The sequence below is a fragment of the Triticum urartu genome, chromosome 5A (genome assembly GCF_056163025.1).
Source record: "Triticum urartu cultivar PI428250 chromosome 5A, HENAU_Tu73, whole genome shotgun sequence".
NCBI lineage: Eukaryota > Viridiplantae > Streptophyta > Magnoliopsida > Poales > Poaceae > Triticum > Triticum urartu.
In genome coordinates this window covers 434,833,119-434,905,207 of record NC_141877.1, presented here as the reverse complement: position 1 = coordinate 434,905,207, position 72,089 = coordinate 434,833,119, and the positions used below count along the sequence as shown (strand labels likewise).

At 44.9% G+C, this 72,089-nt stretch overlaps 1 protein-coding gene and 1 long non-coding RNA gene across 2 annotated transcripts; one reads left to right on the top strand and one right to left on the bottom strand.

Annotated features, from left to right (window-relative positions):
• Positions 1–3,500: 3,500 nt before the first annotated feature.
• On the bottom strand, positions 3,501–5,948 carry LOC125556132 (uncharacterized). The gene is made up of 3 exons (XR_007305016.2): positions 5,564–5,948; positions 3,895–3,974; positions 3,501–3,783 (listed from the first exon to the last, which is right to left on the bottom strand). It is a non-coding gene; the product is annotated as an uncharacterized LOC125556132 (long non-coding RNA).
• Positions 5,949–59,117: 53,169 nt separating this feature from the next.
• LOC147971783 (uncharacterized) lies at positions 59,118–60,262 on the top strand. Its single transcript, XM_087522851.1, has one exon. The coding sequence runs from the start codon at positions 59,194–59,196 to the stop codon at positions 60,139–60,141; it is 948 nt and encodes a 315-aa protein (XP_087378977.1). The 5' UTR covers positions 59,118–59,193; the 3' UTR covers positions 60,142–60,262.
• Positions 60,263–72,089: the final 11,827 nt, after the last annotated feature.

Below are 72,089 nucleotides of genomic sequence, written 5' to 3'. Positions count from 1 at the left end.
ACCTGAATACATCCACATCGGATGGTCTCGAGCTTGAAGAGGCTGGATGCGCCGCTGAAGGAAGACCTCCAAGAGATCCATACCAGTGACCCCGTCATGAATAATCTGGACCACTCGATCGACCAACAGCTTCATGTGCGCCTTCTCCTCTGAGAGCACCTTCAAAGGGGAGGGTTTCTCCATTCGGTCCATGGTAAAGGGAGGGAGGCCAGTCGATTGCCCTGGCGTCGACTGGTCTTTACAGTAAAACCAGGTCGACTGCCATCCGCGAACTGAGTCAGGAAGAATCATGGCCGGAAAGGAGCTTTTCCCTCTCGTCTGGATGCCAAGACCCCCACACATCTGGATCACTTGGGTCCTCTCATCACTCGGATTAGCCTTTTTCACTGTCTGGGAGCGACAAGTGAAAATATGCTTGAAAAGACCCCAGTGAGGCCGGCAACCCAGGAAATTCTCACACAAAGAAATGAAAGCGGAGAGATAAACGATCGAGTTGGGGTAAAATGGTGGAGTTGTGCCCCAAAGAAGTTCAGAAACCCTCAAAAGAAAGGGTGAGGAGGCAAGGAAAACCCACGGTCGACGTGGGTGGCAAGAAGAACACGCTCACCCTCCCGAGGTTGCGGCTCAGATTCCTTCCCCGGAAGCCGCACCGAGTCATAGGGGATCAACCCCCCTTCAGCCAGGTCGTCGAGGTCTTCTTGGGTGATCCTCGAGTGGATCCAGTCGCCCTGGATCCAGCCCTTCGGCAGGCCGGTCCGAGAGGAAGATCCGCCCCGGCTGGTCGCCTTCCCCTTCGACCTTGCCATCGCCTTCTTTGCCCGCTCCAGAGCCGCCGTCTTCTCCTTCCCCATTATCGCCGGCAAGACGCGTACGGAGCGGTGATGCTGGGGCGAGAGCGAGCGCAGCGGAGGGGCATGAAGAGGAGAAGAGGAAATGGGAACGCACTGTTCGGGAGACTCCGGTACAACGCCTTATATGAGGCCGCTTCCGAGTGGCTGACGGGTAGGCCCAGGTGGCTCTGTCAAATCCCGTAACGATCGCGCGCGCGGTACGTGGCGAAGAAGGCAGCGCGGGGATCGAGGCATCTCCGCTCTATCCCATCCGATTACTGCGGCCTCCCCCGTCCCACGCGCTTCCCAAAATTCGGATCCCACGAAATCTGCGGGCAGCAAACAAACTTGTCAGACTAAAAGATCTCCTCCGCACCGTCACTCGGAGCCTTACAAGTAAAGAAACTCACTCGATGAAGAATTAAGAATGGATCAAGGCGACTGAAAAGGAAGTTGCTGTCATCACTCAGGTCCGTTGATCCAGAACAAGATATGCTCACGGCATGAAAAATGAGTCGGAGAGGTCCTCAACTCCTTCCCCACTCAAACCTCGATCCATTCGGGGGCTAATGATGAAGCTATGTACCTAGGGTAGGGTCATGGACCTATCCTAACTGCCCTACCCAAGGACATCTCTAGAAGAAATCACCTTTCAATCGACTTGGAGGTGTTCCACTCGACAGACTCGAAGACACTCGACCAAGAAGCAATCACTCGACCAAGATCCAACCACTCGACGGCCAGGAGACCTAAAGTCACCCCGCACGCTAACGGTCGGTCATTAAGTAGCTTTTATGGTCATCATAGCACTTTATTACTAGCGTTACCAGTAACGCACTGCCTTAATGTACATTGAACCCTTTGTAACGTGGGCTGGCCGGGGTCCTGGCGCACTCTATATAAGTCGGCCCCCTCCTCCGAGACAAGGGTTCGCACCTGTGTAATTCATACTCACGTAATCCAGTCGACTGCCTCCGGGCTCCGAGACGTAGGGCTATTACTTCCTCCGAGAGGGGCCTGAACTCGTAAACCTTGCGTGCTTACAACTTCTCCATAGCTAAGATCTTGCCTCTCCATACTTACCCCCCTACACTACTGTCAGACTTAGAACCACGACACCGGCCCTAGGAGATGGGATCTCCAAGGGGGGCGGCGGCCAAGGGGGGAACTTGCCCCCCCCCCCAAGCCAAGTGGGGCGCCCCCACCCCTAGGGTTTCCAACCCTAGGCGCAGGGGGAGGCCCATGGGGGCGCACCAGCCCACCAGGGGCTGGTTCCCCTCCCACTTCTACCCATGGGGCCCTCCAGGATAGGTGGCCCCACCTGGTGGACCCCCGAGACCCTTCCGATGGTCCCGGCACAATACCGATTACCCCCGAAACTTTCCCGATGGCCGAAACTGGACTTCCTATATATAAATCTTCACCTCCGGACCATTCCGGAACTCCTCGTGATGTCCGGGATCTCATCCGGGACTCCGAACAAATTTCGGGTTACCGCATACTAATATCTCTACAACCCTAGCGTCACCGAACCTTAAGTGTGTAGACCCTACGGGTTCGGGAGACACGTAAACATGACCGAGACGACTCTCCGGTCAATAACCAACAGCGGGATCTGGATACCCATGTTGGCTCCCACATGTTCCATGATGATCTCATCGGATGAACCACGATGTCGAGGATTCAATCAATCCCGTATACAATTCCCTTTGTCAATCGGTACGTTACTTGCCCGAGATTCGATCGTCGGTACCCCAATACCTCGTTCAATCTCGTTACCGGCAAGTCACTTTACTCATACCGTAATGCATGATCCCGTGACCAAACACTTGGTCACATTGAGCTCATTATGATGATGCATTACCGAGTGGGCCCAGAGATACCTCTCCGTCATACAGAGTGACAAATTCCAGTCTCGATCCATGTCAACCCAACAGATACTTTCGGGGATACTTGTAGTATACCTTTACAGTCACCCAGTTATGTTGTGACGTTTGGTACACCCAAAGCATTCCTACGGCATCCGGGAGTTACACGATCTCATGGTCTAAGGAAATGATACTTGACACTGGAAAAGCTCTAGCAAACGAACTACACGATCTTGTGCTATGCTTAGGATTGGGTCTTGTCCATCACATCATTCTCCTAATGATGTGATCCCGTTATCAATGACATCCAATGTCCATAGTTAGGAAACCGTGACTATCTATTGATCAACGAGCTAGTTAACTAGAGGCTTACTAGGGACATGTTATGGTCTATGTATTCACACATGTATTATGATTTCCGGATAACACAATTATAGCATGAACTACAACAAAAATGCCCTGTAGTGACGCCCAATGTAGGTGCTAAAGGCGCATTAAATCATCTCTAACAGATTTTAGAGCCGCTCACTAAAGCGTCCCATGAGCGTCTCCTCACGCACCGTCTCAAAGACAGTTGAGGCGCATAGGAAGCGCGTCTAGATGGAAATGAGGCGTTTTGAGAGCATCCTTACAAAGCGTGTCTACATGGATATGAGACGTTTAGAGAACATCCTTATGCCCCTAGGGACGCACTGAAAAATTCATACTAGATGCAACTGCATATATGATATATCCTATTTACATTGTATAAAAAATTATTGTTCAATTGCGCTTAATGAAATTACTTGCTAATACCATATAATTTGACACTCATTTACATATCAGAATATATTAAAAAGATGTATGTCATCGCACAAAATAATAATGTTGTTTTATACCATTACTGAGAGAAGGAGCCATAGTAGCTTATAAACTCAATTGTACACATCGTCTATAAAAGAATTACATGTCTCACAAACTAGTTGAAACATCTATGACTTGTAGTATCTACATGCTGATAATGGAACAATAGCTCCTTGTTTTCTCTGCCTCTCTAGTTTATCCTAGTGGTTGCTGCCTTCAAAATCCGTACATAGAAGTTTTTTCTGCAAAGAAAGGCAAATGAGATATAAATAAATTCATTGGAATTTCTACTAGTAAGTTTTACTTTGCTGAACAGACAACCATAAGAATAGAGAAGAGCGATATTTACGTACCTCATCGAGGTAAACATGCACTGCAGAAGTTCAATCTAGTCTGGTAGATGTCATGTAACCATATGAAGTGTAGAGACATACTGTAAAAAGAGAGATAAATCTTGATGTCATTGATGGATTCGCAAAGGTGAGAATGCATGAAGTATATTTGTAAGAAAAAATAACAACAATTTACTAAGAAGTATATGTACAGAAATAACAGCAATTTAACATACAGGGACTGAGTTCTCATGGTTTTTGACACTAATAATATCTAAGCCTTAATGCTAGCTCTACATAAGACGACAGTTTACCATAAAGAGACTGAATTCTCATGGTAGTTCACATTAATAATCTTCAGTCTAATACAACATCTACATAAGTGAGCATCACACAATTTAGCTGCTCCAGACATAGTGCAAAGCATCTGACCCAGATGTTTCACATAAGCACATATGATTAAATCTTACCAAACATGATAATATATCCATCCAGGGAGCGCTCTTTATCAGATAACATGAGAAAAGTTTTGCAGATGAGAAACTATGGCCTATTTTGGCAGCGTAGTTTTAAGAATACCATAGTATTTCAAACTTCATTATTGCAATGCTTGGGTAATGAATACTACAGTTTTTAAAAAACCGCAATTCTCTCAGTTTTAGGAAAACTACTGATATGTTTGGCTGGTGTTGTTTTACTGTAGTTTTGACTGATAGTTACACAACTTAATCTAACTTATATTACAACTATAGAGCTACACGACCGGATCAATCAGTGTGTGCTAACGACCGCCCAGCTGCATGCAGCGCTGTAAGGACTTTTGAACGCTGAGCGAGGAAGTTGCGGACGTGATTGGCCGTAGCTAACTAAATGAGTATCCTGGTTTAACTAGTCTGGTGCATGTGATGGAAAGGAATGAATCAATACTACGAAAGGATACTGCCATATGATTAGTTATATGCTTACAAACCAAGCTGCACGGTAGTGAACGAACGGATGCCACACGAGCGTCTTTTCCTCAGTTTGAGAAAAAAAGAGGTACGGACCTCTTTTTTTAATACTCCAAAAAAACCATAGTATCACAATACGACCGTTTATGAAACTACAGTTTTTGGTATAGCCAAACACCTCAAAATATTCAAAAGTACTGTTTTAAAGAAAAAAACTGTGGTATTCTAGTAATACTTTGAAAATACTTTGCATCCAAACGGGCCCTACATGTATGATAGTAGAAGGCATGCTTATTCCAGAAAATATAAGAACATGGGCGCAAAATTCTCATTTTCATTTATGGTGGGAATGAGGTCCTTTGGTAGTTGATACACGAGCTTTGATTATTAACCACATGAAAAAGAAAGGTTCGTAAAGAACACTGACCATCTTGTATTATCAGGGTATTCTCAGAGGTTGTTTATCAAACACCCGCATACGTGAGTGTCCATAATTTGGGAGAAAACAACGAAGTAAGCTATGTGTAAGATCGACATTTAATTGAACCAGTGGTATAATTAGTAAAAAAAGAGTTCAAAAAAAGACAAAGTAGTGTTGTCCTATCTTAATATAGATAATCTGAAGTACGTGCAGTGTTAGATTCTCCTCCACAATTAATTACGCGTGAAGGGAGAGGCTCCAATTTTTTACTTTGAATGAATTGATAGAACAGCTGAAAAGTAAATGTAGATCGACTCACCTACAGATGAACTGGCCAAGCTATTGCTAAAGATCCAGTGACCAGGCCTTGTGCGCTCGATCGCAGGATCCCTCGTGGCCTCCAAATCACCGTGTTCCTGATGCTGGGCCGTCGCCTGGAGGACGGGCGTACTGGGGCTGACCGCCGCCTGGAGGACGGGCGTACTGGGGCTGGGGCGCCGCCTGGAGGACAGCGTCCCCGGGGCTGCTGCTGGCGCCCGGCGAGCGCAGGGCGGTGGACCTACGATGGCGAGTCGGGGGATTGGAAGGAGAGTAGCTTGGTAGAGGAGGCGTCGCGGCATGGCGGCGCTAGGTTTAGAGGTGAGAGATCGATCTCTTTCTTCACGGTAGTTATCTTCTTAGCCCATATCGCAAGATGTACGGCTGATGGTGGGTTATTTTTAGTGGGCGACGGTGGTTGAACAAAATATACGAAACCATCCAGATTTTTTTAATCAGAAAATCAAGGGACGATGTGTTGCGCGTCCCAAAAAACGTCTGTATGCACCAAGCGGATTTTAGTAACGAGACGTACACAAAAACGTCGAATAGAAAACGTCTCTACATAGCTATTTTGTTATAGACAATTATAACAAGGAAATATAATAATAATCATTTTATTATTGCCTCTAGGGCATATTTCCAACAGTCTCCCACTTGCATTAGAGTCAATAATCTAGTTACATTGTGATGAATCGAACACCCATAGAGTTCTGGTGTTGATCATGTTTTGCTCGAGGAAGAGGTTTAGTCAATGGATCTGCGACATTCAGGTCCGTATGCACTTTGCAAATATCTATGTCTCCATTTTGAACATTTTCACGAATGGAGTTGAAGCAACGCTTGATATGTCTGGTCTTCCTGTGAAACCTGGACTCCTTGGGAAGGGCAATAGCTCCAGTGTTGTCATAGAAGAGAGTCATCGGGTTCGACGCATTGGGAATAACTCCTAGGTCGGTAATGAACTCCTTCACCCAGATTGCTTCTTGTGCTGCCTCCGAGGCTGCCATGTACTCCGCTTCACATGTAGATCCCGCCACGACGCTTTGCTTGTAACTGCACCAGCTGATTGCCCCACCATTCAAAATATACACGTATCCGGTTTGTGACTTAGAGTCATCCAGATCTGTGTCGAAGCTAGCATCGACGTAACCCTTTACGACGAGCCCTTCGTCACCTCCATACACGAGAAACATATTCTTAGTCCTTTTCAAGTACTTCGGGATATTCTTGACCGCTGTCCAGTGTTCCATGCCGGGATTACTTTGATACCTTCCTACCAAACTTACGGCAAGGTTTACATCAGGTCTGGTACACAGCATGGCATACATGATAGACCCTATGGCCGAGGCATAGAGGACGACACTCATCTTTTCTCTATCTTCTGCCGTGGTCGGGCATTGAGCTGTGCTCAATCTCACACCTTGTAATACAGGCAAGAACCCCTTCTTGGACTGATCCATATTGAACTTCTTCAATATCTTGTCAAGGTGTGTACTTTGTGAAAGACCAATGAGGCGTCTCGATTTATCTCTATAGATCTTGATGCCTAATATATAAGCAGCTTCTCCAAGGTCCTTCATTGAAAAACACTTGTTCATGTAGGCCTTTTATGCTTTCCAAGAATTCTATATCATTTCCCATCAATAGTATGTCATCCACATACAATATGAGAAATGCTACGGAGCTCCCACTCACTTTCTTGTAAACGCATGCTTCTCCATAAGTCTGCGTAAACCCAAACGCTTTGATCATCTCATCAAAAAGAATGTTCCAACTCCGAGATGCTTGCACCAGCCCATAGATTGAGCGTTGGAGCTTGCACACCTTGTCAGCATTCTTAGGATCGACAAAACCTTCCGGCTGCATCATATACAATTCTTCCTTAAGGAAACCATTAAGGAATGCCGTTTTGACGTCCATTTGCCATATCTCATAATCATAGAATGCGGCAATTGCTAACATGATTCGGACGGACTTCAGCTTCGCTACGGGTGAGAAAGTCTCATCGTAGTCAAACTCTTGAACTTGTCGATAACCCTTAGCGACAAGCCGAGCTTTATAGATGGTCACATTACCATCCGCGACTGTCTTATTCTTAAAGATCCATTTATTTTCTATGGCTCGCCGATCAACGGGCAAGTCAGTCAAAGTCCATACTTTGTTTTCATACATGGATCCTATCTCGGATTTCATGGCTTCCAGCCATTTGTTGGAATCTGGGCCCGCCATTGCTTCTTCATAGTTTGAAGGTTCACCATTGTCCAACAACATGATTTCTAGGACAGGGTTGTCGTACCACTCTGGTGCGGAACGCGTCCTTGTGGACCTTCGAAGTTCAGTACCAACTTGATCTGAAGTTTCATGATCATCACCATTAACTTCCTCCCTAGTCGGTGCAGACACCTCAGGAACAATTTCTTGAGCTGCGCCACTCTCCGGTTCAAGAGGCAATACTTCATCAAGTTCTACTTTCCTCCCACTTACTTCTTTCGAGAGAAACTCTTTCTCTAGAAAGGATCCATTCTTGGCAACAAATGTCTTGCCTTCGGATCTAAGATAGAAGGTATACCCAATAGTTTCTTTAGGGTATCCTATGAAGACGCATTTTTCCGATTTGGGTTCGAGCTTTTTAGGTTGAAGTTTCTTGACATAAGCATCGCATCCCCAAACTTTCAGAAACGACAGCTTAGGTTTCTTTCCAAACCACAATTCATACGGTGTCATCTCAACGGATTTCGACGGAGCCCTATTTAAAGTGAATGCGGCAGTCTCTATAGCATAACCCCAAAAAGATAGCGGAAGATCGGTAAAAGACATCATAGATCGTACCATATCCAATAGGGTGCGATTACGACGTTCGGACACACCATTACGTTGTGGTGTTCCAGGCGGCGTGAGTTGTGAAACTATTCCACATTTCCTTAAGTGCGTGCCAAATTTGTGACTCAAATATTCTCCCCCGCGATCTGATCGTAAGAACTTGATTTTCCTGTCATGTTGATTCTCAACCTCACTCTGAAATTCCTTGAACTTTTCAAAGGTCTCAGACTTGTGTTTCATTAAGTAGACATACCCATATGTACTTAAGTCATCAGTGAGGGTGAGGACATAACGATAGCCACCGCGAGCCTCAACGCTCATTGGACCGCACACATCAGTATGTATGATTTCCAATAAGTTGGTTGCTCGCTCCATTGTTTCGGAGAATGGAGTCTTGGTCATTTTACCCATGAGGCATGGTTCACACGTGTCAAATGATTCATAATCAAGAGACTCCAAAAGTCCATCTGCATGGAGTTTCTTCATGCGTTTGACACCAATGTGACCAAGGCGGCAGTGCCACAAGTATGTGGGACTATCATTATCAACCTTACATGTTTTGGCATTCACACTATGAATGTGTGTAACATCACGTTCGAGATTAAATAAGAATAAACCATTGACCAGCGGGGCATGACCATAAAACATGTCTCTCATAGAAATAGAACAACCATTATTCTCAGATTTAAATGAGTAGCCATCTCGCATTAAACGAGATCCAGATACAATGTTCATGATCAAAGCTGGTACTAAATAACAATTATTGAGGTTTAAAACTAATCCCGTAGGTAAATGCAGAGGTAGCATGTCGACGGCGATCACATCGACCTTGGAACCATTCCCAACGCGCATCGTCACCTCGTCCTTCGCCAGTCTCCGTTTATTCTGCAGTTTCTGTTTTGAGTTACTAATATGAGCAACTGCACTGGTATCAAATACCCAGGAGCTACTACGAGCGCTGGTAAGGTACACATCAATAACATGTATATCACATATACCTTTGGTATTGCCGGCCTTCTTTTCCGCTAAGTACTTGGGGCAATTCCGCTTCCAGTGATCGTTTCCCTTGCAATAAAAGCACTCAGTCTCAGGCTTGGGTCCATTCTTTGACTTCTTCCCGGCAGCTTGCTTACCGGGCGCGGCAACTCCCTTGCCATCCTTCTTGAAGTTCTTTTTACCCTTGCCTTTCTTTAACTTAGTGGTTTTATTCACCATCAACACTTGATGTTCCTTTTTGATTTCCACCTCCGCTGATTTCAGCATTGAATATACCTCGGGAATGGTCTTTTCCATCCCCTGCATATTGAAGTTCATCACAAAGCTCTTGTAGCTAGGTGGGAGCGACTGAAGGATTCTGTCAACGACCGCATCATCCGGGAGATTAACTCCTAGCTGAGACAAGCGGTTATGCAGCCCAGACATTTTGAGTATGTGCTCGCTGACAGAACTGTTCTCCTCCATCTTACAACTGTAGAACTTGTCGGAGACTTCATATCTCTCGACCCGGGCGTGAGCTTGGAAAACCATTTTCAGCTCTTGGAACATCTCATATGCTCCATGTTGCTCAAAACACTTTTGGAGCCCCGGTTCTAAGCTGTAAAGCATGCCGCACTGAACCAGGGAGTAATCATCACTACGTGTCTGCCAAGCGTTCATAACGTCTTGTTCTGCAGGGAAAACAGGTGCTTCACCTAGCGGTGCATCAAGGACATATGCTTTCCTGGCAGCTATGAGGATAATCCTCAGGTTACGGACCCAGTCCGTGTAGTTGCTGCCATCGTCTTTCAGCTTGGTTTTCTCTAGGAACGCATTAAAGTTGAGGGCAACATTAGCGTGGGCCATTTGATCTACAAGACATATTGCAAAGATTTTAGACTAAGTTCATGATAATTAAGTTCATCTAATCAAATTATTTAATGAACTCCCACTCAGATAGACATCCCTCTAGTCATCTAAGTGATACATGATCTGATTCAACTAGGCCGTGCCCGATCATCACGTGAGACGGACTAGTCATCATCGCTGAACATCTTCTTGTTATTCGTATCTTCTATACGACTCATGTTCGACCTTTCGGTCTTCCGTGTTCCGAGGCCATGTCTGTACATGCTAGGCTCGTCAAGTCAACCTAAGTATTGCGTGTGTAAATCTGGCTTACACCCGTTGTATGCGAACGTTAGAGCCTATCACACCCGATCATCACGTGGTGCTTCGGAACAATGGACCTTAGCAATGGTGCACGGTTAGGGGGAACACTTTCTTGAAATTATTGTGAGGGATCATCTTATTTACTACCGTCGTTCTAAGCAAATAAGAAGCAAAAACATGATAAACATCACATGCAATCAAATAGTGACATGATATGGCCAATATCATTTGCTCCTTTTGATCTCCATCTTCGGGGCGCCATGATCATCATCGTCACCGGCATGACACCACGATCTCCATCATCGTGTCTTCATGAAGTTATCTCGTCATCTATTACTTCTACTACTATGGCTAATGGTTTAGCAATAAAGTAAAGTAATTACATGATGTTTATGTTGACACGCAGGTCATAAATAAATTAAGACAAATCCTATGGCTCCTGCCGGTTGTCATACTCATCGACATGCAAGTCGTGATTCCTATTACAAGAACATGATCAATATCATACATCACATATATCATTCATCACATCCTTTTGGCCATATCACATCACATGGCACATGCTACAAAAACAAGTTAGACGTCCTCTAATTGTTGTTACAAGTTTTTACGTGGCTGCTATAGGTTTCTAGCAAGAACGTTTCTTACCTACGCCAAAACCACAACGTGATATGCCAATTTCTATTTACCCTTCATAAGGACCCTTTTCATCGAATCCGATCCGACTAAAGTGGGGGAGACAGACACCCGCTAGCCACCTTATGCAACTAGTGCATGTCAGTCGGTGGAACCAGTCTCACGTAAGCGTACGTGTAAGGTCGGTCCGGGCCGCTTCATCCCACGATGCCGCCGAATCAAGATAAGACTAGTAACGGCAAGTAAATTGACAAAATCAACGCCCACAACAACTTGTGTTCTACTCGTGCATAGAAACTACGTATAGACCTAGCTCATGATGCCACTGTTGGGGAACGTAGCAGAATTTTAAAAAAAAATTCTACGCATCAACAAGATCAATCTATGGAGTCATCTAGCAACAAGGGAGAGGGGAGTGCATCTACATACCCTTGTAGATCGCGAGCGGAAGCGTTCAAGAGAACGGGGTTGATGGAGTCGTACTCATCGTGATCCAAATCACCGATGACCTAGCGCCGAACGGACGACACATCCACGTTCAACACACGTACGGTTGGGAAGACGTCTCCTCCTTTTTGATCCAGCAAGGGGAAGGAAAGGTTGATGGAGATCCATCAGCACGATGGCGTGGTGGTGGAAGCAACGGTGATCTCGGCAGGGCTTCGCCAAGCTCCAACGAGAGAGAGAGAGAGAGGTGTTACGTGGGGAGAGGGAGGCGCCAGAGACTTGGTGCGGCTGCCCTCCCTCCCCCCCCCACTATATATAGGGCCCCTAGGGGGCGCCGGCCCTAGGAGATGGGATCTCCAAGGGGGGCGGCGGCCAAGGGGGGAACTTGCCCCCCAAGCCAAGTGGGGCGCCCCCACCCCTAGGGTTTCCAACCCTAGGCGCAGGGGGAGGCCCATGGGGGCGCACCAGTCCACCAGGGGCTGGTTCCCCTCCCACTTCAGCCCATGGGGCCCTCCGGGATAGGTGGCCCCACCCGGTGGACCCCCGGGACCCTTCCGGTGGTCCTGGTACAATACCGATTACCCCCAAAACTTTCCCGATGGCCAAAACTGGACTTCCTATATATAAATCTTCACCTCTGGACCATTCCGGAACTCCTCGTGACGTCCGGGATCTCATCCGGGACTCCGAACAACTTTCGGGTTACCGCATACTAATATCTCTACAACCCTAGCGTCACCGAACCTTAAGTGTGTAGACCCTACGGGTTCGGGAGACATGTAGACATGACCGAGACGACTCTCCAGTCAATAACCAACAGCGGGATCTGGATACCCATGTTGGCTCCCACATGTTCCACGATGATCTCATCGGATGAACCACGATGTCGAGGATTCAATCAACCCCGTATACAATTCCCTTTGTCAATCGATATGTTACTTGCCTGAGATTCGATCGTCGGTATCCCAATACCTCGTTCAATCTCGTTACCGGCAAGTCACTTTACTCGTACCATAATGCATGATCCCGTGACCAAACACTTGGTCACATTGATCTCATTATGATGATGCATTACCAAGTGGGCCCAGAGATACCTCTCCGTCATACGGAGTGACAAATTCCAGTGTCGATCCGTGTCAACCCAACAGATACTTTTGGGGATACCTGTAGTATACCTTTATAGTCACCTAGTTACGTTGTGACGTTTGGTACACCCAAAGTACTCCTACGGCATCCGGGAGTTACATGATCTCATGGTCTAAGGAAATGATACTTGACACTGGAAAAGCTCTAGCAAACGAACTACACGATCTTGTGCTATGCTTAGGATTGGGTCTTGTCCATCACATCATTCTCCTAATGATGTGATCCCGTTATCAATGACATCCAATGTCCATAGTCAGGAAACCGTGACTATCTATTGATCAACGAGCTAGTTAACTATAGGCTTACTAGGGACATGTTATGGTCTATGTATTCACACATGTATTATGATTTCCGGATAACAAAATTATAGCATGAACAATAGACAATTATCATGAACAAGGAAATATAATAATAATCATTTTATTATTGCCTCTAGGGCATATTTCCAACAATACGTGCATGCTACGGAATCACAAACTTTAACACAAGTATTCTTTAAATTCACAACTACTCAACTAGCATGACTCTAATATTATTATCACCTCCATATCTCAAAACAATTATCATGCTTCAATCTTTTCTTAGTATTCAATGCACTCGAAAGAAAGTTTCACAAATCTTGAATACCAAGCATATTATTATTAAGCAAATTACCATGCTATTCAGAGACTCTCAAAATAATTTAAGTGAAGCATGAGAGATCAATAGTTTCTTTAAAACAAATCCACCACCGTGCTCTTAAAAGATCTAAGTGAAGCACATAGAGCAAAATTATAACGCTCAAAAGATATAAGTGAAGCACATAGAGCAAAACTACATAGCTCAAAAGATATAAGTGAAGTACATAGAGAAAAACTACATAGCTGAAAAGATATAAGTGAAGCACATAGAGCAAAATTATAGCGCTCAAAAGATATAAGTGAAGCACATAGAGCAAAACTACATAGCTCAAAAGATATAAGTGAAGCACATAGAGTATTCTATCAAATTCTAATTCATGTATGGCTCTCTCAAAATGTGTGTACAGCAAGGATGATTGTGGCACACTAACAACCAAAGACACAAATAATACAAGATGCTCCAAGCAAAACACATATCATGTTGGTGAATAAAAATATAGCTCCAAGTAAATTACCGATGGAAGTGGACGAAAGAGGGGATGCCTTCCGGGGCATCCCCAAGCTTTGAATTTTTGGTGTCCTTGGATTATCTTGGGGGTGCCATGGGCATCCCCAATATTTGGCTCTTGCCACTCCTTGTTCCATAATCCATCAAAAGAATTCACCCAAAACTTGAAAACTTCACAACACAAAACTCAATAGAAATCTCGTGAGCTCTGTTAGAGAAAGAAAACAAAAGACCACTTCAAGGTACTGTAATGAAATCATTATTTATTTATATTGCTGTTAAACCTACTTTATTCCAACTTCTCTATGGATTATAAACTATTTTACTAGCCATAGATTCATCAAAATAAGCAAACAACACACGAAAAACAGAATCTGTCAAAAACAGAACAGTCTGTAGTAATCTGTAGCTAGCGCAAGATCTGGAACCCCAAAAATTCTAAAATAAATTGCTGGACGTGTGGAATTTATCTATTAATCATATTCAAAAAGAATTAACTAAATATCACTTTCCAAATAAAAATTACATCAGTTCTCGTGAGCGCTAAAGTTTCTTTTTTTACAGCAAGTTCAACAAGACTTTCCCCAAGTCTTCCCAACGGTTTTACTTGGCACAAACACTAATTAAACACAAAAAACACAACCAAAACAGAGGCTAAATAATTTATTTATTACTAAACATGAGCAAAAAGCAAGGAATAAAAATAAAATTGGGTTGCCTCCCAACAAGCGCTATCGTTTAACGCCCGTAGCTAGGCATAAAAGCGAGGATAGATCTAGGTATTGCCATCTTTGGTAGGCAATCCATAAGTGGCTCTCATTATAGTTTCATATGGCAATTTTATTTTCTTTCTTGGAAAGTGTTCCATGCCCTTTTTAATGGAAATTGAAATCTAATATTCCCTTCCTTCATATCAATAATCGCACCAACCGTTCTAAGGAAAGGTCTACCAAGAATAATAGGGCAAGAAGGATTGCAGTCTATATCAAGAACAATGAAATCTACGGGCACATAATTCCTATTTGCAACAATAAGAACATCATTAATTCTTCCCATAGGTTTCTTAATAATGGAATCCGCAAGATGCAAGTTTAGAGAGCAATCATCAAAATCGCGGAAATCTAGCAAATCACACAAAGTTTTGGGGATAGTGGAAACACTAGCACCCAAATCACACAAAGCATAAAACTCATGATCTTTAATTTTAATTTTAATAGTTGGTTCCCACTCATCATAGAGTTTTCTAGGGATAGAAACTTTCAACTCAAGTTTTTCTTCATAAGATTGCATCAAGGCATCAACAATATGTTCGGTAAAGGCTTTCTTTTGACTATAAGCATGTGGAGAATTTAGCACGGATTGCAACAAGGAAATACAATCAATTAAAGAGCAACTTTCATAATTAAATTCCTTGAAATCCAATATAGTGGGTTTAGCAACATCTAGATTTTTATTTCTTTCAATCCCACTTTCATCAATTTCATCATAAAGATCTAAATACTCCGAATTTTTAGAATGCCTTCTAGGTAAAGGAAGATCATATTAAGTTTCATCAAGATTCATATTGCAAAACAAAGATTTAATAGGAGACACATCAATAACTTTTAGATCTTCATCTTGATTTTCATAGAAATTGGAAGAACACGTTTTAATAAAGGCATCTTTGGAAGCACGCATCCTAGAGGTTCTTTCCTTGCACTCATCAATGGAAATTCTCATGGCTTTGAGAGACTCATTGATATCATGCTTAGGAGGAATAGATCTAAGCTTTAAAGAATCAACCTCAAGAGAAATTCTATCAACGTTCCTAGCCAAATCATCAACTTTAAGCAATTTTCTTCAAGCAAAGCATTAAAATTCTTTTGTGAATTCATAAACTCTTTAACACTATTCTCAAATTCAGAGGGCATCTTATTATAATTTTCATAAGAGTTGTTGTAGGAATTCCCATAATTATTAGAAGGATTACTAGGATATGGCCTAGGATTAAAATTCCCTCTATAAGCGTTGTTACCAAAATTATTCCTACCAACAAAATTCAGATCCATAGATTCATTGTTATTCTCAATCAAAGTAGACAAAGGCATATCATTAGGATCAGAAGAAACACTCTTAGTAGCAAATAATTTCATAAGTTCATCCATCTTTCCACTCAAAACATTGATTTCTTCTATCGCATGCACTTTTTTATTAGAAGATCTTTCAGTATGCCATTGAGAATAATTAACCATAATATTATCTAGGAGTTTAGTAGCATCTCCTAAAGTGATTTCCATAAAAGTGCCTCCCGCGGCTGAATCTAAAAGATTTCTAGAAGCAAAATTCAATCCGGCATAAATTTTTTGTATAATCATCCACAAATTCAAACCATGAGTAGGGCAATTATTGTAACACCCCGGATGTGTTTTACCCAATATGTAATCCAACTCTTGCCGTTTCCGGCGTTAAGTTATTTTATTTTCTCAAGTTCGGGTTTTTGTCTCCGTGTGTTGTTGTTGCTGTTATGCATCTCATATCATGTCATCATGTGCATTGCATTTGCATACGTGTTCGTCTCATGCATCCGAGCATTTTCCCCATTGTCCGTTTTACATTTCGGCGCTCCGTTCTCCTCCGGTGGTCATTTCTACCTTCTTTTCGTGTGTGGGGGTTAAACATTTCCGGATTGGACCGAGACTTGCCAAGCGGCCTTGGTTTACTACCGGTAGACCGACTGTCAAGTTTCGTACCATTTGGACTTCGTTTGATGCTCCAATGATTAACCGAGGGACCGAGAAGGCCTCGTGTGTGTTGCACACCAACACCCCTCCAATTTGGCTCAAACCCCACCAAAACCCTCTCCATCATCTAGAGCGTTCGATCACGATCGCGTGGCCAAAAACCACACCTCATTTGGACTCTCCTAGCTCCTCCTATGCCTATTTAAAGACCCCCTCCGAAATTCTCGTTCTCCTCTCCCCGAAACCCTAGATCCACCCCTCTCCGCGCGGCCGGACACATCCGCCGGCCGCCGGACACGTCCGCCGCTCCGCCCGGACCAATCGCACGCCGCCACGCGTCCCAGCCGGCGCCCACTTCGCCGCGAACCGCACCGGCCCGCGAAGCTCGAAGCCGGCCCTCTCCCATCGCCGCCTAGGCCAGAGGCGACCGCGCCCCGCCGCCGTCTTCTTCAAGTCCGGCCGCCGCCGCCCGACGCGCCCCGCGCCGCTCCGCCTCTCAACTCCGGCCGCCAGAGCCCTCAAGTCCGACGACCGCGCCTCGCGGTCCGGCGTCCCACGCCGCTAAGCGCGCCGACGACCGCGCCCCGGCGCACCCCCGCCTCACTGGCCCCAGACCCGGCCCTCTCCGATCACCTCCCGACAAACTCCGGCGAAGGTCCCCCGGCGAACCTCAATCCACGCGCTGGATCTCAGATCCGGATTCAAAACCCTAGGGTTGACTTCATCTTTTCCCTAAGTCCCAGATTTATTTTGCTATGTTCATCGTGCCGTAACTTTGCATCCGTAGATCCGTTTTGGGCGTATGGCATATCAAAATGTTCGTCTCAGAGAGCACATCATTTCATCTCATTGCATCATTTTCATTTGAGTTCATCTTGATGCCCGAAATGCTATGGGAAGAGTGCTATTTGAGATAATTGCCAGATCTGCTGCTCCAATTAGCTATTTGTCATTTTTGCCATGATTTATGTGTGCACGATATGCCCCTGAGTTCTACATGTGTTTTGTTATATTCTTTGCCATCTTTCCAGAGGTGTCATCCATGTATTTTTGTGATGTGTGTGGTGACTAGCACAATCTTGCAAAGTGGAGCATTCGTTAATGCTGGTTTCAGGGACTTAGCAATTACACTAAGTCCTTGGACTGTTTTTACCAATATGCCATATGTTCATATTGTTTCCTAGTGATCCGTGCCTCTTTTGAGGATGATCAGTAAGGATGTTTTGTTAATCTTGTAGTGCTCTATCCATCCATGTCCTTGTTTGCATTTATGGAGCACCCTAGCTTGAGTCAATCGAGCTCTACTTTTGCTATTTCGTGAATCTAGGCAGATTGTTTACTTGTTAGCTATTTTGCCGAGGATTTTGTAGTTGATCTGTGCATGCTATGTTATTGTTCTTGCCATGTATAGCTTGTATAATGTGTATTATTGATGGGTGTATGCTTAGATTGTCATGACATGCTCTGTAGTGAGTGCATCGAGCTCGTAAACATGCCTACTTGATATCTGATTTGCATGTTCCAGTTTTTCTCTAAGTCTGAGATCTGATTATGTTTTTGCCATGTTCACATGCTTGCAATTGTATTTTCTGATCCCTTTTGGCTCAAGGTCACTAAGGGACTTTTGTTAAGCTCTTTGAGTAGCTCCATGCCATGCCTTAATTTGCCATGTTAAGTTCATGTAGCTGATAGTTTTCATGCTCCAAAGTGTGCTACCTGATCTGAAATTCCAAGCTTGTGTTAATTTCACTAAGTCTGAAATCTGTTTACCAATTGCACTTTTGCCATGCTTGTTTGAACCTGTTAATGGATTAATTGGCCGTAGCTCAGTGTTCATCTTTTGTTAAGCATTATGAATGGATCCCTGCCATGTATTTTGTTGCCATGTTTGGGTGCTGTAGCATGTTTGTCTTGTTGCATTAAATGGCTACTTGCTGTATATCGCAGACCGGTGCCATATTTGAATTGCTTGCCATTTCCAAACCGTGTCTCCGATTCCGGTGTTCTTTATATCGATTTCAACCAAAATAACCTCACATTTCCAGTGACACACTTAGATTTCCAAGTTGAGGCCAGGTTCTTTCATTCCTTGTCAAATCTTGCATATGCATCACATATCGCATCTCGCATAGCATACCATGTTGCATCATGTTTGTTTGAGCCTTGCACGTGGTTGATTGTGTTCTTGTTGCTTGTTTGTCTTGCTTGGGTAGAGCCGGGAGACGAGTTCGCTAATGAGGAGCCCGTTGAGTTTGCTTTCGAGGATCCAGTCAACTCTGACAACTTTGCAGGCAAGATGATCATACCCTCGAAATCACTTCTATCTTTGCTTTGCTAGAAGCTCGCTCTTTTGCTATGCCTATGCTACGATGCCTACCACTTGCTTATCATGCCTCCCAAATTTCCATGTCAAACCTCTAACCCACCATGTCCTAGCAAACCGTTGATTGGCTATGTTACCGCTTTGCTCAGCCCCTCTTATAGCGTTGCTAGTTGCAGGTGAAGATTGGAGACTGTTCCTTGTTGGAACATTGTTTACTTGTTGGGATATCATTATATTATCTTGTTATCTTAATGCATCTATATACTTGGTAAAGGGTGGAAGGCTCGGCCTCTCGCCTAGTGTTTTGTTCCACTCTTGCCGCCCTAGTTTCTGTCATATCGGTGTTATGTTCCCGGATTTTGCGTTCCTTACGCGGCTGGGTGATAATGGGAACCCCTTGACAGTCCGCCTTGAATAAAACTCCTCCAGCAATGCCCAACCTTGGTTTTACCATTTACCACCTAGCCTTTTTCCCTTGGGTTTCGCGGACTCAAGGGTCATCTTTATTTTAAACCCCCGGGCCAGTGCTCCTCTGAGCGTTGGTCCAACCTAGAGCACCGTGCGGGGCCGTCCCTTGGCAACTTGGGTTACGTTGGCTCCCGTACGCTTAGCTTATCCGGTGTGCCCTGAGAACGAGATATGTGCAGCTCCTATCGGGATTTGTCGGCACAGGGGGTGGTGTTGCTGGACTTGTTTTACCATTGTCGGAGTTGTCTTGTAGAACCGGGATGCCGAGTCTGATCGGAATGTCTCGGGAGAAGGTATATCCTTCGTTGACCGTGAGAGCTTGTCATGGGCTAAGTTGGGACTCCCCTGCAGGGATTTAAACTTTTGAAAGCCATGCCCGCGGTTATGGGCAGATGGGAATTTGTTAATGTCCGGTTGTAGATAACTTGAATCCTTAACTTAATTAAAAAGAATCAACTGTGTGAGTTACCGTGATGGTCTCTTCTCGGCGGAGTCCGGGAAGTGAACACGGTGTTGGAGTAATGCTTTCCGCAGGTTGTTCTCTAGTTCTTCGTTCGCACTTTGCCTTCTCTTCTCGCTCTCTTTTGCGAACAGGTTAGCCACCATATATGCTAGTCGCTTGCTGCAGCTCCACATATTAACCTTGCCTTACCTATAAGCTTAAATAGTCTTGATCGCGAGGGTGCGAGATTGTTGAGTCCCTGTGGCTCACAGATTACTTCCAAACCAGATGCAGGGCCTGATGACTCCGTTCCAGATGACGTGTTTGAGCTCAAGTGGGAGTTCGACGAGGACTCACGCCGTTACTATGTTTCTTTCCCTGATGATCAGTAGTGGTGCCCAGTTGGGGCAATCGGGACCGTGTCGCATGTTGGGTTGATCTTTTATTTTGGCACCCTAGTCGGGCCATGAGTGATTGGATGATGTAATGCTATTTATGTACTTTGTGTGATGTGGCGAGTGTAAGCCAACTATGTATCTTCCCCTTTTAGTATCTATATTAGATGGGATGTTGTGAAGTTTACCTTACTTGCGACATTGCTTTCAATGCGGTTATGCCTCTAAGTCGTGCTTCGACACGTAGGAGATATAGCCGTATCGAGGGCGTTACAATTACGAATCATTAATTTCATTCTCTCCCAAGCTTGTGCAACATGTTCATGATCAAGTTGCTTAAAGTTCATAATATTGTTTCTAAGAGAGATGATCTTAGCGGGAGGGAAATACTTAGAGATAAAAGCATCTTTGCACTTGTTCCAAGAATCAATACTATTTTTAGGCAAAGACGAAAACCAAGCTTTAGCACGATCTCTAAGCGAAAAAGGAAATAGCTTCAATTTAACGACATCATTATCGACATCTTTTTTATTTTGCATATCACATAAATCAACGAAGCTATTCAGATGAGTAGCGGCATCTTCACTAGGAAGGCCAGCGAATTGATCTTTCATAACAAGATTCAACAAAGCAGTATTGATTTCACAAGATTCAGTATTGGCAAGAGGAGCAATCGGAGTGCTAAGGAAATCATTATTATTGGTATTGGTGAAGTCACACAATTTGGTAGTATCTTGAGCCATCGCAACAAACGAGCAATCCAACACACGAGCAAACAAAAAGGCAAGCGAGAAAAAGGCAAACGAAAAAGAGAGGCGGAGAAGGAGAAGGAGATTGGGAAAGAGAGGGTGAATAAAACGGCAAGGGTGAAGTGGGGGAGAGGAAAACGAGAGGCAAATAGCAAATAATGTAATGCGAGAGATAGGGATTGTGATGGGTACTTGGTATGTTGACTTTTTGCGTAGACTCCCCGGCAACGGCGCCAGAAATGGCTCGTTGTCGGGAGTCAAATCTTGACTTGCGCGAACCTCCCCGGCAACGGCGCCAGAAATTCTTCTTGCTACCTCTTGAGCTTGTGTTGGATTTCCCCAAAGAGGAAAGGATGATGCAACAGAGTAGCGTAAGTATATCCCTCAGTTTTTGAGAACCAAGGTATCAATCCAGTAGGAGGCCACGCTCAAGTCCCTCGTACCTGCACAAAACGATAGCTACTCGCAACCAACGCGATTAGGGGTTGTCAATCCCTTCACGGTCACTTACGAGAGTGAGATCTGATAGATATAATATTTTTGGTATTTTTGGTATAAAGATGCAAAGTGAAAAGTAAAAAGCAAAGCAAGATTAAAGTGATGGAGATTGATATGATGAGAATAGACCCGGGGGCCATAGGTTTCACTAGTGGCTTCTCTCAAGGGCATAAGTATTCTACGGTGGGTGAACAAATTACTGTTGAGCAAATGACAGAATTGAGCATAGTTATGAGAATATCTGGGCATGATCATGTATATAGGCATCACGTCCGTGACAAGTAGACCGAAACGATTCTGCATCTACTAGTATTACTCCACTCACCGACCGCTATCCAGCATGCATCTAGAGTATTAAGTTAAAAATAGAGTAACGCTTTAAGCAAGATGACATGATGTAGAGAGATAAATTCATGCAATATGAAATAATCCCCATCTTGGTATCCTCGATGGCAACAATGCAATACGTGCCTTGCTGCCCCTTCTGTCACTGGGAAAGGACACCGCAAGATCGAACCCAAAGCTAAGCACTTCTCCCATGGCAAGAACTACCAATCTAGTTGGCCAAACCAAATGGATAATTAGAAGAGACTTGCAAAGATAACCAATCATACATAAAAGAATTCAGAGAAGATTCAAATATTATTCATAGATAGACTTGATCATAAACCCACAATTCATCGGTCTCAACAAACACACCGCAAAAAGAAGAAGATTACATCGAATAGATCTCCACGAGAGAGGGGGAGAACTTTGTATTGAGATCCAAAAAGAGAGAAGAATCCATCTAGCTAATAACTATGGACCCGAAGGTCTGAGGTAAACTACTCACACTTCATCAAAGACGCTATGGTTATGTAGAAGCCCTCCTTGATGACGGCCCTCTCCGGCGGAGCTCTGGAACAGGCCCCAAGATGGGATCTCATGGATACAGAAAGTTGCGGCGGTGGAATTAGGTTTTTGGCTCCCTGCCTGTCTGTTTGGGGGTACGTAGGTATATATAGGAGGAAGAAGTACATCGGTGGAGCTTCGGTGGGCCCATGAGGGTGGGGGCGCGCTTGGGGGTATAGGGCGCGCCCCCTACCTCGTGCCCACCTCGAAGCTTCCTTGGCGTAGGGTCCAAGTCTCCTGGGTCATATTCGGGAAGAAAATCACGTTCCAGAAAGGTTTATTCCGTTTGGACACTGTTTGATATTCCATTTCTTCGAAACACTGAAATAGGCAAAAAAACAGCAATTCTGGGCTGGGCCTCCGGTTAATAGGTTAGTCCCAAAAATAATATAAAAGTGGAAAATAAAGCCCAGTATAGTCCAAAATAGTAGATAATATAGCATGGAGCAATCAAAAATTATAGATACGTTGGAGACGTATCATTGACCTACAAGGTTCAGTAGTAACTTGATCTGAAGTTACATGATCATCATCATTAGCCTCCTCACGAATTGGTGTAGGAGTCACAGGAACAGATTTCTGTGATGAACTACTTTCCAATAAGGGAGCAGGTACAGTTACCTCATCTAGTTCTACTTTCCTCCCAGTCACTTCTTTCGAGAGAAACTCCTTCTCTAGAAAGGATCCATTCTTAGCAAGGAATGTCTTGCCTTCGGATCTGTGATAGAAGGTGTACCCAACAATTTCCTTTGGGTCTCCTATGAAGACATATTTCTCTGATTTGGGTTCGAGCTTATCAGGTTGAAGCTTTTTCACATAAGCATCGCAGCCCCAAACTTTAAGAAACGACAACTTGGGTTTCTTGCCAAACCACAGTTCATTAGGTGTCGTTTCAACGGATTTAGATGGTGCCCTATTTAATGTGAATGCAGTTGTCTCTAAAGCATAACCCCAAAATGATAGCGGTAAATCAGTAAGAGACATCATAGATCGTACCATATCTAGTAAAGTACGATTACGACGTCCGGACACACCATTACGCTGTGGTGTTCCGGGTGACGTGAGTTGCGAAACTATTCCGCATTGTTTCAATTGAAGACCAAACTCATAACTCAAATATTCTCCTCCACGATCAGATCATAGAAATTTTATTTTCTTGTTACGATGATTTTCCACTTCACTCTGAAATTCTTTGAACTTTTCAAATGTTTCGGACTTATGTTTCATTAAGTAGATATACCCATATCTTTTCAAATCATCTGTGAAGGTGAGAAAATAACAATACCCGCCACGATCCTCAACATTCATCGGACCACATACATCTGTATGTATAATTTCCAACAAATCTGTTGCTCGCTCCATTGTTACGGAGAACAGAGTTTTAGTCATCTTGCCCATGAGGCATGGTTCGCAAGTACCAAGTGATTCATAATCAAGTGATTCCAAAAGTCCATCAGGATGGAGTTTCTTCATGCGCTTTACACCAATATGACCCAAACGGCAGTGCCACAAATAAGTTGCACTATCATTATCAACTTTGCATCTTTTGGCTTCAATATTATGAATACTAGAAGATTCCCCACGCATTGCTGCGGGAACGATTATATAAAACGAATAGAAAAATTGGGCTTATAGAACTATTTTTTTCAAGGGAAAAAGATTTACATAACATGTAATATAGATACATGAAGCAATTTAGTAACCCTCCTAAAGTGTTCCACTATAAAAAGAAGTAACATTCTCATAAGCCATCTCGGGCGCTGAGAGAAAGTGATTACAAACTAATGGGTGGAAGCATACAATGAATCAGCTATTGTATGTACCCAATATTGAAAACTTTCATCAACTTTGCGATTAAATGTCACAACCCTGATATACAGGATGTATTGGTGTAACCATTAATTAACTTATCACATGTTTCTTTTATTCCCAACAAAAGAAATCACCTATGTGAGAGGACCCATGCATATGATTCCTACAATAGAAATACCAGAAGTGATAATTAAATTTATGCAAACAGTGGACCAAATTGTTACTTTGTGAAGTCAATTAATCTATTTAGTTTTTCCATGCAAAAGGAGAATAATTACCCAATATATATTTTTCAGAAATTTAACCCAATGTTCGTATGGGTGCAGCAAGATTATTCGTTAGGCTCTGTAGCACACATAAGAAATCACATGATTTGGCTATCTAAGATATGCAGAATCAAATGCAATGCATGTGCATGTAGTGCAGATAAAAATCAAAATATTGTAAAAGATGGGGCTCGTACGTACCAAACCTGTCGGATGGTTTTATATGAAATTCAGAATTAGGATTAGGCTGCACATCAAGAAGCACCAATTCATTCTCAGACATTTATACTTATCCGGATAACAACATAGAATTGGGCTGCACAGTGTTCCAGCATGTACATCTGGGAAAATAACAAACTGAAGATCAACACAGGAGCACTTGACCTTAAACTGCAGAAGCATTGTTGTAGTCCGTAGGTCGCCGTCGTCGCCAAGTTCAAGCTAGCAAGCACCTCGGAACTACCAGCAAGCGGCACAAAACGTACAAACACAACATAAGAGCAGGAAATTAATCTAATCACAAAGAAAGAAATCCAGAACATATAGGAGGCTCGAGCTCACCATTGCTACTTTGATCCATCAAAAAAGACAGAAGATTAATCCTCCAAAGCACCACCAGAAATCCAAAAATACAACAGCTAATAAGTGCATGCACTGACGGCCTGACGGGCCAATCGCAAGGAGAAGAGATGCTCAAGCTCTTTTTCAGTTGGGCTTGCGGGTGTTCATAGCGACATAAAGAGGGCATTTGTGACTTGTGAGGCCAGCGACCTTCTACTTCCCGAACTCATCCGCTGGAAACGTGGCTGCAACAGGGATGGTCATGGTATGTCTGAGACCGTCGACGCCGGGAGGGCATGGAGCAGAGCAACGCGTGCGCACACATACTCGCTTGGCTTCGCAGGGATGGCCGCATCAGGCCGCGATGGTGATGGATGTGTCTTGTGCGTCTGAGGACGCCAGCGCGAGGAATCCCGGAGCAGAGCGGCGTGTCAGGAGAGCCGGGAGCAGACCAACGGCGTGCGCACATGCTGATTCGGCTGCGCGAGGATGGCCGCATCTCGATGACTCTTTCCACGGAAAGGATGAACGGATCCAACGTGAGCGCCCATATAGCTAGAGCTCCGATATGCCTACAATCAGAAGGCCCATCAGCGACGAATTGCAGGGATCCCGAAACGGGAAGCAGTGTGTTGGAGCGGGAGGAAGAGTACGGGGGACGGGGAGGCTTGGGAAAGCCGAGGGAAGGGGAAGGGGAAGGGGAAGAATAAGCGGTGGCCAGGGAGAGGAAGCGTTTCCATACTATTAATTGATTGCGTGGCTCATAATAAGTCGAAAGTTGAACACGCATGCTAATGGTGAAGCTGACGTGCATGTTTTGTATTGTGGTGGGCACCGTGGGCCCCGCATGTAAGCCTATGACTAAATGCTGATGTGGCACTATTGTTGATGTGGATGGGCTGCATGTCAAGAGAAATACCATAGTGGGGATGAACTATATAGGTATTATAGATGTGTATCACTATTATCGAGATTCAATATAAACAGACCACTCTTCAAGGATGCATGACCATAAAAGATATTACTCATATAAATAGAACAACCATTATTCTCCGATTTAAATGAATAACCATCTCGCATCAAACAAGATCCAGATATGATGTTCATGCTCAACGCTGGCACCAAATAACATTATTCAGGTCTAAAACTAATCCCGAAGGTAGATATAGAGGTAGCGTGCCGACTGCGATCACATCGACTTTGGAACCACTTCCCACGCGCATCGTCACCTTGTCCTTAGCCAATCATCGCTTAATCCGTAGTCCCTGTTTTGAGTTGCAAATATTGGCAACAGAACCAGTATCAAATACCCAGGCACTACTGCGAGCATTAGTAAGGTACACATCAATAACATGTATATCACGTATACCTTTGTTCACCTTGCCATCCTTTTTATCCGCCAAATACTTGGGGCAGTTCCGCTTCCAGTGACCAGTGCCTTTGAAGTAGAAGCACTGAGTCTCAGGCTTAGGTCCATACTTGGGCTTCTTCACTTGAGCAACAACTTGTTTGTCGTTCTCCTTGAAGTTCGCCTTCTTCCCTTTACCCTTTTTCTTGAAACTGGTGGTCTTGTTGACCATCAACACTTGATGTTCCTTCTTGATTTCTACCTCCGCGGCCTTTAGCATTGTGAAGAGCTCGGGAATTGTCTTATCCATCCCTTGCATGTTATAGTTCATCACGAAGCTCTTGTAGCTTGGTGGCAATGATTGAAGAATTTTGCCAATGACACTATCATCCGGAAGATTAACTCGCAGTTGAATCAAGTGATTGTTATACCCAGGCATTTTGAGTATATGCTCACTGACACAACTATTCTCCTCCATCTTGCAGCTGTAGAACTTATTGGAGACTTCATATCTCTCAATCCAGGCATTTGCTTGAAATATTAACTTCAACTCCTGGAACATCTCATATGCTCCATGACGTTCAAAATGTCGTTGAAGTCCCGGTTCTAAGCCGTAAATCATGGCACACTGAACTATATAGTAGTCATCAGCTTTGCTCTGCCAGATGTTCATAACATCCGGCGTTGCTCCTGCAGTAGGTTTGGCACCTAGCGGTGCTTCAAGGACGTAATTCTTCTGTGCAGCAATGAGGATAATCCTCAAGTTACGGACCCAGTCTGTGTAGTTGCTACCACCACCTTTCAACTTAGCTTTCTCTAGGAATGCATTAAAATTCAACGAAACAACAACACGGGCCATCTATCTACAACAACATAGACATGCAAAATACTATCAGGTACTAAGTTCATGATAAATTTAAGTTCAATTAATCAAATTACTTAAAAACTCCCACTTAGATAGACATCCCTCTAATCATCTAAGTGATCATGTGATCCATATCAACTAAACCATGTCCGATCATCACGTGAGATGGAGTAGTTTTCAATGGTGAACATCACTATGTTGATCATATCTACTATATGATTCACGCTTGACCTTTCGGTCTCAGTGTTCCGAGGTCATATCTGCATATGCTAGGCTCGTCAAGTTTAACCCGAGTATTCTGCATGTGCAAAACTGGCTTGCACCCGTTGTATGTGAACATAGAGCTTAATCACACCCGATCATCACGTGGTGTCTCGGCACGATGAACTTTCGCAACGGTGCATAATCAGGGAGAACACTTGTACCTTGAAATTTAGTGAGAGATCATCTTATAATGCTACCGTCGAACTAAGCAAAATAAGATGCATAAAGGATAAACATCACATGCAATCAATATAAGTGATATGATATGACCATCATCATCTTGTGCCTTTGATCTCCATCTCCAAAGCACCGTCATGATCACCATCGTGATCGGCGCGACACCTTGATCTCCATCGTAGCACCGTTGTCGTCTCACCAACTCTTGCTTCTACGACTATCGCTACCGCTTAGTGATAAAGTAAAGCAATTACATGGTGATTGCATTTCATACAATAAAGCGACAACCATATGTGTTGGGGATATGACTATTTGTGTAAGCCATCCAGGAGGGGCCGGGTTACGCAAATAGAGGTTCATCAGAAGCCCAAGACCAAGGCATGAAGATGGCGGTTCACTAAAAGGCTTAAAGGCCCACAGGCGACTCTGAGGCCCATAAAGATAAACTGCCATGATGGTATAACTTGTACTGTAAGGTAGAAGTAACTAGTCGCCGAGCCGGACACTGTTTATGAGCCGGTCGGGACTCTGTAGGCCGCAGGGCGTCAACCCGTGTATATAAGGGGACGACCCGCCAGCGGCTTAGAGAGAAAAAAAGGACGGATCGAGAGCCAGGCATAGCGTATCTCGCTCCCTGGTCATCGAAACATCAAGCAATTCCAACCCAACTAGACGTAGGCCTTCCTTCACCGTAAGGGGCTGAACTAGTATAAACCTCGCGTGTCCTTGTCCCAATTAACCCCTTTAAGCTTCCTAGTTGCGATGGCTCCACGACTAAGTCCTTGCAAAAGGACATCTGCCGTGACAATTCCACGACAGTTGGCGCCCACCGTGGGGCCAGCGCATGGTGGATTTGAGTTCTTGAAGGGCAGCTTCGAAGGGCTCAAGGGATACGCAGTTGGCCGGATGACCAAGAGTCGTCGCAGTAGGATCTACATCGACGACAAAGGCTGGGGCCCTGACGCCGGCTCAATTGAGTATGGGTACCGGGTCCCCTTTGGCGGAATTCACTTCTTCATCGGCCAGATTGGTGAGCAGGGCCCTGAGCCAGACAGCTGCACCGACCTCGTCGAGATGGCTCAGCGTGCGAAACCCGCCCGAGCTCAACCCGTCGTGAAGCGTGCCTTTGTGGGTTGCATCCACGGAGATGAACTTTCTGAAGGATCTGAAGGTGATGGTGAGCCGGCCGTCCTCTCTGACGGTGATTCATCCGCCGGCTCAACAGATTTGCTGTATCAAGTTCAAGATGGTGTGCTTGGGGGCTGTTCCGATGGCAGCACTATTCCGGACCCCTCAGAGTCACCAAACTGGGCAGGAGTCTTCATGGCTGGTACTCAACCCGGCCAAAATTCTACGGCCTCAGCAGTGATAACGTCCGGGTTAGGAGCAGCCGAGGCAGGAGGCCCTGTGCGCTCACCGGCTCAGGTGCTGACGGATCTCATGGATAAACTTACGGCTTTATTAACTGCTACATTCGTCCCTGCGAACCAATCTAAGCATGAGGTAGAGGTGGCACAGGTTTGCGATGAGATCGCCTGGGCCAAGGAAACCTTAGCAGCTGAGGATACTAGATTAGCCACAGAGCGGGCGGCTTTGGACGTACGGGCGTAGCAACTTCAGGCAGAGGCCTTTCAGCTCACGTTGAGCTTGAACGCATCTAATGAGGTAATGAGGAGACATCAGAAAACTCAGTCCCGTTTACCTCAGATTTATGATCCCCAGAATCTCTTTGCTACACCCGGGGCCGGCCCAAGTAACCCGCCAGGTGCAAATCAGTTTATGACATCCGGAGCGGGAGGCCCAATCCAGCCTCCGGTGACGGCGCCTCTTCACGGCAATATGGCACCGCCCCATTACGTACCAATACCACAGGGTCACTTCTCCAACCCCATGGAGAACTTAATCGTAGCATCAGCACGTTTGGCGGCTCTCCCAGTAGATGGTGATGATCCGACAGTGGTGAAAACCCGGAGGATCAGGGAACTTGTCCAAACAGCCCTGGCTCAGCAAGAGACCTACTCCTACAGTCGGGACAGGATTCACTCAACTCCTCCGCCCTGGTTAGCTCCGCCTTGTCAAAACCGGAGCCCAAGTTACAGTAGACACATGGAGTCAAAGGCCCTGTCAAGTAGCGCTCAGTGCCGGAACCAGCCCGGCGGATATAACCCAGTTCAGGATCGGATACGTCAGGAGGACGAGCGGGCGGCTCAGCTAGCAGCTCAGCTAGCAGCCCAACAGGACTCACCGGCTTACCCGACGACTTCCGTTGAGGCGGGTGTTGCTACTAGAACCGGAGGAGTTCCTTGTCTGGTACAGGCTCTACGTAATGTACGTCTGCCCAAGGATTTCAAGGGACCTCGAAAGGTGCCGAATTATACGGCCGATTTACATCCTGGGGCGTGGATTAAAAGTTACGAGTTGGCCATGGAGCTGCTAGAGGTTAGTGATGAAGCGATGGCTAAATACTTCACCATGATGTTCGACGGAACGGCCCGTTCCTGGTTAAAGGGTTTGCCACCCAATTCCATTAGTTCATGGGCGGATCTAAAGGCCCGTTTCATCCAGAACTTCAAGGACACTTGCAAGCAGTCTATGTCGATTGTGGACCTGACAAATTGTAAGCAGGAGGAAGGTGAATCTACGACTCATTGGGTGCGCCGGGTCAAAGATATAATACATTCGTCTGACAAGATGGATGCCGACTCAGCAGTTCTCATGCTGGAGAAGAATTGCCGCCTTGAGCCTCTGAGACAGAAACTGGGGCGCCTTAAGCGTGATTGCAACGATATGGGGACGCTGATGGCGGCTTTAGTCAAGTATGCCGATTTTGATAGTACCAAGGATCCCGTGTCTGATGAGGAAAAGACAGGGAAGGGAAAGAAGAACGGTAATGGAAAGGGTCAGCAGCATAACCCAGCGAGTCAAGGAGGCAATAAGCGTAAGGCGGACGGTAACCCGGAATTTGTGGCCAATGCACAGGGTAACAATCAGAAGCACAAAGGAAAGCCACCCCCTCGGTTTGGCGGATCAGGTCCGTCTCTTGAGCAACTACTCAATGAGCCCTGCCCGAAACACGGCACCCGGGAACGACCAGCGACTCATTTATGGAAGGATTGCGCAATCATGAAGGCTTTCAAGAATTCTAATACGTTTGATGGCAATCAAGGCCCAGGCGGCGGCTCAGGAGCTGGCGGCTTTCATGGCCCGGGCAGCGGTTCAGGATCCGGTTTTCAGGGAAGCCAGGGTGGTTATAATCAACAGCAGTCTGGTCAAGGAGGTCAGCAGCAGCAGCAGTCGGGTTATCAGAGCCATGCAAAATAGCTAAACAGTGGGCAGTATCACATGTTCACCACAAGTTTGTGCAAACGTGATCAGAAAGTTCATAGGAGGGCGGTGAATTCTGTTGAGCCGGCAGTCCCTTGTTACTTGAGGTGGTCCGAACAGCCTATTGTCTGGAGCAGGGAGGATCACCCTCCCCAGGTTGATAATCCGGGTCAACTGGCCCTGGTAGTGGCACCGCAGGTTGGTGGTTATAAATTTACTAAGGTGCTCATGGATGGAGGTAGCAGCATCAACATCCTCTATTACGAGACCTTTCGGCGCATGGGCTTAACTGACAAGAATTTAAAGACTTCCAACACCGTCTTCCATGGAGTGGTGCCTGGTAAGTCAGCGTATCCTGTGGGTAAGATTGAGCTAGAGGTGGCCTTTGGAGACGAGCATGATTCCAGGGCGGAAAAGTTAACTTTTGAAGTGGTAAAAATCAAGAGTCCATATCACGCTTTGTTCGGGCGGCCGGCTTATCACAAGTTCATGGCGCGGCTGTGTTATGTTTATTTACAGCTCAAGATGCCGGGTTACAAGGGTACCATCACTGTGCATGGAAGCCGAAAGGTGGCCTTGGAATGCAAGGAAGGCGATGCGGCTTATGCCGAATCTGTCTGTGCAGCAGAGGAGCTCAAATTTTATCAAGATAACGTTGACCCGGCGGATATGACCTCCCTCAAGAAGCCGACTACGGAGCATGACCCGGCCATGAAGTTTAAATCTGCTGCAGAGACTAAGCTTGTTGATTTTACTACGGGCGATTCGTCTAAACAATTCAGCATCAGTGCCAACTTGGATCCTAAATAGGAAAGCGCGCTCATCGAGTTCATCCGTGAGAACCGGGACATCTTTGCATGGAAGCCTTCTGACATGCCGGGTGTACCGAGAGGACTCGCTGAGCACACTCTTAATATTGATCCAAAGTATAAGCCGGTCAGGCAGTTTCTGCGGCGATTCAATGAGGAACGACGAAAAGCTATAGGATAAGAGGTCGCCCGGCTCTTGGCGGCTGGGTTCATTGTTGAAGTTTTTCACCCGGAGTGGTTGGATAACCCGGTGCTCGTGCTCAAGAAAAACGGCACCTGGCAGATGTGTGTGGATTACACGGACTTAAATAAGGCTTGTCCGGCTGATCCTTTCGCTCTCCCCGTATTGATCAAATCATTGATGCTACGGCGGGTTGTGCGCGTTTGAGCTTTTTGGATGCTTACTCTGGTTATCATCAGGTCAAGATGGCAGTTAAGGACCAGGAGAAGACGGCTTTCATCACTCCGTTTGGAGCCTTCTGCTATGTGTCTATGCCTTTTGGGCTCAAGAGTGCCCGGGCGACTTATCAACGGTGTGTACAGAATTGTCTCCACAATCAGATTGGGCGCAATGTTCATGCTTATGTGGATGACATAGTGGTGAAATCCAGAGAGGCGGAAACCTTGATATCTGATCTCAGAGAAACCTTTGACAATCTCCGGGTTTACAAAATGATGCTTAACCCGGAGAAGTGTGTATTTGGTGTGCCTGCAGGCAAGCTTTTGGGATTCTTGGTCTCAAACAGGGGCATCGAGGCTAATCCGGAGAAGATTAAGGCAATCACTTCTTTGGCTAAACCGGCATGTATCAATGATGTTCAGCGATTGGCGGGTCATGTTGCCGCTTTAAGCCAGTTCATAAGCCGGTTAGGTGAGAAGGCCCTACCGCTGTACCAATTGATGAAGAAGGCAAACACCTTTGTCTGGAGTAATGCTGCTAATGCTGCTTTTGAGGATTTGAAGAGGCAGTTATCTGAGCCGCCAGTTCTTGCAGCTCCCATTGACAAAGAGCCTTTGCTGTTATATGTGGCTGCTAATTCACAAGCCATCAGTGTGGCAATTGTGGTAGAGCGCAAGGAGGCTGGTAAGGAACATCCGGTTCAATGGCCGGTTTATTATGTCAGTGAGGTACTCATCGAGTCAAAACAAAGATATCCTCATTGGCAGAAACTTGTTTACGGGGTGTTCATGGCAAGCCGGAAGCTGAAGCAATACTTCCAATGTCACCCTATCACTATGGTAAGTTCTGCCCCCTTGGGAGACATTATTCAGAACAGAGAGGCTACAGGACGAGTCGCCAAGTGGGCCATCAAGCTCGGGCCTCATGGTCTGAAGTACGTACCACGCACTGCCATTAAGTATCAAGCTTTGGTGGATTTCATCAATGACTGGACAGAGCTACAGGCACCTGAGGAGAAGCTCGATAACACTTATTGGACTATTCACTTTGATGGGTCCAGACAGTTGGAAGGCTCGGGGGCTGGAGTCGTGTTAACTTCCCCTCGAGGTGACAAATTTTGTTATGTGCTCCGGCTTATGTTTCCTTGTACTAACAATGCAGCTAAGTACGAGGCCCTACTCCATGGTCTCCGGATGGCCAAAGAGATGAACTTGAGCCGGGTAATATGCTTGGGAGACTCAGACCTTGTGGCTCAATAGGTGTCAGGCAAGTGGGACTCTAAAGATAACCTTATGGCGGCTTACCATCGTGAAGTCGATGCTGTGGCTGGGCATTTCAAGGGTTATGTGGTGGAACACATTGATCGAAGGAAGAATGAGGCGGCTGATGCCTTAAGCCGGCTAGGGTCTCAGCGTAAGCCGGTGCCGCCTAACACCTTTCTTGATGTTTTGCATAATCCTTCTGTTAAGTTACCTACAGAGGAAGATCTGGCAATACCAGACCCGGAGGCACAGCTGGTGGCGGCTCTCCACGTTATCCCGGATTGGACAATGCCTTATTTGGCTTACATGACCCGGGGAGAGTTGCCTGAAGATGAGACGTTGGCAAGACAAATCGCCCGGCGGTCCAAGTCCATGACAATTTTCAATGGCGAGTTACATCACTGCAGCGTCACTGGAGCGTTTCAACGTTGCGTGTCACCTATAGAGGGTCAGGAGATCCTTCGTGAGATTCATGAAGGCGATTGTGGTCATCACGCCGGCTCAAAATCTCTTGTGGCCAAAGCTTTCCGTCATGGGTTTTATTGGCTGACGGCTCATGCTGATGCAGAAGACCTGGTCAGTAAATGTGACGGATGTCAGAAATCCTCACGACGAGCCCATGTGCCGGCTCAAGAATTGAGGATGATTCCAATTACTTGGCCGTTTGCAGTCTAGGGGCTTGATATGGTCGGGCCTTTCAAAAGGTCTAAGGATAAAAATACGCACCTCTTGGTGGCGGTTGACAAGTTCACAAAGTGGGTGGAGGCGGAGCCAGTCAGTAAGTGTGATGCAGCCACGGCAGTCCAGTTTATGAAAAAGGTGGTTTTTCGCTTTGGTTTTCCACATAGCATTATAACTGATAATGGCACTAACCTCTCCAAAGGAGCTATGGAAGAGTTCTGTCAACGAGAGCATATCCGGCTTGACGTTTCAGCTGTGGCTCACCCTCAATCCAATGGTCAAGCAGAACGAGCTAATCAAGAAATCTTGAGGGGTATCAAGCCCCGGCTCTTGGTCCCCTTGCAGCGGACGCCGGGTTGTTGGGTGGAGGAGTTACCTTCTGTACTTTGGAGCATCAATACTACACCTAACAGATCTACGGGTTACACGCCTTTCTTTATGGTGTATGGAGCAGAGGCGGTCCTGCCAAGTGACATCCGTCATGACTCACCCGTGTGGCGGCTTATGTTGAGGAAGACAATGAAAAAGCTCGGCAAGACGCACTTGACCTGTTGGATGAAGAGCGAGACTTGGCAATAGCCCGCTCGGCGATTTACCAGCAAGACCTGCGCTGCTACCACAGCCGCCAGGTTAGGTCCAGAACCTTTCAGGAAGGCGACTTAGTGCTCCGACTCATCCAAGATCAATCTGACATGCACAAGCTATCCCCTCCTTGGGAAGGACCCTTTGTGGTCAGCAAGAATCTGAACAACGGATCATACTACCTTATCGACGTTCGGGAGCACAAAGACTCACGTAAGTCGGAGGAGGAGACCCGTCGGCCGTGGAATATCGCTCATCTTCGACCTTATTATACTTGAGCCATCGGCTCTAATGTGTATATACTTATACTATGTATATTACATAAAGCAATAAAGCAGGACCTCTGTCCTTTTTTCCACTCCCAAAAAAGGTTTATGTGTTTTCTTTGTCAGATGGTGGAGATAACCAAGGAGAAGCGGATCATATCTGAATCCGGCTTTCCTTTGGTCCGGCTTATGATCATATCTGAATCTAGCCGTGATCACTTGGGGGCTTCCTGTTCAAACATAGGTCGTATACGAACCAAAGAGAACATAGCTGTCGATACCCACTTGATCGGCATACTGCCAAACCCACTTGGGGGCTTCTTGATCATATTTGAATCATAGCTTAACCCCTTTGGGTCTGACATGGATCGTATTCGAATCAGCGTCATTAAACAACTCTTATGGTCACCTGGGGGCTTCCTGTTCAAACATAGGTCGTATTTGAACCAAAGAGAACATAGCTGTCGATACCCACTTGATCGGCATCGCCACAGCCACTGGGGGCTAACAGATCGTATCCGAATCTTAGCTCAACCCCTTTGGAATGGTTCATTGATCGTATTCGAATCAGAAACCCTTGAATTTTGTTCATCATATTTTACAAGTATCAACATTGGATATCTTGCGACCCTCTTGAAAATACAATGGAATACATTGCAATCCTCCAGGATTAATATTGGTTACATCAGGTTGTTAAGTACCAGGTGAACTTTTATGTGCCAATTTTCAGGAGTTAAACTTACCCTCAGGGGTTGGCTTATATAAGCCGGAAAAGCAGCCGTAAGCATCACAGGGCAATGCAAGACATTTCTGCAAAGGACATAATAGATTCATATAAACTACAAAGTGCATAGTGACGGCGGCTTATGCAAGTATTAAGGGCCATAAGCATGCGCAAAGGCATAGCAAAACTCAAAGTATTTTCTACTCTGTTACAAGACTCCCTGAGTCTGAATGATGCGGCGTTGTTTTTCTACAATGACATAAGCAGGTGGCGCCTGGCAATCTACTCTTGGGGTTGACTTGAAGCCTCTGGGTTATCCTTCTCCGCCTCTCCATCGCCTGCTTTGTCCTGGAAGGATGATGACGCCCAGTCAATGCCACTCAAGGCCTCAAACTCAGCTTCATCATCTATTAAACCGGTTGGGTCGACTTCAGGGGCAAAGGTGTGCTTACGAATTGGAGGGATCAAGCTGACATCGTCATAATGCGGCGTGGGGATTCTCTGATTCTCCTTGTCATAACCCGGCTGACACTTGGTGAGGTCAGTGTCATTTCCAATTTGAGTGGCCACAGGGCGTATATCCCTCACGCAGGTGGTGAAATCCTTTTCATCAAATGGAGTGCCATCCTCCTTTAAACTTGGATACCCAAGAGCGATGTCGGCCGGGTCTAGCTCTGGTAACCAGGCTTTGGCATGACTCAAAGCGGCTATTGCTCCAGCTCTTGCTTGGGCCCGTCTCAACTCTTGAATCCGCTGAGGAAGTACAACAAGCCGTTGTAACACATCTTGCAAGAGGTGGGGCACATCATTTGATAAGGCTACAACGGCCAAGGCACGTTGTGACCCGATGTACAGTTGCTCTACTAGAGTATACACCGCCTTCAATTTGATCAGCATATTCTGCTTGAGGTTTGTGCTCCTGGGGCCTGTATTGGTAAGTATAAGGTAAACCTCAGGTAACAATTGAAGGAATATTTACAATATTTAATGCTTGCTTAAGATAACTTACCAAAGATCGCTGAGACCATCCGAGATATCTGGCATTGTAAGCCGGTCAGTTGGGCTATTGCGTTTGCCAGCGACGCCTCTGCTGTCTCGGCCCGGGTCACCAGTCCGGCCTTTTTGTCAGTCCAAATTTTCTTCTCCGACTCAAAATTTTTCTTCAGCTTCTCTTGTTCAGAGACGCTGAATTCAAATTTGGAATTGGCCTTTTGAATTTCAATCTCCTGGGCTGCCAGGAGGTTCTTCAGGTCAGCAATCTCCGATTCAAATTGACTTATGGTGGCCTGCATTGCACCGGATAGTAGTCAAGATTATGGTAAATAATATTAAGTCCCAAGCACTTTGCAAGCAAAGATACTTGACACTTGGGGGCTAATGTATACCGAAGCTTTCTAAATTATTAAGCCAGTCCTGGATATTAAGTCCCAAATACTTTGCAAGCAAAGATACTTGGCACTTGGGGGCTAATGTCTATCGCAAGTTAAAGGTATTGTGTTACATCTGGTTTAAATATGTTTTCTTTAAGCCAGGCAAGCAGCTCTAACAATTTTTCTAAGTCTACAGCATATTTATTCATAAGCAATAGACTTGGGGGCTGGTACAGTAAGTATGATTGAAAGTAAGGAAGCATAAGTCATACCTCAGATTTTTGCTGTATTTGCTTCACCATGTCAATTTCCAGGTCACAGCTGCTTTGCACCTGGTTGATATAGCCCGAGACGATCTCTCCAATACTTAAATGAGTATAGTCGGTGATATCCATCTTGGCCTTACGGTGTTCTAGCAACTCCTCTTTAGCCGAGCATTTGGCAAGGACGGTGGGCCTGGCCGGCTCAACGAATTGAGCCTTGAGAAATTCCACTTCTGGGTCAGCCGTTTTGACTGGGCTAGGTGCCTCCGGGTTAACAGAACCATCAAGAATATCTTGAGCTGGCTCAGGCGGCGGTTGATGTGTGGAAGAGTCGGGAGCAGCTATACCCTGTTCCGGTTCAGTCACCACAGGGGTTTGGGCCGGTTTATCCTTCTTGGTTTTCTTCCTAGGCTTAACCTGCACGCTGTGGGTAAAGCAGAGAAATGAGTAAAGAAACATGAAGAAAGAAAAACATAAGGTGAATAAATTGATATTACCCAGGGGCAGTCTTAAAAGCCGGCATGTTTGATTGCATGGACTCACCGGATGAAGGAGAGGTATCCTGGTAATTGGAGTCAGATAAATTGAGAGGTTGACGGATTAGACCTGCCAAAGGTAAAAAGGGGTATAAGTTGGAGATAACCTCAGTCCGACGCTTCCGGGTTGTGTCAGGCAGGCCGGAAGATAGCTCTGCATCCTTGTTGGTCCGGGTTTGCCTCTGGTTTTCAAATTGTTGTTGCTTCAAAACAAAGTCAGGATCTTGGTAAGCCAAAGGGTGTGAAAATCTTACTTTCCGGGTTACTCTTCGAATTTTCTGACGCGACCGAAGCTCGGAGTCAGAGGAGATGATAGTTACCTCTTCCTCGATGGGTTGGCTGTTGCCCGTGTCTTCCTGAAAGAAGGTTAATATCAGTAAGGTAGTGATAAAGGAGAAAGGGAAATTAAAAAGTTACCTCTTCCTCATTATCATCAAAATCATCAAGCTGAAACAGCTCAGAAGCGCTTGGCTTCCTTTTCCTTGAAGTGGTGGGCTTGGCAGTTTTCCTTTCGGCTCTCTTGGTCGCCCTGGCTTGCTTGGCCGCCTCATGATCATATTGGATTTTCCAGAAGTTATCATTTGCCTGTAAAAGGTTATAACGGGTTATGTGTAAGAATACAGTATAACATGATAAAAAATAACCCGACGGCTGGAAACTTACTGCAGGGGTCGGGTTCTTCTTGCAAAAAGGTAGTAAGCCGAAAGCGTTACTATTCACTGTGCCCTCTTTCAACAAAGATTGAGTTGTAGATTCCACTACGTCATCTGGTAAGTCGTCAGGACTATGACGCTGAGGGTCATCTTTCTCGCCTGAATAATCACACATTAAGCCGGGGCGGCGGCTTAACAGAATTATTCTCCAAGTAACCCAGATTCGGACCAGGTCAATGCCATCTAAGTCGTTCCCTAAAAGAGCTTTAATCTTCTTGATCTTGGGGGTGAGTGGCAGACGTTCAATATTAGTCAACTTATCCGGCAGCGGGTGAGTAGATTCAAGGCGCAGTGCACGGAAGCCGGGTAGCGGGTTTTCACTAGCCGAAGAAGTATCTTGGCAGTAGAACCATGTCTGGTTCCAGTCCTTTGGATGACTCGGCAATTCAGCATAAGGGAACAGGCAGTCTCTCCGCCTTTGAATCGATATGCCACCAAGATCCAGACTGGGGCCGTTGGCCCGCTCATTCTGCCGGTTCAAATAGAACAATTCCATGAACAAAGGTAGGCTGGGTTCTTCTCCAAGGTAGACCTCATAGAAAACTTGGAAGTTGCAGATATTTGACACGGAATTGGGCCCGCTGTCTTGAGGTCTTAAGTTAAAGAAGTGCAAAACGTCTCTAAAGAATTTTGAACCGGGAGGAGCAAATCCCCGCTCATGTGATCGGTAAAAATGATCACCTCCCCTTCCTTGGGTTGAGGTTTCTCCTCAGACGGGTTAGGAGCACGATAAGACATGACATCCTTCTTGGGCAGATGGCCAGACTTTACAAACTCGGACAATTTGCTCTCTGTAACAATGGATGGGACCCAGTTGCAGGTAACCGGAGGTTTAACGGCTCTGGGTGCCATTGGGTAAATTGAAGCCTACAACAAGATAAAGGAAATTTTCCGGTTTATTATAACCCGGAGAATAAGCATTATTGGGTTATTTAAGATGGCGGCTTAAGAAGGGGCCTAATGACATACAGGTAACTATGTGATAATGTTTAACAGCTGCAGGTATTAAAGATGATTAAGGTTTTCTTAAGTCGCCAGAAGCAAGCGGTGCTGACAGCCGGTATTATCTTAAACCGGTTACACAGACTACTATGGATGAAACAGAGTCAACAGACACAGTTTTTGGCTAAGTGTGGAGCAAACAGGTTTCACAAATTGCAATTATTATTTTGGATCAAACGATGCTCTAGAAAGGAAAAATTTCTAGACCTAAAACAGTACAGGGAAGTTCATATACTCAAGGAGGGCTTCCAAAACAAGGAAATGGCATCTGTTTTCATACAGAATAAGCACACAACATCCTCCGCAGTAGTTCTATGTGGTTTTTACGATCTGAATAAGGTATTAGAGGTAAGAACTAATGGAGGTTGCGTCGGGCAACGATGAACGTTGACGAACTCAAGACAGTACTAATGCAGATCTGAGAAAGGGGGGAAAGAGAACTCACCGATGTGGAAGAACTGTGGAGGGTTGCCGTTGTTCTCTGGTCAAAAAACAGGGTGATGCAGCGGCCTGAGTCGGTGAAGACGAGGTTTCTGACGGTGGCGGCGGCGGAGCTCGAGCGGCAGAAGAGGGAGTGCGAGGAAGAAGACGACCGGAGGAAATGAAAAAGACCTAGGTCGCGCCTATTTATAAGGAGGACCGACTGAGACGGTGCGAGAAACAAGGAGACCAAGACATCATTATCCAGCAGCCCCGACACCTTGATTTTCGGGAGGGTCAATAAAGGCAAAGATCCGTTGAAGATATGATGAATTAAAATATAAGTTTTATTGAAGATGACGTCATGATGATTTAACCCGGAGCCAGAGGATGACGTCACGGCGGGTTACAATTTTCACGCAAGACGGAAGACTAAAGGCCAGTTCATAAGGTTTTCAAAGATTGACATGAACCGGTTCAAATCAATCTGGGGCCTAATGTTGGGGATATGACTATTTGTGTAAGCCATCCAGGAGGGGCCGGGTTACGCAAATAGAGGTTCATTAGAAGCCCAAGACTAAGGCATGAAGATGGCGGTTCACTAAAAGGCTTAAAGGCCCACAGGCGACTCTGAGGCCCGTAAAGATAAACCGCCATGATGGTATAACTTGTACTGTAAGGTAGAAGTAACTAGTCGCCGAGCCGGACACTGTTTATGAGCCGGCCGGGACTCTATAGGCCGTAGGGCATCAACCCGTGTATATAAGGGGACGACCCGCCAGCGGCTTAGAGAGAAAAAAAGGACGGATCGAGAGCCAGGCATAGCATATCTCGCTCCCTGGTCATCGAAACATCAAGCAATTCCAACCCAACTAGACGTAGGCCTTCCTTCACCGTAAGGGGCTGAACTAGTATAAACCTCGTGTGTCCTTGTCCCGATTAACCCCTTTAAGCTTCCTAGTTGCGATGGCTCCACGACTAAGTCCTTGCAAAAGGACATCCGCCGTGACAATTCCACAACAATATGGCTTCTGCCAGATGCCGATAACTTCTGTTACAAAACATGATAATCTCATACAATAAAATTTAGAATCATGTCTTGACCATATCACATCACAACATGCCCTGCAAAAACAAGTTAGACGTCCTCTACTTTGTTGTTGCAAGTTTTACATGGCTGCTACGGGCTGAGCAAGAACCGTTCTTACGTATGTGCTGTTTTAACCTTCAACAAGGACCGGGCGTAGACACACTCGATTTAACTAAAGTTGGAGAAACTAACACCCGCCAGCCACCCATGTGCAAAGCACGTCGGTAGAACCAGTTTCGCGTAAGCGTACGCGTAATGTCAGTCCGGGCTGCTTCATCCAACAATACCGCCGAATCAAAGTATAACATGCCGGTAAGCAGTATGACTATTATCGTCCACAACTCACTTGTGTTCTACTCGTGCATATAACATCTACGCATAAACCTGGATCGGATGCCACTATTGGGGAACGTAGTAATTTCAAAAAAAATCCTACGTACACGCAAGATCATGCTGATGCATACAACGAGAGGGGAGAGTTTGTCTACGTACCCTCATAGACCGTCAGCGGAAGCGTTATGACAATGCGGTTGATGTAGTCGTACGTCTTCACGATCGACCGATCCTAGCACCGAAGGTACAGCACCTCCGTGATCTGCACACGTTTGGCTCGGTGACATCCCACGAACTCACGATCTAGCAGAGTGTCGGGGAAGAGCTTCGTCAGCACGATGACGTGATGACAGTGATGATGAAGCTACTGGCGCAGGGCTTCGCCTAAGCACTACGACGATATGACCAAGGTGGATTATGGTGGAGGGGGGCACCGCACACGGCTAAGAGATCAATGATCAACTTGTGTGGAATAAAGAGGGAAAGAAAGAGAGAACCCTCAAGACGGGAGGCTTAGGGGGGTGCAGAGGGGGTAGTGTAGCACACGCTTGTCGATCCTCGTGGCAAGCTCCACTCTAGGGCAGTACACCACCGTCGCCGCGACCATGGCACCACCGTCTGCTCCGACCGCCTCTTGAGAGCCGAGTTCTCGCCTCACGTTGCCATTCGGTAGGTCCGCATGAGGCCAACGGAGTCGGCGATGTGGGAACCCTAGAAGAGACAGGGCTGAGACTCGAGAGAGATCAATGGAGAGATTATTCGTGTGGACTGTGGAGCGACTCGTTCTGTCAGGTAGCGAAAAAGCGGTGAAGACCTAAAAAGAATCGGTGGGAGCAGGAGTCTTCAAGGTAAAACAATCAGTGAGGAAGGAGGGTAACGAACGAAATGAACGATGAGGTAATGATATGAACGAAAGAAATGACTACCTACTCCCCTTTAATAGTAGAGATATGACTATATGACCGTACAGTTACCAACTACAGTCAAAATGAGAACATACTAAATTGAAAGTTGGACATGAAAAAAATATGTCACTCTGGCTGCCATGCTATTTCTAATATTTGCAGGGTTCAGATCAAAGGCAAATGATGCAGTACCTCTAACCATCCGCTATTTTTAAATCTTATAAAACAACTTCGAGGCATTACTCCAACATATACTTAAATCGTTTCCACCATCGAAATTGAAAATAACCGAAGAAATATAAAATAACGTGAATTAGTTTGCATCAGCCAGATTCATTATTTCGATTTCTCTACACAAATACCAAGGAAGTACACCCAAATAGCTACATAATTCTACTGAATAATCATGATTTAGATGTCTCTACACTATTTAGATTTCTTTTCTTGGCGAAGAAAGGAACCTGTTCTAACATTACAAATTGTGGTGCATTACTAATTAAGGTTACATAAGAGAATTTTCTTACGGTGCTCGGAACATGTCCAAATTATATTTTTAAGAGCACCCTTCAACCTTCAAATGGTGATGTTGATTATTCAGTTTAAATCATTGCACACCACTAATTAATATGACAGAATTGATATGGTTAGAGCATGCCTAGTTCATCTGACAGACAACAACACAATTAGAACAACAATGTTTAAAAGGACCAGTCTTCTTATGTCCATCTAATCTGTTTTGGCAAAAAATAAAAATTAGGGGATATTCCTATTTGCGATTGCCAAGACTTCCTTTACAAGCACATAAGAAGGTTAGATAATCTAACCTAGGTATGATCTATCTGGCACATAAGAAGTACAAGCGAACCAACTAAACTTTACATTAAGAGGGCAATATGCACGGCCATAGCCTCACGAGGCTTCCTTTTCAATTTGTGTTTATGAATTAAACAAAATAGTAAATTTCAGTGTGCATCAGGAGACGACTCATAGCCTTGGATACGGGTATATCCAGATTCTTTTGGAAAGATAACCAAAGAACACCCATAGATGAGTACATGGGTGGACACTGAAACATGGACGCATCAATGTTGGCATGACGAGGACGCAAAAGTATGGGTACGAGTCTGTTGGACCCGTCATTGAGCCCTGGCCTTGCTCGCCACCCCCAGTCCACCGGCTACCGCTTGCATTGCACCTGGCCGTTCCGTGTACCACGCTTGTGTCCCTAGCTTCCGAGAGCACCGTCCACTCTTGTCTAGTTGTCGCCTCGCAAGAGGAGAGGGAGGTTGGGGCCTCTCCGGTTGGGGAGAGGGGACATTAGCAAAGGATATGTGGTGGCGTCCGAGCGTCGCCAGATCCTGGACTGTGTGACGGCGGTAGCCGTTGTCTGTGGAGGAGGGACCGACGAGAGAAGAAAAGGGTGGAGCATCAGGAGGCCGGCTGCTCGTCGAGCTTCCATGTGGTGGTGGCGGCGCAAGAAACCCTACCTCGTGCGGGGGTATCGGCCTATCGGGGAGAGGAGCGGCCAGCTCATCCAATTGAAGCGTTGTTTTAGGGGTGCGTGGAGAAAAAACCAATCGGGAGAGAAAAAAATCGTAGGGGAAGGAAGAGATCTTTCCATCGATGGGAGGGACAGACGAACGAACGAATGACAACGTACGGAGTGCAAACTTAGGAGTAGATGTAGACAAGTGGAAAGAGAAGCCAATGGACCTTGGGTGCTGACTGCGTGTTGATCATCAATATATGGAGTTACAACAGGGGGCGCCGGAGCACGCTATACAGGGGCGCGACATGCGCAGGAGAGTGGAGATTGTGCAGGAAGTGCATGACTCGGTCAGCTGCAGTTAGGCTGTTGACACTACGAGTAGACTGCTAACACCCCGCCGCAGGTGCAGCGTCTGGTGGCCGGATGCACAAGCTAGCCCCGAACTCTTGAAATGCCGGAGTAGGAAGTCCTTTGGTCACCATGTCCGCAAATTGGTGTGAGGTCGGCACATGAGGCACGCAGAGCTGGCAGAGCGCAACTTTTTCACGGACGAAGTGGATGTCGATCTCGATGTGCTTGGTACGGCGGTGTTGAACTGGGTTAGCCGCCATATATACCGAGGAGATGTTGTCGCAGTAGACCACAATAGCTTGCCAGAGAGGAACGTGAAGCTTGCCGAGCAATTGCTAGAGCCAGCAGCATTCCGCGACGGCGTTGGCGACCGCCCGGTACTCTGCCTCGGCGCTGGAGCGGGAGACCGTGGGCTAGCGCTTGGACAACCACGACACGAGAGAGTCACCGAGGAAGATGGCGTAGCCCGACGTCAAGCGACAGGTGTCAGGGCAGCCGGCCCAGTCGGCGTCGGAGTAGGCGACCAAGTCGAGCGAAGAGGAGCACTGGAGGTGCAGTCCATGGGTGGAGGAGCCACGCACATAGTGCAGGATGCGCTTGACGAACGTCAGGTGCTGTTCCCGGGGGTCGTGCATGGACAAGCACGCCTACTGCACCGCGTACGCGAGGTCCGGCCGCATCATCGTGAGATACTGTAGAGCACCCACGATGCTGCGGTATTGCGAGGCATCAGCGACGGGCGGTCCGACGTCAGCAGAGAGCTTGCACTGGGTGTCGACGGGCGTGGTCACCGCCTTGCACTGCACCATATTGGCACGGTCCAGAAGCTCATTGGCGTACTTGCTCTGGGAGAGGAAGAAGCCGGTGGCATCGCGTGTGACCCTGATCCCAAGGAAATAGTGCAGGGGGCCAAGGTCCTTCATAGAGAACTCGGACAAGAGCTGCTGTTGTAGTTGTCAGAGGAGAGCAACGAGCAGGGCGCGACGCAGTGACGACGATATCATCCACGTACAACAACAAGTAGGCTGTATCGCCAGAGCACCGAAGCACGAACAAGGACGGGTCAGACCGTGCGGCCACGAAACCCATTCATCGGAGGTGTGCAGCGAAGCGATCAAACCAGGCACGGGGTGCCTGCTTCAACCCGTACAGAGACCTGTTTGGGAGGCAGACATGCTGGGGGCGACTATCGTCGATGAAGCCGGCCGGTTGCTGGCAGTAGACGCACTCGATGAGGTAACCCTGCAGGAACGCATTATTGACATCCATTTGATGCATCGGCCAGTCTCGAGCATCCGTAATGGTGAGAACCGCGCGAATGGTGGCAGACTTGATGACGGGGGAGAACGTCTCGTCGAAGTCGACACCCGGCCGTAGAGAGAATCCGCGGACGACCCACCTGGCATTGTAGCGTTCTAGAGACCCGTCAGCTTTGAATTTGTTCCTGAAGAGCCACTTGCCGGAGACGATATTGGTGCCAGCGGGGCGCGACACGAGCGTCCATGTCCTATTTGCCATCAGGGCCCTATATTCATCCTGCATCGCAGCTCGCCAATTTGGGTCATGCAAAGCGGTACGCACAGAGGTGGGAACAGGAGATATGGTGGTGGCAGTGTGGCTCTCATGGTACTTGGGGTTGGGGCGAAAGACACCGCACGGCGCTCGTGTCGTCATGGGGTGGGTGGGTACGGGTGCTGGGCGGGGAGCGCGAGCACAACGGGGTGCCAGTGGCAAAGGCAACGTGGCAGTGGGAGAGGTCGCCTGCGGGTTTGGTGGATCTGTGGCCATGGCAGCATTACCACATGAGGGTGTGGCTTGATACGTCCATTTTGCATCATGCTTTTATATCGATATTTATTGCATTATGGGCTGTTATTACACATTATGTCACAATACTTATGCCTATTCTCTCTTATTTTACAAGGTTTACATAAAGAGGGAGAATACCGGCAGCTGGGATTCTGGGCTGGAAAAGGAGCAAATATTAGAAACCTATTCTGCACAGCTCCAAAAGTCATGAAACTTCATGGAAGTTACTTTCAGAATATATAAAAAATACTGAGTGCAAGAAGTACCAGAGGGGGCCACTCACCGGCCATGAGGGTGGGGGCGCGCCCTACCCCCCTGGGCGCGCCCCCTGCCTTGTGGGCCCCCTGGTGGCCCTCCGATGCCCATCTTCTACTATATGGAGTCTTTCGTTGAGGAAAAAAAATCATAAGCAAGCTTTCGGGACGAGACTCCGCCGCCACGAGGCGAAACCTTGGTGGAACCAATCTAGGGCTCCGGCGGAGCTGTTCTGCCGGGGAAACTTCCCTTCGGGAGAGGGAAATCATCACCATCGTCATCACCAACGATCCTCTCATCGGGAGGGGGTCAATCTCCATCAACATCTTCACCAGCACCATCTCCTCTCAAACCCTAGTTCATCTCTTGTATCCAATTCTTGTCTCTAAGTCTGGGATTGGTACCTGTAGGTTGCTAGTAGTGTTGATTACTCCTTGTAGTTGATGCTAGTTGGTTTACTTGGTGGAAGATCATATGTTCAGATCCTATATGCACATTAATACCCCTCTGATTATGAACATGGATATGCTTTGTGAGTAGTTACGTTTGTTCCTAAGGACATGGGAGAAGTCTTGCTATTAGTAGTCATGTGAATTTGGTATTTGTTCAATATTTTGATGAGATGTATGTTGTCTCTCCTCTAGTGGTGTTATGTGAACGTAGACTACATGACACTTCACCATTATTTGGGCCTAGAGGAAGGCATTGGGAAGTAATAAGTAGATGATGAGTTGCTAGAGTGACAGAAGCTTAAGCCCTAGTTTATGCGTTGCTTTGTAAGGGGCTGATTTGGATCCATATATTTCATGCTATGGTTAGGTTTACCTTGATACTTTTGTTGTAGTTGCGAATGCTTGCAATAGAGGTTAATCATAAGTGGGATGCTTGTCCAAGTAAGGACAGTACCCAAGCACCGGTCCACCCACATACCAAATTATCAAAGTACCGAACGCGAATCATATGAACGTGATGAAAAGTAGCTTGACAATAATTCCCATGTGTCCTCGGGAGCTCTTTCTTCTATATAAGAGTTTGTCCAGGCTTGTCCTTTGCTACAAAAAGGATTGGGCCACCTTGCTGCACTTTATTTACTTTTGTTACTTGTTGCTCATTGCAAATTATCTTATCACAAAACTATCTAGTACCTATAATTTCAGTGCTTGCAGAGAATACCTTGCTGAAAACCGCTTATCATTTCCTTCTGCTCCTCGTTGGGTTCAATAGTCTTACTTATCGAATGGACTACGATAGATACCCTATACTTGTGGGTCATCAAGACTCTTTTCTGGCGTTGTTGCCGGGGAGTGAAGCGCCTTTGGTAGGTGGAATTTGGTAAGGAAAAATGTATATAGTGTGCTGAAATTTACTGTCACTTGTTACTATGGAAAATAATCCTCTGAGAGGCTTGTTCAAGGTATCTTCACCCCGACCAGTAGAGCAAAGAGTTTCTCCTCAACCTACTCAACCTACTAAACCTACTGAAAATGAAAATGTCTACTTTGAAATTCCTTCGGGCATGATAGAAAAACTGCTAGCTAATCCTTTTGCAGGAGATGGAACATTACATCCTGATGAGCACCTAATATATGTGGATGAAGTTTGTGAATTATTTAAGCTTGCAGGTATGCCCGATGATGTTATCAAGAAGAAGGTCTTCCCTTTATCTTTCAAGGGAGATGCATTGACATGGTATAGGCTATGTGATGATATGGGATCATGGAACTACAAACGATTGAAATTGGAATTTCATCAGAAGTTTTATCCTATGCATCTTGTTCATCGTGATCGTAATTATATATATAATTTTTGTCCTCGCGAAGGAGAAAGCATCGCTCAATCTTGGGGAAGGCTTAAATCAATGTTATATTCATGCCCCAATCATGAGCTCTCAAGAGAAATGATTATCCGAAAATTTTATGCTCGACTTTCTGATAACAATCGCACCATGCTCGATACTTCTTGTGCTGGCTCTTTTATGATGAAGACTATTGAATTCAAATGGGATTTATTGGAAAGAATTAAATGCAACTCTGAAGATTGGGATCTCGACGAAGGTAAGGAGTCAGGTATGACACCTTAGTTTGATTGTGTTAAATCTTTTATGGATACCGATGTTTTCCGTAAATTTAGCACTAAATATGGACTTGACTCTGAGATAGTAGCTTCTTTCTGTGAATCTTTTGCTACTCATGTTGATCTCCCTAAGGAGAGGTGGTTTAAATATAATCCTCCCATTTAAGTAAAAGTAGTTGCACCTATAAAAGTTGAAGAAAAGACTATCACTTATAATGATCCTATTATTCCTACTACTTATGTTGAGAAACCACCTTTTCCTGTTAGGATAAAATATCATGCTAAAGCTTCAACTGTGGTTCATAAAAGAAATATTAGAACCTATACACCTCCTGAGCAAGTTAAAGTTGAACCTAATATTGCTATTGTTAAGGATCTCTTGGCTGATAATATTGATGGGCATGTTATTTATTTCTATGATGAAACTGCTAGAATTGCTAAACCTTGTGCTAAAGATAAACATAGACCTGTGGTAGGCATGCCTGTTATTTCTGTTAAAATAGGAGATCATTGTTATAATGGCTTGTGTGATATGGGTGCTAGTGTTAGTGCAATACCTATTGACTTATACAAAGAAATTATGCATGATATTGCACCTGCTGAGTTAGAAGATATTGATGTCACAATTAAACTTGCCAATAGAGATACTATTTCACCAATTGGGATTGTTAGAGATGTTGAAGTCTTGTGTGGGGAAACTAAATATTCTGCTGATTTTCTTGTTCTTGGTTCCCCACAAGATAGCTTTTGTCCCATTATATTTGGTAGACCCTTCTTAAACACTGTTAATGCTAGGATAGATTGCAAAAAGGATGTTGTTACTATTGGTTTAGGTGATATGTCTCATGAGTTCAACTTTTCTAAATTTCGTAGACAACACTGTGAAGAGGAATTGCCTAGTAAAGATGAAATTATTGGTCTTGCTTCTATTGCCGTACCTCCTAGTGATCCTTTAGAACAATATTTTCTAGACCATGAAAATGATATGTTTATGAATGGAAGAATGGAAATAGATGAGGTGTTCTTTAAACAGGGACCTATCCTGAAACACAACTTGCCCGTTGAAATCTTAGGGGATCCTCCTCCACCCAAGGGTGATCCCGTGTTTGAGCTTAAACCATTGCCTGATACTCTTAAATATGCTTATCTTGATGAAAAGAAGATATATCCTGTTATTATTAGTGCTAACCTTTCAAAGAAGGAGGAAGAAAAATTATTGAAAATTCTGAAGAAGCACCATGCTGCTATTGGATATACTCTTGATGATCTTAGGGGCATTAGTCCCACTCTATGTCAACACAAAATAAATTTGGAGAAAGATACCAAACCGGTTATTGATCACCAACGACGACTGAATCCTAAGATGAAATAAGTGGTAAGAAAAGAAATACTAAAGCTCCTTGAGGCAGGTATAATTTATCCCATTGCTGATAGTCAGTGGGTAAGTCCTGTCCATTGTGTTCCTAAGATGGGAGGTATTACTGTCGTTCCTAATGATAAAGATGAATTGATTCCGCAAAGAATTATTACAGGTTATAGTATGGTAATTGATTTCCGCAAATTAAATAAGGCTACTAAAAAGATCATTACCCCTTAACTTTCATTGATCAAATGCTAGAAAGATTATCCAAACATACACATTTTTTCTTTCTAGATGGTTATTCTGGTTTCTCTCAAATACCTGTGTCAGCTGATGATCAATCAAAGACCACTTTTACTTGCCCTTTCGGTACTTTTGCTTATAGACGTATGAGTTTTGGTTTATGTAATGCACCTACTACCTTTCAAAGATGCATGATGGCTATATTCTCTGATTTTTGTGAAAATATTTGTGAGGTATTCATGGATGATTTCTCCGTTTATGGATCCTCTTTTGATGATTGCTTAAGCAACCTTGATCGAGTTTTGCAGAGATGTGAAGAAACTAACCTTGTCTTGAATTGGGAGAAATGACACTTTATGGTTAATGAAGGTATTTTCTTGGGGCACAAAATTTTTGAAAGAGGCATTGAAGTTGATAAAGCTAAAGGTTATGCTATTGAAAAGATGCTATGTCCCAAGGACATCAAAGGTATAAGAAGTTTCCTTGGTCATGCTGGCTTTTATAGGAGGTTCATTAAGGACTTTTCAGAAATTTCTCAGCCTCTGACTAATTTATTACAAAAAGATATACCATTCGTCTTTGATGATGATTGTGTAGAAGCATTTTAAATACTTAAGAAAGCATTGATCTCTGGACCTATTGTTCAGCCACCTGATTGGAATTTACCTTTTGAAATTATGTGTGATGCTAGTGATTATGCTGTAGGTGATGTTCTAGGGAAAAGAGTCGATAAGAAATTAAATGTTATTCAATATGCTAGTAAAACTCTAGACAATACCCAGAGAAATTATGCTACTACAAGAATTCTTAGCAGTTGTATTTGCTTGTGATAAGTTCAGACCTTATATTGTTGATTCTAAAGTAACTATTCACACAGATCATGCTGCTATTAAATATCTTATGGAAAAGAAAGATGCTAAACCTAGACTTATTAGATGGGTTCTCTTGCTACAAGAATTTGATTTGCATATTATTGATAGAAAGGGAGCTGAGAACCCCGTTGCAGATAACTTGTCTAGGTTAGAAAATGTTCTTGATGACCCACTACCTATTGATGATAGCTTTCCTGATGAACAACTAAATGTCATAAATGCTTCTCAAACTGCTCCATGGTATGCTGATTATGCTAATTATATTGTTGCTAAATTTATACCACCTAGTTTCACATACCAGCAAAAGAAAAAGTTCTTCTATGATTTGAGACATTACTTTTGGGATGACCCACGTCTTTATAAAGAAGGAGTAGATGGTGTTATTAGACGTTGTGTACCTGAGCATGAACAAGAACAGATCCTACGCAAGTGTCACTCCAAAGCTTATGGAGGACACCACGCTGGAGATAGAACTGCACATAAGGTATTGCAATTCGGTTTTTATTGGCCTACCCTCTTCAAGGATGCCCGTAAGTTTGTCTTATCTTGTGATGAATGTCAAAGAATTGGTAATATTAGTAGACGTCAAGAAATGCCTATGAATTATTCACTTGTTATTGAACCGTTTGATGTTTGGGGCTTTGAATATATGGACCGTTTCATGCCTCTAATGGATATACACATATTTTAGTTGTTGTTGATTACGTTACTAAGTGGGTAGAAGCTATTCCAACTAGTAGTGCTGATCATAACACCTCTATTAAGATGCTTAAAGAAGTTATTTTTCCGAGGTTTGGAGTCCCTAGATATTTAATAACTGATGGTGCTTCACATTTTATTCATGGTGCTTTCCGTAAAATGCTTGCTAAGTATGATGTTAATCATAGAATTGCATCTCCTTATCACCCACAGTCTAGTGGTCAAGTAGAATTGAGTAATAGAGAACTGAAATTAATTTTGCAAAAGACTGTTGATAGATCTAGAAAGAATTGGTCCAAGAAACTTGATGATGCATTATGGGCCTATAGAACTGCATATAAAAATCCTATGGGTATGTCAACATATAAATTGGTTTATGGAAAAGCATGTCACTTACCTCTCGAACTAGAACATAAGGCATATTGCGCTATTAAAGAGCTCAACTATGATTTCAAACTTGCCGGTGAGAAGAGGTTATTTGACATTAGATCACTTGATGAATGGAGAACCCAAGCCTATGAGAATGCCAAATTGTTTAAAGAAAAAGTTAAAAGATGGCATGACAAAAGAATACAAAAGCGTGAGTTTAATGTAGGTGATTATGTATTGCTATACAACTCTCATTTAAGATTTTTTGTAGGAAAGCTTCTCTCTAAATGGGAAGGTCCTTACGTTATCGAGGAGGTCTATCGTTCTGGTGCCATAAAAATCAGCAACTTCGAAGGCACAAATCCGAAGGTGGTGAACGATCAAAGAATCAAACATTATATCTTAGGTAATCCTATAAATGTTGAAACCAATGTTATTGAAACCGTAACCCCGGAGGAATACATAAGGGACACTTTCCGGAACGTTTCAGACTCCGAAAAGGAATAGGTATGTGGTACGGTAAGTCAACCGACTCCAAAACAATTCTAATGGCAATTTTTCTCTGTTTTGAAATATTTAGAAAAAAGAAAAATAAGAAGCAGTCCGGGAAGGACACGTGGGCTCCATGAGGGTGGAGGGCACGCCCTACCCCCTGGGCGCGCCCCCTACCTCGTGGGCACCTCGTGCACTCTCCGAACTTCGTTTTCTTGCATGTTACGTATTTTGGTCGGTAAAAATTCATTATATAATCTCTCGAAGGTTTTGACTCATGTATCACGCAATTATCTCCTGTCTTTGTTTCGAGCTGTCCTGCTGCAGATTAGAGCAACATGTCGTCCCAAGATTCGGAAGGAGAAAGGTATGTGGCTGATTACCTTGCAAATCCTAAGGTCTATGGGGATGTGGAGCATTGTGGTTGGACTACGGAAGAAGAAGAAGACTATGAACCCAAGGGAAGGGAGGAGACGAGCTCAGAAGAAGATGAAGTCCCATTACCTCAACTTGGGGACATGCATGTGGATTTCAAAAAGGCAAGCCTCCCAGATAGAGTAAAGAAACCTAAGATCGAGTTTATCCCTTTTCGCCTCTTGCAGGAAAACAAGCAGGAACTATGCAAAAAGATACTGAGCCTGGAGCAGGAGATCGATGACCTAAGGGACCAAAATTCTGTCCTCAAACACAAATTGAGGGACGACAAGCCTAAATCATCAACAACTCCAACTCCTTCATCAGAAAAAGAGATATAATCACATGGGTATGGGCACTCCCCTTGGCAACTACCAAGCTTGGGGGAGGTGCCCCGATATCGTATAACCATCGCCTTCATATTTACGTTTTTCTTAGTTCGATCCTTTTGATAATATTTTGATCTAGTAGAATAAAGTTTTTGGTATGATCTAATTTTGAGTTTTGCTTTATGATCCCTCTATGTAATCGAGTCAGTGAGCTATATAATAAAGATTAGTGTTGAGTCAAGGGCTTGATTATTTTGCCATGATCTTGAGTGAATAAAAGAAAAGAGAAAAGAATAAAAAGAAATAAAAGAGATCATAAGGATCTTATGGAGAGTAATGAGCTCACATATAAAGAGTATTATGAATAAAAGTTGTTGAGAGTTGACAAACATAGTTTTGGTCAGTGTTGCAACTAATAGGAAGTAATAAAGAAAGAGAGGTTTCCACATATAATATACTATCTTGGACATCTTTTATGATTGTGAGCACGCATTAAAATATGATATGCTAAAGAGTTGGCGTTGGAAAAGGAAGACAACGTAATGGGTTATGTTTTCTTACATCTAAGATAAATTATATTGCCATAAATCATCCAACATGGTTGAGCTTGCCTTTCCCCCTCATGCTAGCTAAACTCTTTGCACCAAGTAGAGATACTACTTGTGCTTCCAAATACCCTTAAACCCAGTTTTGCCATGAGAGTCCACCATATCTACCTATGGATTGAGTAAGATCCTTCAAGTAAGTTGTCATCGGTGCAAGCAATAAAAATTGCTCTCTAAATATGTATGGCTTATTAGTGTGGGAGAAAATAAGCTTTATACGATCTTGTGATGTGGAAGAAATAAAAGCGACGGACTGCATAATAAAGGTCCATATCACAAGTGGCAATATAAAGTGACATTCTTTCGCATTAAGATTTTGTGCATCCAACCATAAAAGCGCATGACAACCTCTGCTTCCCTCTGCGAAGGGCCTATCTTTTACTTTTATCTCCTACCTTACATAAGAGTCATGGTGATCCTCACCTTTCCTTTTTACATTTTATCTTTTGGAAAGCACAATACGTTGGAAAGATCCTGGTATATATGACTAATTGGATGTGAGTTTTCATGAACTATTATTGTTGACATTACCCTTGAGGTAAAACGTTGGGAGGCAAAACTATAAGCCCCTATCTTTCTCTGTGTCCGATTAAGACTTCATACCCATAAATATTGCGTGAGTGTTAGGAATTGTGAAAGAGTAAAAGATGGTAGAGTATGTGGACTTGCTGAAAAGCTCTTATATTGACTCTTTCCTATGTTATGATAAATTGCAATTGCTTCAATGACTGAGATTATAGTTTGTTAGTTTTCAATGAAGTTTATGATTCATACTTGAAATTGTGATTGAATTGTTACTCTAGCATAAGAGATCATATGACAATAATTATATAAGCTGTTGTTATAAGAATGATCATGATGCCCTCATGTCCGTATTTTATTTTTATCGACACCTCTATCTCTAAACATGTGGACATATTTTTTGATTTCGGCTTTCGCTTGAGGACAAGCGAGGTCTAAGCTTGGGGGAGTTGATATGTCCATTTTGCATCATGCTTTTATATCGATATTTATTGCATTATGGGATGTTATTACACATTATGTCACAATACTTATGCCTATTCTCTCTTATTTTACAAGGTTTACATAAAGAGGGAGAATGCCGACAGCTGGGATTCTGGGCTAGGAAAGGAGCAAATATTAGAGACCTATTCTTTACAGCTCCAAAAGTCCTGAAACTTCACGGAAGTTATTTTCAGAATATATAAAAAATACTGAGCGCAAGAAGTACCAGAGGGGTCCACTCACCAGCCACGAGGGTGGGGGGCACGCCCCCTGCCTCATGGGCCCCCTAGTGGCCCTCCGATGCCCATCTTCTACTATATGGAATCTTTCATTGAGGAAAAAAATCATAAGCAAGCTTTCGGGACGAGATTCCGCCGCCACGAGGCGGAACCTTGGCGGAACAAATCTAGGGCTCCGGCGGAGCTGTTCTGCCGGGGAAACTTCCCTCCGGGAGGGGGAAATCATCACCATCGTCATCACAAACGATCCTCTCATCGGGAGGGGGTCAATCTCCATCAACATCTTCACCAGCACCATCTCCTCTCAAACCCTAGTTCATCTCTTGTATCCAATTCTTGTCTCTACGTCTGGGATTGGTACCTGTAGGTTGCTAGTAGTGTTGATTACTCCTTGTAGTTGATGCTAGTTGGTTTACTTGGTGGAAGATCATATGTTCAGATCCTATATGCACATTAATACCCCTCTGATTATGAACATGAATATGCTTTGTGAGTAGTTACGTTTGTTCCTGAGGATATGGGAGAAGTCTTGCTATTAGTAGTCATGTGAATTTGGTATTCGTTCGATATTTTGATGAGATGTATGTTGTCTCTCCTCTAGTGGTGTTATGTGAACATCGACTACATGACACTTCACCATTATTTGGGCTTAGAGGAAGGCATTGGGAAGTAATAAGTATATGATGGGTTGCTAGAGTGATAGAAGCTTAAACCCTAGTTTATGCGTTGCTTCGTAAGGGGCTGATTTGGATCCATACGTTTCATGCTATGGTTAGGTTTACCTTAATAGTTTTGTTGTAGTTGCGGATGCTTGCAATAGAGGTTAATCATAAGTGGGATGCTTGTCCAAGTAAGGACAGTACCCAAGCACCGGTCCACCCACATACCAAATTATCAAAGTACCGAATGTGAATCATATGAACGTGATGAAAACTAGCTTGACGATAATTCCCATGTGTCCTCGGGAGCACTTTCTTCTATATAAGAGTTTGCCCAGGCTTGTCTTTTGCTACAAAAAGGATTGGGACACCTTGTTGCACTTTATTTACTTTTGTTACTTGTTGCTTGTTACAAATTATCTTATCACAAAACTATCTATTACCTATAATGTCAGTGCTTGCAGAGAATACCTTGCTGAAAACCGCTTATCATTTCCTTCTGCTCCTCGTTGGGTTCGACACTCTTACTTATCGAAAGGACTACGGTTGATCCCCTATACTTGTAGGTCATCATGGCTACATTGGCAGTGTTATCGCATGTAGGTGTTGTTGCCATGGTAGCAGGTGGAGTGGCCACAGCGCCCGAGCTGGCTACCTCGGCAGCGTGATCAGTGAGGGTTAGGCGCGGAGTCGGGTCCTGCGCGGGCCGCGCCATGGGGGCGCACCGTGGGATGAGGTGCGGGAAGGGAGGTGTCGGCTGCTCATCATCCGGAGTGTTGGGCGGCGCGGTCACGGTGGGACGGAAGAGGAATTGGGTCTCGTCGAACACGACATGACGCGAGGTGATGACTCAATTGGTGGCTTGGTTTAGGCATCGATACCCCTTGTGATCCGGCGAGTACCCAAGGAATACACAAGGGGTAGATCGAGGGGCAAGCTTGTGGGCAGCAATGGCAGAGAGGTTTGGGTAACAGAGGCATCCGAACACACACATGGATGAGTAATCGGGATGGACACCGAAAAGCAGGTAGAAAGGGGTGTGAGACTGGCATGCACGACATGGACGGCGATTAAGCAAGAACGTGGCTGTGTTCAGCGCCTCGTCCCAGTATGTGAACGGCATGTTGGCATGTATTAGGATGGTGCGAACTATGTCATTAAGGGTTCTAAGGATGCGCTCTACTAGTCCATTCTAGGGGGAGTATACGAACAAGACATATGAAGGAGGATGCCATGCATGGAGAGGAACGCACGCGCTGCGTGGTTATCGAATTCCCGGCCATTGTTAGTTTGGATAGTGAGGATGTCTAGCTGGAAGTGAGCACGCACTAGGGCTTGGAATTTTTGGAGCGTGGGCAACACTTCAGATTGTGACGTAGAGGAAAATTCCACACAAAATGGATGTAATCATCAAGCACAACTAGATAGTACTACAAACCAGAATTACTAGTTACAGGGGAGGTCTAGGCATCACAATCCACTAACTGAAAAAGGGAAATACGACAAATGTTCAGAGGAACTAAACGGTAGACGAGTGCTTTTTCCTAATTGACAAGCATGACAGATAGATGTGGACGCCGTGAGCTGCTTCAGAGGAGTGCCGGAGTGCAAGCCGAAGAGCGTCGTGGTGCGGGTGCCCCAGGCGATGGTGCCACAGATCGGTGGAGGCGGCAGTAAGTGCTTGGTGTGGTGCGGGCAGGGACACAGGGTAGAGGTCATCGTCAGGGTCATTACATCGCAGGATCACCCTATTCGTCCTTCGATCCTTGACAAAAAAACCAATATCATCAAACTCAACGTTAACAGGGTTGTCGCGAGCAAGTTTCTTAACAAAGATGAGGTTTTTGATTAGGTGAGGAGAAACAAGGACGTTGTTTAGAGAGAAGGGGGAACCGGTGGTGGGGAGGGAGGCATGACCCGTGTGCGTGACCGCAAGCGATGAACCATTGCCGAACACAATGCCTGAAGAATGCAGGGATGAGACGAAGAGAGCATACCTGACGTGGATGCCATGTGCGAGGTTGCACCCGTGTCAAGGTACCAGTCCGCACCCGGAGCAGCGGTGTGCTGCTGCTGCACGCCGAGGGCATTGAGCGCCTGCACAAGGGCCGCCTGATTCCATGCGGGAGCAGTGGGCAGAGCGCTCGTTGCTGGTGCGCCATACAGCGGGTGGGGGGCACGACTCCGGGTGTCCAGACTGTGGGCGGGGCGCCGGGCGGGATCGCAGGTAGGATGCCGTGGTGCGAGGCGAGGCCCGCGAACGGTGCGGGAGCATCAGGGCGCGGTCCGAGCACACCGGCGCCAGGAGCGTGCGAGCGCCAGGGCATGGGCCAGGCATGCACCATGCCTGTCCAAGGTGGGGACGGGGTAGGGGAGCGCGAGGATGACGCACCGCCAGAGTGGTCGACGGCCTTGCCCTTGCCGCGGCCATCCCCTCCGCCGTTGCGGCGGTTGCTTCCGCCACCATGAGAGGGCGCCCCGCCGGAGTTGTGAGCCCCGCCGGAGTTGGAGCCGGAGGGAGCGCGGGCGGCATGAAACACCATGTCGGTGGAGCTCTCCAGTGCCTGGCGGCTCTCCTGAAGGAGGAGGAAGGCACGACAGCGGAGGAACGTCGGGAAAGGGGTCTGCATCGTCAATATAGGTATGGCGTAGCGAAGACGAGGATGCAGGCCACGAAACATGTTCAAAACCTGGTCCCGATCGGTGACGAGCTCACCGAGGTCTGTCAGGCGATCCGCGCATTCTTTGAGGAAGAGTGGCAGCGGAGAGAGTTACAGGCGTAGGACGATGCCAGCGTCTGATACCATGTAGACAAGTGGAAAGAGAAGCCAATGCACCTTGGGTGCTGACTACGTGTTGATCATCAATATATGGAGTTACAACAGGGGGCGTCGGAGCGTGCTGTACAGGGGCACGACGTGCGCAAGAGAGTGGAGATCGTGCAGGAAGTGCACAACTCGGTCAGCTGCAGTTAGGCTGCTGAGACTACGGGTAGACTGCTAACAGTAGAGATTCTCCGTTTTTCAAGTGTGTTCTACCATAGTCTCAACATATTCACGTGGAAATCTACTCTCAAAGCGTTGCCTCAAAATTTCCCAATCGACGTGGCTATGTTAGGTCTGGTGCAAAAATAAAAGTACTCTCTCTGTTCTAAAATAGATGACTCAACTTTGTACTAACTTTGTATAAATAGATGACTCAACTTTGTACTAACTTTGTATTAAAGTTGGTACAAAATTAGGTCATTTATTTTGGAATGGAAGGAGTACAATATTGCAATTGGCATGCAACCTTTTCTTAGAAGACATATTTGGTCATCTTTTTTTGTGGAAACAGTAACGGAGGTCTAACTTGCCACATGAACAGGAGAGTGAAGCACACTGGTGCTGACTTACAAGCAACTCCTTTGCATGTTTATCACTTACTCAAGGACGAGCTCCCTCCGGCCATCAACACGACCAACCCTGCTGACACTTCATACAAACTGCCACCTTTTATATAGCTGACCAATGTTCCGACCGCACTACTCAAACAGTTAATCGGTCCAACTTGCAGCTACGTAGCAGGTAAGACCGCCGGCCATGGGCGGCACGCCGCGGAGCAGCATCGGCCACATCCTGCCCGGCGCCGGCTTCTTCGCCGTCGGCCTGTGGCACCTGTTCAACCACATTAGGCTCTTCTCCCAGCGCCCGGACTCCTACGTCGCGCCGGTCTGGTTCCCCGTGCCGCGCGCGCGCTACCTCGAGCCCGCCCTCGTCATCGCCGGCAGCGCCCTCGAGTTCGTCATGGAGATGTTCGTGGACCACTCCACCTTCCTGCCGTTCGACGCCGACGGCTCCATCCCGTCGGACCGGCTCCACAACCACGAGCACGCCATCATCTGCCTGGCGCTCGTCGTCTACGCGGGCGCCGCCGTCCACCTGGACCGCGCCCGGGCTCCGGGGCGCCGCGCGCTCTGCCTGCTCCTCGTGTCCGTGGTGTTCGCGCAGGAGCTCCTCGTCTTCCACTTCCACTCCACCGACCACGCCGGCGTGGAGGGCCAGTTCCACTGGATCCTGCAGGTGGTCGTCGCCGCCTGCCTCGGCACCGCGCTCCTCGGCGTCGGCTTCCCGCGGAGCTTCGCGGTGAGCCTGGCCCGGTCGGCGTGCATCATGTTCCACGGGGTGTGGCTGGCGGTCATCGGCGCCATGGTGTGGGTGCCGAGCATGGTGCCCAAGGGGTGCTCGCTGGTGCGCGAGGACGGCCGCGACACGGTGCGCTGCCACAGCAAGGCCAGCCTTCACCGCGCCAGGGCGCTCGTGAACCTGCAGTTCGGGTGGTACCTGTCCTTCATCACCGTGTTCGTCCTCACGGTCTACCTCTACGTGTGTAGCAGATACCCCGCCGACCAAGCATACGCGCGGCTCCTCCCGAAAGCCGGCGAGGAGGAGGAGGAGCATGACCTAGAGGCGCGCAAGTGCGGGGTGCCGCGTGACGGCGGCAGCGACGTGCATGCGCGTGGCTTCGCGCCACTGGAGATGGAGGCGTAAATGTGTCAAGCTGTAGCTAGCATAGAGTCCCCGCAGATGCAATGTACAGTTCTTGTCTGAATCTGAACGTTATCTATCTACGAATATCCATGGATCGACCGGTTCGTACGTGCTTCCCCTATTTTTTGCCTCGCTTTTTACTGGCATTGAAGAGGAAAACATGCTTATCAAAAGGCAAAAGCACGCATTGATTGGAGACCAAGACAAATGAGTTGGATAGCCAGCTGCCAGCGTATGATCGAGTTCGGTGAAACAAGCAGACCTTTACTTCAAAGGTAAGTTTCTGTTTCCCAAGAAAATAAGGTACTCTCTCCGTTTCATTTTAGTCTGCATATAAGATTTAGTTAAAGCCAAACTTCATAAAGTTTGATCAACTTTATAGAACAAAATACCAACATCTACAATAGTAAATCTATATGGTATGAAAATTAATTTCATGGTGCATCTAACAATATTGATTTCATATTGTGAATCTTGATATTTTTTTATATAAACTTAGTCAAAGTTAACAAAATTTGACTTTGATCAAATCTTATATGCAGACTAAAAAGAAACAGAGGGAGCAAGTTTTTGTGATGCTTTTTCATGGAGCTAGACAATTCGTGCGAAAACACGCACACCCTACCCCTATAAGCATCTCTGGGTTACTGAACCAACGCCACATCTTGGGAAATCATCACATGCGTCTCGTAGTCGATGAAAAAGTCTTCTCCCACTGAACGAACATCGTCGGAAATTCTGAAATAAATACAGAAAAACTCGAGCACCGGTGTCAAGTTTAGAAGTTGAACCCTTGTGGGCTGGTTTCACCACAAGAAATCTAACCATCTGAGTTATGCTCAGTTCAACTTTGTTTAGTTGTGTAAAATGGCAAGCCTCCTAGGGATTTTCCTGACTATCAAAAAATAAAACTAGGGAGTGATTTTAATTTGTTTAAGATTCTTAATCCATGATTTTTTTCGCAAATTCTTATTTTTAAAATCTATAAGCATTTTTAATGTAAGATATTTTTATCCATATAAAAAAGTGGAAGTCAGTTTTCCCTGAACCGGTAGTTGTTAGTTTTCTCCTTGAATCAGTAGGAGCGAGCTTATCAGTCAAGCGAGTGAGGCGGCATGAGGTCAGGCGAGGCGAGGCGAACGAGCGAGAAAAATATATGACGCGAGCAAGCAGCATCCAGAGTTCCATGCGTGCGCCAGCATGTTCGGGGCGCCTAGCTCCCTATTGCGAGACTTATATCTTGCTTACAGCGACATGGAACGAGCTCTCGCCTAAGGTGCATCTCCAGAGGGCAGGCCCATTAACACAGTTACTCGCTTACCCTAATTTGCTCGTTCTATGTTCGCTCCTGCTCCAGCTTTCTCCTTTTTTTCTCTTTTTTCTCTTTTTTGTCCTGTGTTTTTCCTTTGATTTTTAGTTCTTTAACCTGTATTCTTTGGATTTTATTTATTATTTGATATAACTTCGGTTTTTGATTTTTCTTGATTTTTAGTGTTTTTCTTCTCTTTCTTTATTTTTTTCTTGATTTTTACTAGTTTTTTATTTATTGTTCCTTTGTTTTTCTCCAGTTTTATTTGTTTCTTTCTTCCATTTTTGTTGATTTTTTTCTTTATTTCTTTTTTCCTTTTCATTGGTTTTATTTGGATTCCTTATTTTTATGGTATTCATCGGTTTTAGAACCTTTTTGATTGACTTTTTATCTATGTGTTCTTTCATTTTTCCTCCGTTTTCTACGCACATTTCTCATATACATGTGATACATTTTTTGTACATGTTAAATATTTCTAAAATACATGATTAAAAAAATATTAAAACAAATGTTTTTGACGTCTAGATTCTTTGTCTACATCAAGAACATTTTCTATGCAAGTTTAACATTTTTTTATGTGATAAGATTTTTTAAATACAATGATTAGCATTTATTTCAAATACATGTTTGATGTCTTCATAAACATTGTAAATTTTACATATACATTTGAAACATTTATTTGATATATGTTTAACATTTTTCCAAATACACGATGAACATATTTATAATGCCACTCACATTTTTCTGAAACACTTTTTCATTTTTTCTAAATGTCAAAAATAATTTTTTTTGTATGCTACAAACATTTTCGGATACATTTGAAATATTGATTATTTAATATGTTTAACATTTTTCTAAAAATATATGATGAACTTTTTTATAATGTCTCGCACATTTTTTGGAACACATGAACATTTTTAAGGTGTCACAATTTTTTTCAGTATACTACCACCAGTTTTCATATACATTTGAAACATTATTTTATATATGGTTAACACTTTTTCAGATATATGATTACCTTTTAATAATGAAATATACAATTTTAGAAACAAGTGAACATTTTTAAAATGTTACAACTATTTTTTAATATGCTATCAACATTTTTTATTAATTAAGCAAACAACCGTTTTTTACAATATTTTCTCAAATAAGAATGAAACAAAACAAACCAACAATGGAAGACATGAGAAGGACGAATTTACCTCGTACCTACCTGGGCCGGCCCATTTTGTGACTACCTGACCCGAGTGGGTGGTTGCTCCATGTCGCGTCAGACGATGATATATATAGTCACGCCATGAAGGGATAATTGGGCTGGCCCTGTCGCCCATGCATATGAAGGATAATTGGGGTGGGCCATTATTGCTATACATGACTACATTTTAAAAATCATTATATTTAAATCACATTCATAAAAATAGAATGCATAGAATGTTTTTCTGAGATGTGTCACAATCTGTGGAAACTTTCAAGAAGAAGATATTATTTCTGAATGCATGCTGAAAACAATGTCCGTGAAGAATGGGCCAACGTTACCCACTGGGACACTAGCCTAGCAAGTCTTACCGAACATCAGAGAGCATTTATCGACATTTACCAGCTGGCCGGTACCCTGTGCGTATGTATTGATTACATGTTGTACCCTCTGAGCTTGCTAAATTTCTGCTTTGAAGAATAACATCGTGTCATCTGCAAATAACATATGTAAGATATCAGGGGCTCGACAACATATCCCTAGAGGCTCAATCCGGTTGTTATTGATCTCCTTCTGAAGCAACACTGAGAGGCCGTCTGCGACAAACAAAAAAAAGAAATATCTTTAGCGCATCACTGTAGCGCTTTTAGAGCGCCGGACCCAACATTAGTTTTCAGATGTCCAAAAACGCGCCCTAAAAAGACATGCAGTGTAAATTGTGAAGCGCGCGTAATCTGGCGTCTCAGATTTGCAGCTTTTGATAGCTCTTTTTAGCGCGTGACCAAACATTTTTTGTGCGTGCACTATTTTATAGCTTCTGCTGGAGCTGTCTGGTGCTCAAAAAATCTGAATTTTAGCACGCGAAGCAGTTTTTGTGCGCATATTGAAGATGCTCTTAGGGAGGAGTTGGGCGCTTAAAAAAGAAGTGTAAAGTATAAATCCTAGCAACCGACACTTGTGCATGCTGATTTTAAGCGCCCACATAAGGGCTCACCGTTGGAGATGCCTTCACTGTTCCCAATTAGGAATTGTAATTCTTTTTCAACAAAGTAGAATTTCTTCCTAAAAAATATATAAGAGCGCCTGGAAGGCTTCATTTATTAACATCAAATGATGCTTAGGCTGGTTGTAATGGGGAAAAAATTATATGAGGCCAGGTCTCACGGTTAGCAGGTGAGACATGTCCTGATGGATGACACGTGGCATTCACAAATCACAAAGCATCTAATCTCTCTCCCCCCTGATTTTAAGTGAGGGTGGAGGATGCTTTGTGATTTGTGAATGCCACGTGTCATTCATCAGGATGGGTCTCGCATGAGACCTGGTCTCATAGAATTCTTTTCCGTAATGGCACTAGTAGAAAACAGGGCTTTGGTCTAGGCCGGGTCAGCCCATTAGTCCCGGTTCAGTCCAGAACCGGGACCAATGTGGGCATTGGTCCCAGTTCGTGAGCCCAGGGGGCCGGCCGGGCCACGTGAGTCATTGGTCCCGATTCATCTGGACCTTTTGGTCCCGATTGGTGGGATGAACCGGGACCAATGGGCCTCGCTCCTGGCCCACCACCATTGGTCCCGGTTGGTGGCTTGAACCGGGACTAAAGGCTCCCCTTTAGTCCCGGCTCATGTCACCAACCGGGACCAATGAGGTGCCTATATATACCCCTCGCTCGCGAGCAGAGCACCCCAGTGCTCTGTTTTTCTCTGGCCGAGGGGGAGAGGGCTTTGTGGTGCTCTAGCTCACCTCCTATGTACATGAAGTGTTCGATGGAATGCCCGAGCCACACTACTTAAGCTTTCTCCTCTCGAAGCTCGACCTCCAAACTCCATTTTCCTCGAGATTTGTCTAGATTTAGCGGTCCGTCACGCCCCGTCCCCGTATTCACCGCCGTCGATCACCCGCGCCGATCTCATCACCGACACCACCGTGGTGAGCCTCTTGTTCTTATCTTCTTTCTGAAAGGAAAAATATTCTTACTTGTATATTTAGATAGATACTTGTATCATTTTCTTACATTTATTATTGCATCTTATATAGTGCGATGGTTTTGGTATCCGCCCCCGTCGGCCCTCGTCCTGTCTATGATTCGGATGTGGTATGTATATTATCTTTATAACAATTGGTTCATTTATTGTTTATGAAAATTATGCCGACCAACGTGACATAGATTTTATTTATCTAGGATGTATGTGAATCGGAAATGCCAACCGACCCTATTGTCGAGAGGTTAAATTTAGTTGAACAAGAAAACAATTTGTTGAAGGAAAAAATTAAAAAAATTAAGGACGAGAAGATGATATTGGAGTTGCATGTTGCGGATGTCGTCGATAATCACAAGATCAATATGGATGCAATGCGCTTGAAGATTAGAAAGATTAGAAAATATGCCATTCATACCGAGGCTTGGTATCATTATGCCGTTGGATCAATTGTTACCTTGGTTGCGATTATGATCGCATTTGTTTTCACATTGAAATGTTTTACATAGTTTCAATGTATGGTTTAATTAATTAGATGCTCTGGAGAGCTATATGTTGTTAGATGAGAACTATGTATGCACTTTGGTTTTAATGTGATGATGAACTTCTATTAATTTGGACACTTAATTATATATAATGCAAGCAGATGAACCGGCAATGGATGTACGGTGACAGACACACCCACGAGTACATTAAGGGCGTGCATGAGTTTCTCGATGCGGCTGAGGCAAACAAGCAGAATGGTTTTATGTGTTGTCCATGCACTGAATGTGGGAATACGAGGTCTTACTCTAACCGGAAAATCCTTCACTCCCACCTGCTTTACAAGGGTTTCATGCCACACTATAATGTTTGGACGAGGCACGGAGAAATAGGGGTTATGATGGAAGACGGCGAAGAAGAAGACTACGATGACAACTATGTGCCCCCTGAATACGGTGATGCTGCAACGGGGGGAGCTAGTGAAGATCAAGAGGAACCAGATGATGTGCCCAATGATGCTGCAACGGGTGAAGCTGCTGAAGATCAAGAGGAACCAGACGATGTGCCCGATGATGATGATCTCCGCCGGGTCATTGTCGATGCAAGGACGCAATGCATTAGTCAAAAGGAGAAGCTGAAATTCGATCGCATGTTAGAGGATCACAAAAAAGGGTTATACCCCAATTGCGAAGATGGCAACACAAAGCTCGGTACCGTACTGAAATTGCTGCAGTGGAAAGCAGAGAATGCTGTGGCTGACAAAGGATTTGAGAAGCTACTGAAAATATTAAAGAAGAAGCTTCCAAAGGATAACAAATTGCCCGACAGTACATACGCAGCAAAGAAGGTCGTATGCCCTCTAGGATTGGAGGTGGAGAAGATACATGCATGCCCTAATGACTGCATCCCCTACCGCGGTGCATACAAGGATCTGAATGCATGCCCGGTATGTGGTGCATTGCGGTATAAGATCAGACGAGATGACCCTGGTGATATTGACGGCGAGCCCCCCAGGAAGAGGGTTCCTGCGAAGGTGATGCGGTATGCTCCTATAATACCACGGTTGAAACGTCTGTTCAAAAACGAAGAGCATGCCAAGTTGATGCGATGGCACAGTGAGAACCGAAAGAAAGATAGGAAGTTGAGAGCACCCGCTGACGGGTCACAGTGGAGAAAAATCGAGAGAAAATACTGGGATGAGTTTGCAAAGGACCCAAGGAATGTATGGTTTGCTTTAAGCGCGGATGGCATTAATCCTTTCAGGGAGCAGAGCAGCAATCACAGCACCTGGCCCGTGACTCTATGTATGTATAACCTTCCTCCTTGGATGTGCGTGAAGCGGAAGTTCATTATGATGCCAGTTCTCATCCAAGACCCTAAGCAACCCGGCAACGAAATTGATGTGTACCTAAGGCCATTAGTTGAAGAACTTTTACAGCTGTGGAATGAAAACGGTGTACGTATGTAGGATGAGCACAGACAGGAGGAATTTAACCTTAAGGCGTTGCTGTTCGTGACCATCAACGATTGGCCCGCTCTCAGTAACCTTTCAGGACAGACAAACAAAGGATACCACGCATGCACGCACTGTTTAGATGACACTGAAAGTATATGCCTGGACAAATGCAGAAAGAATGTGTACCTGGGCCATCATCGATTTCTTCCGACCAACCATCAATGTCGAAAGAAAGGCAAGCATTTCAAAGGTGAGGCAGATCACCGGAAGAAGCCCGCCATGCGCACCGGTGATCACGTGCTTGCTATGGTCAATGATTTACACTACGTAATCTTTGGAAAGGGTCCCGGTGGACTAGCTGTTTCGAATGACGCTGAGGGACACGCACCCATGTGGAAGAAGAAATCTATATTTTGGGACCTACCCTACTGGAAAGACCTAGAGGTCCGCTCCTCAATCGACGTGATGCACGTGACGAAGAACCTTTGCGTGAACCTGCTAGGCTTCTTGGGCGTGTATGGGAAGACAAAAGATACACCTGAGGCACGGGAGGACCTGCAACGTTTGCACGAAAAAGACGGCATGCCTCTGAAGCAGTATAAAGGTCCTGCCAGCTACGCTCTTACGAAAAAAGAGAAAGAAATCTTCTTTGAATGCCTGTTCAGTATGAAGGTCACGACTGGCTTCTCGTCGAATATAAAGGGAATAATAAATATGCCAGAGAAAAAGTTTCAGAACCTAAAGTCTCATGACTGCCACGTGATTATGACGCAACTGCTTCCGGTTGCATTGAGGGGGCTTCTACCGAAAAACGTCCGATTAGCCATTGTGAAGCTATGTGCATTCCTCAATGCAATCTCTCAGAAGGTGATCGATCCAGAAATCGTACCAAGGCTAAGGAGTGATGTGGCGCAATGTCTTGTCAGTTTCGAGCTGGTGTTCCCACCATCCTTCTTCAATATCATGACGCACGTCCTAGTTCATCTAGTCGATGAGATTGTCATCCTGGGGCCCGTATTTCTACACAATATGTTCCCCTTTGAGAGGTTCATGGGAGTCCTAAAGAAATATGTCTGTAATCGCGCTAGGCCAGAAGGAAGCATCTTCATGGGCCATCAAACAAAGGATGTTATCGGGTTTTGTGTTGACTTCATTCCTGGCCTTAACAAGATAGGTCTCCCTAAATCGCGGTATGAGGGGAGACTGACTGGAAAAGGCACTCTTGGAAGAGACTCAATAATATGCAGGGACGGATATTCTTGGTCTCAAGCACACTACACAGTTCTACAGAACTCTACCTTAGTGACCCCGTATGTCGATGAACACAAGAACAGTCTGCGCTCCAAACACCCGGAGCAGTGCGGCGACTGTGTGAACACATCAGGACTTTCAGCAGTTGGTTGGAAACACGTCTCAGAGGTGACAACACTGTTTGTGATGAGTTGTACTTGTTGTCCAGGGGATCATCTTTGACTGTATTGACTTACAAAGGATACGAGATAAATGGGAATACATTTTACACGATCGCCCAAGATCAAAAGAGCACCAACCAAAACAGCGGTGTCCGCTTTGATGCAGCAACCGAGAGCGGAAAGGATACATATTATGGTTACATAGTGGACATATGGGAACTTGACTACGGACCTGATTTTAAGTCCCTTTGTTTAAGTGCAAATGGGTCAATCTGTTAGGCGGTGGGGTATAGGTAGACCCACAGTACGGAATGACAACAGTGGATCTGAAAAATCTTGGGTACACTAAAGAACCATTCGTCCTAGCCAATGATGTGGCACAGGTTATCTATGTGAAGGACATGTCTACCAAACCGAGAAAAAGAAAAGATAAGGAAGCGAATACATCATACGATGAGTCAAAGCGCCACATAGTTCTTTCAGGAAAAAGGGACATCCTGGGAGTGGACGGCAAGACAAACATGTCTAAAGATTATGAAAAGTTTCATGAAATTCCTCCCTTCAATGTCAAGGCTGACCCAAGCATCCTGATAAACAATGAAGATTATCCATGGTTACGGCGCAATAAGCAAATGACACAAGCGAAGAAAAAGTGAAGACTTTCTCCCGCAACTTTGTAACACACGAACATGCTACCATTGTTCGTTTTGTACATGCACATGCTATGTGGGTGAAATTATGCTACCATCCCAACTTTCAACTTTTTCAGAGTTCATTTGAAATGCTTTCATGTCTTATGGTTCGGCCCTCGTAATACCATGACCATTAGTCCCTGGCCCATGCCAACTTTCAACTTTCAACTTTCTAAAACTAATGGCACTAACAGAAAGTTTATAATTTTGCTCCTCGCCCCTGTCCCATGACCATTAGTCCCGGTTTGTGCCACAAACCGGGACTAAAGGGTTGGTCCTCGTTGCAGGCCGAGTTTAGTCCCACCTCGCCAACCGAAGGGGGCTCACACCGGTTTATAAGCCCTTCCCTCTCTGCCTTGTTGAGCTCCTCTCAAAGTGAAAATAGATGCCCTAATAGAGAAAAGTTTAACCTAAATTCATAGTGAATTTCTCTGAAATTCATAGAAATTTACTAGGAATTTAGGTTGAATTTTCTCTATAAGCGCATCTATTCTCATTTTTTAGTAAGTTAATCACAAACTTGTGATTCAAACAATTTTCAAAGAATTCAAATTTTAACTATTCAAATTTTAAAACTAATGGAACTAACAAAAAGTTTATAATTTTTCTAAAACTAATGGCACTAACAGAAAGTTTATAATTTTGCTAACCTAAAAGCAAACAGAATTAAAAATTAAAGCAAAAAACAAAAGAAAATAAATAATGCAAAAAACAAATCAAAAAAACAGGAAAAAACTATTTTTGTAGTAAAGTTAATCACAAAATAAAATAAATAAAGCAACAAAGAAAACTAAAAAACTAAAAAAGTGTTTTCAAATTTGAAAACTAATGGCACTAACAGAAAGTTTATAATTTTTCTAAAACTAATGGCACTAACAGAAAGTTTATAATTTTGCTAACCTAAAAGCAAACAGAATTAAAAATTAAAGCAAAAAACAAAAGAAAATAAATAATGCAAAAAAAAATCAAAAAAACAGGAAAAAACTATTTTTATAGTAAAGTTAATCACAAAATAAAATAAATAAAGCAACAAAGAAAACAAAAAAACTAAAAAGTGTTTTCAAATTTGAAAACTAATGGCACTAACAGAAAGTTTATAATTTTTCTAAAACTAATGGCACTAACAGAAAGTTTATAATTTTGCTAACCTAAAAGCAAACAGAATTAAAAATTAAAGCAAAAAACAAAAGAAAATAAATAATGCAAAAAACAAATAAAAAACAGGAAAAAACTATTTTTATAGTAAAGTTAATCACAAAATAAAATAAATAAAGCAACAAAGAAAACAAAAAAACTAAAAAATTATTTTCAAATTTGAAAACTAATGGCATTAACAAAAAGTTTATAATTTTTCTAAAACTAAAAGCATAAAGAATTAAAAAATAAAGCAAAAAACAAAATAAAATAAATAAAGCAACAAAAAAACAAAAAAAATGCCACCTACTGGGCCACCACGGCCTGAATACGACTAGAAACCCTACCATGGGCCAGGATTCAGGCCCACAGCAGGCCTAGTAGGCCCACAGGCATTGCAGTGACAGATTAGGCCCGAAAGCCTACAGTTGAGAGGAGCTCGGGAGGGTGGGCGCAGCAGCGCTTATAGACCACTCCTGAGCCCTCTGAACTAGCGAGGTGGGACTAAACTTTTGGGCGCGGGGCAGCACAAGGCCATTGGTCCCGGTTGGTGGCACCAACCGGGACTAAAGGGGGGCATTGGTCACGGTTGGTGCCACGAACCGTGACCAATGCCCCCTTTAGTCCCGGTTGGTGCCACCAACCGGGACCAAAGGCCGCCGCTTCCCGCCCTTTGGGCTGCTGAAAAGAGGCCTTTGGTCCCGGTTGCTGGCACCAACCGGGACTAAAGGGGGAATTAGTCCCGGTTTACGCCACCAACCGGGACTAAAGCTTGGACTATATAACAAACACTTGTGAAAATTTTCAGTTTGCATCGCCAGTTCCCCCCTCCCCCGCCGACGACGCCGTCAGGCTGCTCCACCTCGCCGTCTACGCCGCCGCCGCCAACATCGTCGCCTCCACGAGCCCGCGTCGTCCTCATCGCCGGCATCCCCGAGCTCGCCGTCCTCGTCGTCCCCGTCGCTGCGTGCCTTCCCGAGCCCACCCCTCCTCGTCCCTGTCGCCGGCCGCGCGCCGTCCCCGTCACCGCGTGCTGCCCCGAGCCCACCGTCCTCGTCGCCAGACTCCTGCCATCGCCGCCCCCCTCGAAGTGAGCCCCCCCCTTTCCCATGGTCCCAATCGAGTGCGGCCCTTGCTCTCTGCCCCTGCTCCATGGTCGCCGCCGGCCCCGACGCATTGAAGAGCAGAAGGAGAGGAGAAGGAGAGGAGAGGAGAAGGAGTGGAGCAGCAGCAAACTTTTCTGAAATTTCTGAATTTTTTTACAGATATGAACAGTGCATATAGAGGGTGTTTGATCAAATTCTAGATGGCTTTGGGCATTTTTAGGATTTATGATATTTTTTGTGGTGAGGTACTGATGCAAGACAAAGGTGATGGCAAAATTTCAGAATTTTTTGATTGGTTTAGAATAGGTTTTCAGCAAGGAATTTGAATCTGGTTCAAATTTCATTTGAATGAAATTTAAAAAAATTAAATTATGGATCAGAAGGTTTTTGGTGAAATGGAGTGTGGGTACTGTCATGAAGTTGGAGTAATTTTTGTGGTTGTAAAAGAGTTAGGAAAATTTAGAATGTGCTAAATATGTCAAAAATGTCAAAAATTTATGTGAAAAAGAATGAGAGGAAAAAGGAAAATAAGAAGAGGAAGAAAGGAGAAGAAGAGGAGAGGAAGAAGAGGAGAAATAAATAAGAAGAAGAAAAAAAAGAAGAGGAAAAGAAGAAAGGAATAGAGGAGAAGAAGAGAAAATAGAAAAGAAAATAGAATATTCTATTTTCTCTTCTTCTCCACTATTCCTTTCTTCTTCTCCTCTTTTTTTCTTCTTTTTTCTTCGATCTTCTCCTCTAGCTATTCCTTTCTTCTTCTCGTCTTTATTCTTCTTCTTCTTCTTCTTAATTTTTATCGGGAACGAGGGTGTCGAGGATCGCCGAGGGGTCGAGGGTCAGGAACTAGGGTAGAGGGTCGGGAACTAGGGTAGAGGGTCGAGGGTCGTTAAGGGGTTAAGGGTCGAGGGTTTCAGGGTCGAGGGTTCTATAGGGTCGAGGGATCGAGGGTCGAGGGTTCCAGGGTCGTCTAGGGGTCGAGGGTTCCAGGGCCATCGAGGATAGGAAAGAAGAAACTAAGAAGAGGAAAGAAAGAAGAAGAGGAGAGGAAAAGAAGAGGAGAAATAAATAAGAAGAAGAAAAAAGAAGGAAAAGAAGAGGAGAAGAAGAAAGGAATAGTGGAGAAGAAGAGAAAATAGAATATCTATTTTCTCTTCTTCTCCACTATTCCTTTCTTCTTCTCCTCTTTTT

What these genes read in the sequence shown, in the direction of transcription:
- LOC147971783 (XM_087522851.1), top strand. Translation starts at nt 59,194, where the DNA reads ATGGGCGGCACGCCGCGGAGCAGCATCGGCCACATCCTGCCCGGCGCC.